The sequence below is a fragment of the Barbus barbus genome (assembly GCF_936440315.1).
Source record: "Barbus barbus genome assembly, chromosome: 23".
In the NCBI taxonomy this organism is placed as follows: domain Eukaryota; kingdom Metazoa; phylum Chordata; class Actinopteri; order Cypriniformes; family Cyprinidae; genus Barbus; species Barbus barbus.
This window is the reverse complement of record NC_136751.1, coordinates 3337221-3409309: the sequence shown is the minus strand read 5'-3', so window position 1 is coordinate 3409309 and position 72089 is coordinate 3337221. Positions and strand designations below refer to the sequence as shown.

Below are 72089 nucleotides of genomic sequence, written 5' to 3'. Positions count from 1 at the left end.
CTCATGAAGGCAAGCCAAAACGCGTGTCTCCAGAGAGAAATAACAGGTTAGTGCGTCTGAAGAAGCTTATATACACCCTTTGATCCGACCACATATGTTCAGCAATCTCACTCATGACTGAATCTGACACGAAACTGTAATCACACTGTTCACTTTGACTCATGAGAGCTGCTTATATAAAGCCGTGAGTGCACGCGGGGCTGGAAGTATATCGAAGTGAGGGGGGAAATGATGTATTATTCACGTTGTAGTGCTATCTGAAGCATCTTTAACTAGTCCACACTTTAAATGCATCAGTCATTCTACAGTTATGTCCAATCACCTTCCGCGTCTGGATCTCGTCAGAGGCACATTTCTTGCCTCGAGCTTGATTCTATAATTATCTTGCAGCAATTATTTTGCTTTTCATTTTGAATGATCGATTTTTATTTGACAAATACGGTACCTTAACAAAAAAAGTAATGTTAGTAGAAATAAATGCATGTAAAATGAAATTAATGAGCGTAAATGTACCTATGTGGAAGTGTGTACTGTTCATTTCCTTTATCCTCTTCAATGCTGCAGTGCCCTCTAGAGGCTCAAGATGAAGAGAAAAATAGTGGCAGAATATAAAGTTTTTTGTAGGCCACCTACTGACTGTAACTGAGTTACCTTATAGATTATATATTAATATTTTGATTTTATTTAAATAAAATGTGCATAAAATATTTAATTACAAAAACTGACCCATACACCACAGTCTGATAACATATGTAAATAATAACAGAAAAAAACAACTTAGCTTGGTAAATAGTTTATATATGACTGTATCTTTTTATCTTTGCAAATACAGCATAGAAAACAAATATGGTAACATTTCAAAACATTAAAGCGAGTCTGAGCCATTAAGACATGTAGTGAGAATATTCCTCTACAATTTTACAAATTAAAAAAACAAACAACAGAGACACTCATCCTCATTCTCCCCTGACGTTTCATCACTCACAATGATGGGTGCCCTCCGCTCCCGATCCAAATTCACAGTTGGCCGTAATACTGATTTCTTTAATGGTGCTTGTCACTTTATTCAAAATATTGAACATTTAATGCAGTATTTAAAAGAAAAAAAAAGTGGATACATTTGTATTTACACAAGCTTATCAAATGAGTTTCAAATACACTGTATATATATCTTTTATATATTTATAGATGTTCACTGCCAGATGCACTCCCAACAGAATACCAATCCCAAATCAGAATTCAAAATAGAGTCCGTTTATTCATCTGCTCGATGCTCCACAGTCCATCGTCCCATAACAGGGTCTTCACAGGTGAGTGGAGCCACATGTAAAATCACACATGCATTATATTACACACACGTGCTGGACATCTTGTACAAAAAGTGACTCTAAATCACTAAACATCTTCCAAATTACCTGCAAATACAAATGTATATTTATATAAAAAAAAAATAAAAATCTAAAATAATCAAACAAGGCTTTCAGTACCAGTACATATATAGCGCTTGCAGCACAAGAGACTTCATACATTCATCATTTGGGGGGGGGGGGGGGGGGGGGGGGGGGGACTCTATGGGGCAGCTATGCTTTTGGGGTCTCCTCTCTCCCTGCACAAAACATTAACACAGTTCTCTCTAAATCCACCAGAAAGACATCCTGACACCTTATATGTGAACGAAGGACCAATCAAGATCTGTTCGTGATGGGAGAAACAATGCTTTTTGAAGCTTGGAATCAACTCAATCAATTGCTTCATAAAATCATTCACCGTTTCAAAACACACAACATCTCCACAGCCTGGCAGCAACAAAAACTCAGCCCAAACATGCATAATGACAACTTTTACAAACCAACTGCAAATATTTTCATGAAAGTGTAATCTATTAAATGTAATCAACAAATAATTACTCATGAAGGTTCTTTAAATTTGATGTTTTATTCAATTGTAGGCCTTGTTTTTGCATCATTAGGCAAGGCTAGGCAAACTAGGTCAATTAGAAACGATTAAGTGTAATTTTCATTATCATACTATACACGCAAATCAGCTTGTTAAATCAATTACAAATGAACCGGAATCACAGGTTTGAAACACTTTTTGACATTACAAAGCCTCATTTGCTGAAATCACATGACTTGGGGAGTTTGATACAGTGATTCGGAAAAAAAAAAATTATAAATGTTTCAAAGCTTCATGAAGCATTGTTTCAGAAGCACCCATCACAAGTTTCCGTTTACGATCGTGAACTATAGGTGCAGTCACAATATCAATATTTGCGTAAAAAAGGTCTACTATAAATAGCGTAGCAATGAATAAAGCACAGCTCGAACAGAAGCCACTCTCAAACCAAGCGAAATCTGCATGGTGGACTGTTTCCTCCTCACAAAACTCCCAATCTTGCAGACTACTCTCGGAAAAGGGGAAACGTGACCGCACCTATAAGCCCTGCATGAGTTAAAGAAATAGTTCACCCCAAAATTAATACTTCTACTCAACATAAAAGAACATTTGAGGAATGTTGGTTACCAAACAGCTCCGGGTAGCAATTGACTTGCATAATATTTTTTTTCTATACTATGAAAGTCGATGGCTACCGCAACTATTCATTACCAACATTCTTCGAAATATATTTTGTGCTCAACATAAAAACTCATACAGGTTTGCAACGACATGAGAATTTTCATTTTGGGTGAACTATGGCTTTAAAATATCGATGCATCTGGAACGTCTCACTTTCAACATCTCGTTTAACACATGCACTGGTATTGTCTGTTGGAAAACCCCTCACGCACACATAAACTAGGCTGGACAGACAGCTTGTAGTAGAGAACCCGTTCCATAGTTAATCAAAGGCTCATCAGCTGCAGACAATCAAACCCTAGCTCACACACACACACACTTGCACACTGGCTTTTGGTATCTTAAAAACAAACAAACCAAAAAAACAACATGGAAATCGATGCATGGTCCCTATAATTACGCTTCTATGGCCTGATAAAGGTAAGAAATGCCCTAGACTGGCTGCCTGCCATAAATATCAAAATTATATATTTGTATCTCTCTAAAACTCAACGCAGAGGTGTGTTTCCTCTGCTAAGTAATCTAAAAAATTACATAAAAGATTTCCGCACACACATCAGGAACTCCCAGATCCAAAGGTTTTGACCGCCAAAACGAAAGTAACATAACAGGTGAACGTGTAACAAGTTCTTGCCAATTCACACGCGCCATATTAAAACCAGCAGCTTTCAAGTGGGAGTGTGACTGTGGTAAAGTACGCTGACGCTTTAGTAAAACGGGCACGAACTGTCTGGCAGCCGAGATCGAAAAAAGGCAGACTAGTTTCTTGGTTTGTGGTTTGAATTTCCATTTAGGTTCTCTTTTTGTTATGGTTATTTTTCTGAATATTCTATTATGGCACACAGATGTAAAGAGCACGAGAGCCGTTCCCAACCCCCCGTGTCTCTCAGCCATCGTCGGGGGTGCTCGCCTCTTCGGGGAACTCGTCGGACGAGCCGCTCTTGTGGATGCGTCCGTCGCTGCGCATGCTGTGGAAGGTTTTCTTAAAGGCTTCCATCATGGAGTGCGCCAGTTTTTTGGCCTCCAGTTTGCTCTCACACTCCACGACATGGCAGTCCATCTGGAAGGTCAGATCATCGTTGATTTGCCGGTAGATCCAGGCGAAGACGTTGGGGCTGACGTTGTGATCCGCTGTGCAGTAAGCGATGCGAGCCACCTGGAAGGTGTCCATGGCCACCGTGGCCTCGCCCCGGCCGTCCAGGTGTTGCAGTCGTACCTGGAACGGCCGGATTTCCAGTATGGCGTTACTAGAGGTGATGGAGTCATCGTGGGCCACAGACGTCCGCTTGGTGTCCCATAATCCCACCACAGCCGACTCTGTGCAGCCGGACAGGAAGTGAGTGCCGGAAATCGTCACGTTGCCAAGGTAGGTCACCTAGTCAAAGGCAAACACACAAAAAGAAAAATTCAGACAAATGCCCACATGCACAAAGAAACGTTTAAATATAAATATTTGGTCACACTTTAGTTTGGGGACCAATTCTCACTATTAACTAACTATTTACCCTCAATAAACTCCTAATTTGCTGCTTATTAATAGTAAAGTTGTTAAGTTTAGGTATGGGGTAGGATTAAGGGAATTATGGTCATGCTACTGCTAAGGAACAGCCAACGTTCTAGTAATATGCACGCTAATAAGCAACTTGTTAATAATATTCTAAAAACAATATACAATTACTGTAAATGTTTTATTTTTATTAGTATTTATTTTTTCTCATAGTTATATCTGTGAATGTTACACACACAGTATGAATATTATAGAAGAATATTTCAGGGATGCAAACGCATCATGGATGAAAAGGGTGACAGCTTTGTTGAGCTCTGCACGTTTCAAAAATCGAAACCCAGTACGGGTGTTTTTATATCACTGCATTTCTGATGGAAACCAACTGTTTTCAGAAAACTTTGGATGTCATTTTCATTTCATCTTGCATGCAATGTGTGATAAAGCAGCGTTTGTGCAGCGTTACCAGGAAAACCTCAAGCTCTCCCGCTCCAACAGCGCCTCCTGCTGGCAGATAATTCATTTGCATATACACATATTCATACACACACAGTGGTGTATATATATATATATACACAAATAGTGTAGGTCTGTGGGACTATGGTATAAATAAATTAAACTGTATAACAGTTTCAGTGCAATTCATGTTATAATGTTAGAATTAAAGATCAATAAACATAATAAGCATTACCGTTGCACTTATCTGTACAATACTGGGGCAATACTGAAACGCCGTCTAAGCTGTTAGCCAATCACAACGCACTGGGACAGCTAACCAATCGCAACATTTCGTTTTTCGGAAGGAGGGCCTTCATCAAACCCGGAAATAATCGAGCCGTTTGTGTTAGGCTGGGGAGAAATAATGTAAATTATGCGAAAAATAATGCGATTCTTCTGATTAACCTACAGAAAACACCTCTGACGGGCCATTGCTTTCAACAGAGATGCCTGTGATTGGCTACAATACTCAACCTGCAAAAACATGTAAATAAACTTGTGGTTTTGTGATTCGAAACCAGAGCGTGCACGCAAAAACACACAGGAGCATTTACAAGTGGTTGTCTACAGGCGGGTACAGATATGAAATGGTACTAATGGTACTGTAAAAATACCCCCCCCCACCAAAAACAAATCTCGTAGGTGACCTATTTTGATCTCAGAAAGGTGTGTTTTCACCAAAAGGTGAGGAGTTTGCATCTATGATATTTACATAATTTTCAGCTCAGTAATCATTTGGTTGGATTGCAATAATAATGGAAAAAAAAAAAAAAAAGTAAAACACTTTGGGCTGAAAAATTATATATTGCTTTAAAAGAATACCATCTAATTAAGTAACACATTTTTGTAAAATACTAATAATATCTGAAAAAAACAGGACAACAAAAACTAAAAGCTGAATTTTCAGTGGTCATTACTCCAGTCTTCATTGTCAATTTTTAAAAAAAACTATAATTAAGATTTTACACATATTCAAAGTGTTTCTTGTTACTTGATGGTTACACTACTTGTTGTTAAATCATAACTTTTGGTTGAAAATGGTGTTGCTGAAAATTACAAAATTATAAAAACAAAACAAAAACATAAGTCATTTCCATGAATGACATTTCCGCATGCATCTTGTATACATACATACATACATACACACATACACACATACACACATACATACACAGACACACACACACACAAGGGGTGTGCTCAAAATATCGATTCTTAGATACATACCGATATAATAAAAAAAGATACAGTATCGATATTCTAGCCCTTAGTATCGATACTCCGCCCAGCCATTAGGGGGCGCAGCGGCGCCCGCGAGTTTCAAAAAACTCATGGAAAATGTTAAAGCAAGATGTAGCATTTAAGTGATTTCATAGTGAAATATGTTATGGCAGTACATGGTGTCACAAAAAAGAATTATAAGAAGATTTAATAAGAAGTTAAGAATAAGAAGAAGAAGATTTTGTGCTTGTGTGAGCTCAGACTGTACCCTTGGAAAGTTAAATGTTGACTTGTGGTAATTTCCAGATTAATACAATTTGTGTACAATTAATCAGAGCACTTAAAGTTGCAAATATTTAAGCAAAATGCACTTTGTTATAATGCACTTCAGGGCTCGACAGTGCGAGCATTTCACTCGTATTTGCGACTAAAAATAGATGTGTGCGAACTGGAAAATGTATTTAGGAGCGCAAGTGCGAATACAAAACAAAATACAAAACAGCCTAACTTATACAGTAGCCTATAACAAACGTATTAATTTATTCTGTTTATTTATGGAAAAATTGCGATGCAGCCTCATATGATTACTTTAGAACTTTAAAAAGGCAACGGTTTAATTTAAATGAGCACAGATGAGAAAAAAGCGGAGCGAGTTAAAGTGAAGACGCGCTGAATGACGCACATTCGCCACTAGAGGGCGCTGCCGTTACCCCGGTAACCCAGTAAACAAATCAGCTGCGCTACTTTACTAAAACTGTGTAAATAATGTTTCACACTCAGTCATTTAGATATTTATATTCGCTTTAATCTTCACAATAGCCTCAAATAATTCTTACTTAAAGACTTAATGAGCTATTTATTTTCAAACATTTTTTCTAAGCTAAAACATGGCCCATCCACTGATCTATAATAGAGAACAGTGGGCCTATCTATACATCAACGACTGATTCGTTATTATTGTTCAGTAACACAAGTTACATTAGTTAACATGAAAAAAAAACAATGACTGCATTTATTAATAATGCTATCTTAATTTCAACTTTTAATAATACATTATAAAATCAAAAGTTGTCTTAATATAATTCAATGGAGCTAACATTAACTAACATAGTTGTATTTTTTTATTAATCAACATTAACAAAGAATATTAACTACTGCAACAATTAGCTATTGCACATTTTTAGTTAATGTTAACCTGCTTTAACTAATGTTAACAAATGGGACCTTACTTATATTGTTCTTTCGTTCATTTGAACAATCTTTTGCTCTCTAATCTTGAAACACTTGTTTACTTTATATTTTTATGTATTTTTTATAAAAGTCTTTTAGTAAATTATCTTTAATAAAGTTATTTAACCTGTTAGGAGGACAACACTTTTTTTCACTTAGAAATTATATATTGTGATTTAAAAACAAAAACATATACCGTGACAAAAGCTTCAATGATTATTGTGAAAATTTTATACCGACAGTTTAATAGGATTATAACTAATTACATAATTAGCCTATTAAATAGTGTCTGAAGTAAAATTATTTAAAAACCTTGTGTACTTTCTGTATTCTGATAAATTAAATAATGGTGCTTGTAAATGTCTCTTTGTATCCCCTTATTAAGCTAAAACACCTAATTTGAAAAATTTGCATTGCGCCCCGAAATGTTTTTAATGCGCTCCTAAATTTTTTGACTTAGGAGCACATGTGCTCCTTGGGGAATAGGTAAGCGTCAAGCCCTGCACTTTTGTCTTCAATAAATTGAAGAAAAATGCAGAGTTCTGTTTGTTGAGTAAATGTGTTCAGCATTAACTAATTGGCTCTGGCCCATGTATTTTTATTGAATCGTATCGAATCGTGTCACATTGTATCAAATCGTATCGAGACAGCTCTGTATCGAGGTACGTATCGAATCGTGACCTGTGTATCGAGTTATGTATCGTATCGCCAGGTTCTCCAAGGTATACAGCCCTAACACACGCATACACACACGCATACACACACGCACACACACGCACACGCACACACCCACGCAATATAAAATATATATTGTCCTTTCATCATTCTTATGTATCATTGGTCCAGAGCTGTAAAGATATGCCGTTTTTTAAAAGAGAAAAACAAAAAATTCAAAGAAGATGAGTAGTTGTGAATACCTGATCGTGTTTGAATGCGTGTGCTTTTGGCAGAGGTTTGGGAAGAAAATGTGAAACTACAGAAGAAAAAACAAATGTCTGGCTGTCTGTTTTCCTCTTCCAGACGTTTTGTTTAGTCTGCAACCACAAGGTCTAATTCTGACCATGGTTTCTCCTCCCATTTCTTTAACTCGTTTAAAAATACAATTAAACTAAATAGTTTTTGGTTGCTTAACACACTGTACAAACTTTGAAGACAAGCAAGGGTTGAACATCTGTGCTGTACTTGCTAAGATAGTTTCATTCCAGAATGCAAAGTCATTCCTCTTATGAACATGACTATTGTGTCTCTCTCCAATAAATCTTATTCTTTCTCGTGTCTGAAACAGAAAGACGAGGCCTTCCTGCGAGCAGGGAGCGGAAATGCCAGTAATATCTCTTCTCGTCTGAAAGCGATTTCCATCAGAGAGAGAGAGAGAGAGAGGATGAGTGTTCTCTTCTGGAACAAGTGCTGGAAAACATTCGACCTGAAAGAAGCCCCTCACTACACTATGACTAACAGATGAGCACATGTGTTTCTTCCAATAACTGATGGATAACATTAAGCATTATTATCGTAAATGAACACAATCACCACAACAAGAAAAAATGTGAGAAGTACTGATAGATAAAAATTTTCACTACTGTTCAAAAGCTTAGGGTCAGTATGAAATGACTACTTTTATTCAGCAAGAACACAAAAAAAATTGTAACATTATAAATGACTTGTCATTTTTGATAAATTTGAATATTTCAAATCTCAAAATATTAAGGAGCAAAAACTGTTTTAACACTGACAATAATCAGAAATGTTTCTTAAGCAGCAAATTAGTATATTAGAATGATTTCTGAAGGATCATGTGATCCAGAAAATTCAGCTTTGCATCAAAGGAATAAATTACATTTTACAATGTACTTTTTAAATTTTAAATTGCAATATTTCACAATTTCTGCATTTTTGATCAAATAAATGCAACCATGGTGAGCATAAGAGATTTCTTTTAGAAAAACACTGTAAAAAATTGTAATCAACCCCAAACTTTTGAAGAGTAGTGTATATTACACACACACACACACACTTTGGAATAACCTTCAATAATGAATTGTTCACAGTAAGACCACATTTCTTTAAAATCAAAATAAAATCAAAATTAACTTTTCAAAACTATAATCTCTCTGATCCTCACTCTTTCGTCAAGTCGTTCTTCATGTATTTGATGTGTATTTCCCTCAGTGGCGACATGAAAGATTACAGTCTTTCTGAGAAAGTGTGTGTTTGTTCACATGAGCCTCATGATGTCTGTGTGTGTGTGTGTGTGTGTGTGTGAGCATATACCTCAGTGTTTGATGATTTCTCGCAGTTTACACCTGAGGCAGATTGATGCCTCTCAGTCACCACAGAGTCTAGACAGCAACAGAGCACTCATTCATCTCTCCGTCCTCTTACCTCCACAGGCAACTGAGAGCCATCCAACAATAAAGCTGCTCTTCCAAATCTCTGATGCACAGCGCTCAAAGCGAGCGAGCGCAAATTTTGTGCAATTCATTAACCTGACATCAGAACAGGAATACTATGAAAATACGGCATCCTATGATTGTAAATCAACTAAACTTAGGCCTACTTGTAAAACAAGCTGTAGTACATCCACACAGTACAACCCATGCACACACCAACACAAAGTACATGGAGAAACAGTGTTGTTTGTGCAACACTGTTATGCAACGTAGCCACAATTACTCACTGTGTGTGTGATTCACTCGTTTAGTATTTTATACCAAGGGCTGGGTGTTACAGCCAAAAATAGCTGTATCACTATTTTTCAGCCTTTCGGTAAAAATTCTCGACGTTCATGTATTTACATTGAAATGTTTATGTTTATGAGTGATTTTCTTTTTTCCCCGAAGGAGGAACTTTTGTTTCAACCAAACAGTCAATGTTGACTGTACAAAGCGATATTGGTTTATATGACACTTTTTGTGTGCAAAGCAAATGTTATTAAAATGTTTTTAATTTTTAATATATTTAATATTATATTTACTGTAGTATTTTCAAAAAAAATAAACTGTTCAATCACAAGGCAGTACCAAAAAAAATTAAAATAAATGCATCTCCTTCATTTATATTCAATTTTGCAATTAACCAAGCACAGATGAGGGAGGTCAAGACAAATTTGTGCCCAGTTAATTTAATTAAAACTCTACAAGCTGCTCTGCTCCCGACTCTTGTGTCCAGCAGGTGGCAGTCTATCTGGTGCTCAAGACTCTCCATGCATAATTCAGATAAAAAAAAAAGAATTCTTCACCAGCTCAGCATTCCAGAGCGGAACGTTAATGATTCCAGAATGAGAGGTGCATGTGTCCCCCGACACAGCTGTACAAACGAAGATATGTGCATACAGTCATATACACTGAACGCTCTCACGTGTGTGTGTGTGTGTGTATGTGAAAGTGTGTTTGTGTGCCTAAGCCACAGAAAGTTTGTTCTGAGGTAAAGTGATGACTTTATTTGGTCTGTGTGTGTGTGTGTGTGTGCGCGTGCGTGCGTGTGTGTGTGTGGGGGGGGGGTCACTATGTTTGTTAACAGAATGTGTGTGTGTGTGTGTGTGTGTGTGTGTGTGTGTGTGTAAACAGCGCACAGAACAGACTTTGTACATGCTGAGCTCACAGAATGAATCCTTCACCTCTGACTTCATAATGAAGGCTTTTACAAACATACAGCACCAACATACACAGAAATAAACTCTCACCAAACACATTCTCACAAAAAAGCATCTAAATGAAGAGTAGCTTGTACAAACACACACACATACACACACACACACACACGCTATGAGTCACCCGCTTTAAGTGTTGCTACACTGCTGAAGTGCGTGAACACAGATGCTTATAGCTACACAAGCAAATTTCGTGCGTCACTAGTTCGAAATTTGTCAGAACTCAAAAAACAATGCTGGACAATTGTGTGCCACATGGGGTGCTTCTGCAACATTTGCATAAACATCATCTTCTAGTGTCATAGCACAGAAACAGTTTGAAGAGAAGCTTACTGATCAAGTCAGTTAAAGTTAGTCAAAGTTGACATGTTTTTGCGATTTTGTTGATTATACATTTTTACCATTATGGGGCATTTTTTAAATTAACTGTATTAGATGTATGCATCTTGTGTGTCAAATTCTTACATTTATTAAATTAACTCAATTAAAATAAAGACACTATATAGGCTGTTGTATACAATTACAAACATAAATAATGCTATAAGATTAGTTTTCAAAATAATATTTTGATTGCTGAAATATGAAATGATTTTATAAAATGAAATGATACTTTTAAATATGAAACTAAACCTGTTAGTAGGTGCCGGCAAGGTACTGTCTTAATGAGGGAGTCATTGAATCATATACTTAACCAATTTGTTTAAACTGCTGATTCATTCAGGAGTGAAGCAAGTGACTGCGTTTATGATGGATTATTGAGCGAAACATGATTTTTGGCATATAAAAATAAATACATTTTTGATTTTTGGCAATAAACAAACACACAAACAAAATAAAACTTCACAATTAAAATGAAAAATACAAAAATAGAAAAAAAAATTGTCTTTTTGTTAGAAAAAATTGTTTATTTGTCTGTAAATTTGAAATTACTACAATAAATATAATATTAAAAAATAAAATAAAATGAAAAAAAAAATCAATAAATATGCTTTGCACACAAAATTGTCATAGAAACCATTTAGATCAATATTGCTTATTTTTGTGTGTGCGTGTTTATAATGTTTTCACTGGACGATCCAGTCATGATTGATTTTGAACATGGAGGTCAAAAATGAAAGAAAAATAAAATGCATGGATGAATTGTTCTCAATAAGATCTAATAACATGCCTTTAGAAAATACAGCATATTTTTTATTTAATGCTGGCTTTAAAAATGTGGCCCTCATGGGGTGAGACACTGAAAACACAAAGTGACTCATTGCAGAGGTCAAAAGATGTCCGTCTAGGGCAAACTTCCACAGGCCAACAACCAAAAACTTGTGTAGCAGTACCCAGAATGCAAAATAAGTGCCATTTTAAAGTCTAAGAATGTCTACTTCAGCCTCATGGCTTCTTTAACAGGGTCTCAGATCTCTCAAAGTGCATATTCATCTCATGGGAATTCAAAGAAAAAGACAGACATCAGGGCAGAGGAAGAATGTGTTTATGGCGGATTGTGGTGACGGTTTAAACCCATGTACGATCAAAGAACGGCCAATTCCACAAACACGCAGAGTTATGAGGAGATCAATACAGAAACCACAGTTACTGACACACAACAACACACACACTCATGGGAAACATTCATCATTCAATCACATCTGTCTGCACACACACTGGTCCTGCAGAAACCAAACTGAGTACAATCTCAATGAGACGGGGAACAATAAAGGACAGGAATAACAAAATCCTGAAACGGGTTGAAACCAGGATTATTAAAATTAGTTAAAGTTACTTAAACATGATATATATTCAGCTAGTTTCGAATTCTCATTTAAACTTAAATTAAAAAACTGAATAAAATCTATATAGACATTTAACAACAACAAAAATAAAACAATTTCAAACGGTTAATAAAACTATAATAGCATACTAAAATAACACTGGTTTAAACAAGAAGTGCAGACATTTCATGTATGCCTAGTGAGAAGTGAACACAGGAGTGTGTGTATAAAACACACACACACACAGAGCGGGGCAGATCGCCATGGAAACAGCGTATAGACTAGCTTTGTTGAGTTGTTACATAATCAAAGGGCCTCAATGGATGATTAGGTGGTTCTTTCTGTCTGTCTTTCTATCACTAACCCTCTCAAACAGCTACTCGCATGCAACAACACGTGGTCAGACATCGGTTAAAACAGCCTTTGCCATCTTAAGAAACATGCAAATCACTATAAAACCCAAAAATGTAGAAATGTTTGTGGTGGAGTGCGAGTAAGTGTGTTTAGGGCAAACCAGATGCTTTATATTCTCTGAGGTCCATGTTAAAATACACAGATGAAAATATGTGAAACGTTTCAACTGAGCGCAAATATGTGCCCACAGTACATTCCTTTAATGGTAGAAATGTGGCATAAATTATGCCGGGCTCTACAGCTTTCAAGAGAAAGAACGAGAAACAGTAGTGAGATGGAAGAAACATGACAAAGAAAGAGACAGACAGAGATGCTCCGTGTTTGTCTTAGCTAGCATTTTGCCATGAATGGATGCTGAGGTTTCCATGGCAACAACATCGCAGCTTCTTTAGTAGGCCGATATCCTTGAGAGATTTTCGGTATTTTTAGCTGATGTATTATTCGGCTGTTCTTTCTCTCAATACATGCATGTGACTCTACAATATTCTACAAGGACAGGTGGACAAACATTAGTACATGAATGTGTCCAAATGCAGGAACCTGTTTTTTTTTTTTTATGTGAAGCGTGTCATTTGTACACTACTAGTGGAACTTCAAAAAACATTGTTTTCCACAGTGGACAAATAGGTTGTCCTGACCAAACTCACAACATACAGGCACACCCGTCAAAGTCGCAGAACAAAATAAGACCCTTGAATGTCAACTTTGTTGGCCTCAGGATTATTTGGGTCATTGTGGAGCATCTCTTTTACATTTAAAAATCAGACATGATGCTCATAGTTACAGTATGTTCAGATCTATTAATTTATTCAATAATATTTTAAAGAATGTTAGATATACATGAAAACTACATCTACATCTTTAAACATTTTTTGGCGCAAAAGTCAAAAACATCACAACGAAGAAGCCTCATTAAAAGTATGACATTCTTGAATAGAAAACATAACGTAACATTTATAAACAACAACTAAAAAATATTTTAAAAGCACTGCTTGACTATTTGTTAAAATTTGAAAACCTTTTGACTGCAAAATCATTTGGTGTAACCAAGATGCAGAAAAAAAAAACATAATACGGGAAATATTAAGAACAATCATCAGTGTCTCAAAATATTTGATAATTTTATCTTTTTATGGCAAAGCAAGTTTAGTTCAGGTTATAAAATGTCATGCAGTTCGACTCCCTAAAAACATTATATCATGAATTATTCATTCAAGATATTTCTAAAAATAGAAAAAAATATTTTTTAGATTAAAAAAATAAGATGTTTACACTCACATGCATTCCAGGAATAACTAAAAAAGGTTATTTCCTTTTACTTGATGGTTGCACCAAATGACGATAAATGTAAACTTCTTGCGACAATGGTATAAACGAAATAACATACATGTGTTTTAAACTAGACATTTTTTTTTTTTAAACTCCTTTTCATTATTGTAGAGACTCTACTCTAGTTATTTGTCATTGAGTAATAAACACAACAGCTTGTTTACCTTATATCCTGTGTGTGCACGGTTCTTCGTGTGAGGTGTGGTGGAGCACAGCTCGATGGCTTCTGGCTCATGAAAGATCACTGTAGGCAGCGGCTCCTTCCGGAGTGTCAGCACGTTGAGTTTGGTCTTTAGCATGGTCTGTAGATGCTGAAAAAGAGAAGAACTCACTTTAGGCTGCAGTTTTAACAAATAAAGATTCACAGGTGCCTCTGTTTAAACTCATAAAATACCACTTCCACAACCTGGACGGATGAATGAATTGTTTGCGCATAACATCCAAGTTACTCCATAAAGTTTATGGCACACTTGTGTGATATTACACAGACGCCTGTCTCCCTCTCAGGCCACACTCATTCTGCAATAGAGTGCTATTTATATATAATAAATACAAAATGAGACAGCGCCCACACCCTCAAACTATTTGCTAAGGGAGATTTAAATGGGATAAATATAAATTATACAAGGAACCTTCTAACTTATACATTACAAAAAAATGTGTTAAATGGAGTGTACTACACTTTTACTGTGACAGCATGCCAAAATATAAACCAAGCAAACATTTATGGGGCGGAATGCACTTATTGTTAAATCCTGGACATTCAGATTCATCTGATTCAGATCCAAAGATGATAGACTATTTTGAAGGGAGAGAAGAAAGTGAAGAAATATGGAAAAGAGGGCAAACCGAGCGAGTGAGACAGAGGAAAAAGTCTGGTCTGAGGATAAAAAGAGAGATGCAGAGAGAAAAACAGAGAAAGAAAGGTTTGTTCAGGGGAGGGCGAGGTGTTGAAACAAATCTGGAATTTTATTCAGAATATTTTCACTGCCATTCATTTTTATTCTCAGTCAGGAAGTCAAAAAGACTCTATTCGCAGCTTATTCAACAGAAGACCGTAGAGGAGCAATGGAGGCCTTCCATGGAAAACGGCACGTGTTTGTGTTTAACTGCACTGTCATTGTCATCTCCTGCTCTTTATTTGTGCTCAAATGTTAACCAAAACATATCTGTCTGCATTTCCGCAGAGTCATAATAAAACGTGTCTTTTAAAACAATGATAATTCAAAGTTTTGGCATGTCGACCTTAAACTTCCCTTCCTGTAATAAGATATTGTTTTCCAAACTTTACCTCCTACAGAGCACAGGGTTCCTCTCCAGAGAGAGAGAGATTCTGAGAAACAGGAGGACATTCTCAGAGTAAAGACCTCATTTCAGGAAGGCTCTACACACATTTTCTCCATTTACATCAACACTGGAAGCACGTTTTTGTAACTTTCAATGGGCTGAACAGAAACTTCTGTTTCACTTCTGTTTTTAGTGGCCAACAAAAATAATTACTGAAGAAACATCAGATGAGCTTCAAAAAGAAGAACCAAACCAAAGAGCATTATCAACAATTTTGAATTATTTCGGATTTGCTAGATGTTGCATGTAATGAGAGCAATGTGACCCAGCAAAAACAAAATCATCACATTGGATATTTAACTGTACCTGCTCATTTCCCTGATTTTTATATATAGATTATATGTGCCGTTAATGAATAACAAACAGCAAATTTCAAAATTAAATCTATTTGACATATTGTCTATTACAATGTTGTGTGAATTTTATAATTAGAGTTTCTTGTTTATTGATGGATTGAAGTCAATTTGATTTCAATCTGAAAGCATACTGTCAGCAGACTGGGTTTCTATCCCACACAGAATCATATTGCTTCACAAATGGCTTCTATTCTGACTAGGGTCTATATCCTCCATCTCTGAGCATACAACAATGCTTTATTTTGAACCTCCAAAATGTTTCTTACATTATCTCTCTGCTGAGGCCTTCACAATATCTGCTACAATTCGATTCAAAACAATGTTCCTGGCCCAAATGAGCTTCACTTAATGACTTCCACACTTGAGCTACTAAAGCCCCGAGTTTGTGGTCTTCAACCAAACTTAAGTGTCACATCTGCAGCACAGTGCCACACTAACAACAAATTAAGCCAACGGTTCCCAAGCATGTTCCTTCTTAAAAGTTCCTAATCAAATACAATGGATTTTACTCCTCAGTTCATCAGTACATGCTTCCAGATCAAAATAGATGGATGTCAGATGAGGGAGATATCCAAAATATGGACTGATGTGGGGCCTCTGGGTTTGGAAATTGGAAACATTTGGTCCAAGTTTGAGTCAATTATTTGGCACATTTGCGTCCTCAACACAAGTACCAACATGAGTACTCGTGCCAAACAAACCGAGGTCCAAAACAAATGCTCTAGTGATAAAACAAAAAAAAAAGATTCATAAAAACAAAATACATTTAAAAAAATAAATAAAATTGTAATTTTGCATCAGGACCACAGACCATGTCACAAAGAGGCAGCAAAAATAAATAAATATATATTGTTGAGCTTTACCTTGGTCTTTCTGTCAAATAAGTTTCATTAGCAGCAGTTACCAGTCATAATAATAGTTGTTCTAGAAGGAATGCAAAGAAGATGATTGTGAGAGAATCTAACCTAGCCTACTTCTATGAGGTCTACAACATCAAATAAAATGCAATTAAAATATGCCATGTATGTTCAAGAAAGGGGAGGTAGAAAACTTGTCAGATTTAAACTGTGAACCATATGTGTGTGCCCGCTGCCTGCCGTGTGTGGGTGAGAGATGGACTAAACAGTGTCAGTGTTTAACACATTATACGGGCGTTTGTGGGTCTGTTCTGCAATGATGGGTTTAACAAGACCAGGAGTGTCTCTGTTCATTCATATATCACTCACAGACAGAGACAGAAAGAGAAAAACACGAGAGTGCTGGAGTGAGTTAGCGAGGTAGTGAGACAATGGAAAGGGTTCAGGCAGATCTCTGGTGGCTATCAGCATGATTACATCTGACAAGCCTCGTATTTCATACGCACTCAGATTTAGCTGACTTCTGGCGACATTCCTCAGCAATTTGGTCTCGAAAAATATAGGTCAGAAACACAAACAGAGTCTTTGCAGAATATTTTGAGTTAAACGCAACAGTCTTCACAATGCCTGCCAATAACAATTCAAAACACTGTTTTTGGCCTTCACTGCCGCCAAAGGCCTTCGCTTAATGACTTCCACAACTAAACTACAAAGCCATGAGTTTGCCGTCCCCACTCATCTTCAGGGACATTTGTAGCCACCATTACAATGATTCAGGCAATGTTTTCAAACTCAGTTTAACTCTTTGGTCCAAACATGAACTTCCCATTCATGTCTCAATGGTCTGTGCTCAAGATATATTCACGCCTTATTCTATGACATAAAACACAGTAATCAGTAATACCCCTCTTTGTGATTTTTAAAGCTATTACTTGTCTTGAAAAGTTGGTTTCTAAAAAGTGGTTAAATGGGACTAAAGAGGTTGTGAAAAACAGGTAAACTCCTCTAATTACTAGTTGCTTTCACAGCCTCATTGTGTTTATAATTGCGCTCCTATAAACTATTCTAACTCAAACTTTCAGGGAAAATGTTTAAATAAGGACGGAAAGTTATTGGAAGCTTAGTATGGGTGATGTTGAAGTCATGCGACGGTGACATAGTTCATTTATAGCCTACATTTAGCTTTTCACCGATTGTATACAGGCTTCAAAATTCATAAAAGATGTGTTTATTTGTGAAGATTGTCATGAAGACCAAAACCTGCAAGAATCCTAAACCTTTCTTGGCCACAGAGCATATTTTCCACAATAATCCAAAAATCCTACTGGGTTTTCGACAAGTAAATGAGGGTGATATGAACTTGGCCTACAATAATATATAGTCAATGCAGTAATCTATTAAAGGGATAGTTCACCCATAAATGAAAATTCTGTCATTAATTTCTCACACTCGGGTTGTTACAAACCTGTAAGACCTTTGTTCACCCATCGAAACACAAATTAAGATAGTTTTGATGAAATCCGAGAGCTTTCTGACCCTGCATAGACAGCAAGGGAACTACCCTGTTCAAGGCCCAGAAAGGTAGTAAGGACATCATTAAAATAGTCCACGTGACATCAGTGGTTCAACCGTAATATTATGATAGCTACAAAAATACATTTTGTGTGCAAAGAAAACAATAATAATGACTTTATGCAACAATTTCTTCTATTCCATGTCAATATTACAGAGGAACCCGATTGTGCTGCACCTTGCCTACATGAACGTATGTCGAAGACTGACACGGAAGAGAAGAAATCATTGAATAAACTCATTATTTTTGTATTCTCTGTGCACAAAAATCACGTAGCTTCATAAAATTACGGTTGAGCCACTGATGTCATATGGACCATTTTAACGATGTTCTTACTAACTTTTCAGGACCTGAAAGTGTCAGTTGTGTTGCTGTCTATGCAGGGTCAGAAAGCACTCGGATGTCATCCAAAACATCTTCATTTGTGTGCTGAAGATGAATGAAGGTCTTACAGGTTTGGAATGACATGAGGGTGAGTAATTGATGACAAATTTTCATTTTTGGGTGAACTATCCTTTTAAGACAAATGAATCGCATGGCATTTGCAGCTCAGGCGATTGGCTCAAAATGTGCCAAACTAAATTTTGCAAGAGATGCGAAGAATGCGAGTTGCTCTCCAAAGGCGATTTATTGGCCTATTTGAAAGCAGACTTTCACGCAGAGATGGTAAACGCCAATAGTAGGTTGAGAATGAGAGTGTGTACAGACAAAGCTCGTAAGTTCCAGTGTGGGTGCCTGTCGGGGTTTGCTTATAACTTTATGAGGGTCCGTGTTGCATTTCACATGGACTCGCCAGGGCCAAGTTAGGACAGACATGTAGGAGGTCCCATGCTGCCACTGGATACAAATATCCGACAAAATGGCGTGGGAAGATGCCAACGGCAGCGGAAAACCTCAAAGTCAATGCTGGCCCCGCCCACCTTCCTAAAAACACCAATCAATGTCAAGTAGCACAAGCACCACTCACACATACGCACAAATAAAAATTACATCGGTTAACTGTAAATGCATTCATTTTCACATATTTTTCTGACGCATTTGCACACGCGCACACACACGCACACCCATAAGCTCTCCATGAACCCTGTGAGAGAGTCCTGCCAGACACTAGAGAAGCTAACGACAGACAGACATATCTGTGGTTTACCCTCAAACTCACTCAACACATGCACACACACACACACACACACTCACACAAACCAAATTGTATTCTTGGAAACTCTGCATTGTAACAGAATAAGGCCGTATTGTACTGCATTTTTCTCAATTAATCCTTTAAAGAACACCCAAAAACACATACTTCACACAAATGCCAAACACAAATCTCTCCTCTCCATGCGAACACACTACAGAAAGACTGGATTCAACTTTGAAGGTGGGTTCACTTCAGTTTGCTTAGAATCACATAAACACTGGAACAAGGTGGGATGGAAATTTTTACAACAAGCAATTTTGAAAAATCGCAAAAAGAATTAGCAGCTACCATGGGCGTCTTTTCCGGACAGACCTGTGTTTTAGTAAATTAACTGTTATTTAAGAGTCAAAACTCAAGGTACCTCTGATGAGCAATTCTCTGAGATTTGAACTCAATTGAACTCAGATCTTTGATATTTTGAAATCAACTTCAAACTAATGTGTTACCTAAATTGTAGTTTTTATATCTGAACTCCTAAAAATGTAATTATTTGCACTTATAATTAGCTTTGAATTATGATTTGGAGCTTTGTGAACCAAATTGTTACAGGACATGACATTTTAAAATTATGTTGCATTTAATAAATGTAGAAAATCTAGAAATATCGTTTTAGTTTTTACTCTGTAATATGGGTAACCAGTTATCGGTGGCAATGTTAAGCATTTTTATGGTTATCAGTTTTTATGGTCATTTTCAAAACCGATTTACTAATAAAATAATGTAAAAGCATTTAAAGAAAGTTTTTGTCAGAGCCCTTGTCATTCTTAAATTTTGACATTAAGTTACATTTTTACACCAGATAACTATATCGGTTCAAAATATCGGCTACTTGATCTGTAACAATCGGTATCTGCCCTGAAAAAGTCGGTCGACCCCTATTCTAAAATAATAAAACCAGTATTTGTGTCCTGATCTCTCTTAGAGTTCACCCAAAAATGGAAATTCTGTCATCATTTACTTGCCCTCGAATATTAATTTCTTCTCTTCTGTTAACACAAAAGAAGATATTTTAAAAAATGTCAGGAAACAAACAGTTGGCAGTAGCCATTGACTTAGTATGAAAATGCACTGAGGATTACTCAGTTTATGGAAGTCAATGGTTACTGGCAGGTGTTTGTTTCCCAACATTTTTCAAAATATCTTCTTTTGTAAATATCTTCATCATATCTTCTACTTTCCATACTATGGAAGTCAATGGCTACTGGCAGGTGTTTTTTTCCCTCAACATTTTTCAAAATATTTTCTTTTGCATTCAGCAGAAGAAAGAAACTCATAAAGGCTTGGATGAACTGTCCCTTTAACAAAGACCGATTTGAGAAGTGCATCATATTTTGAGCGAGAGGGAAGTGAAATTTAAGTGTTAGCAGAAAATAGTCATCATTATGTAGATACAGGCTATGGAAGGAAAAGAAGAACTTCTTGTATTCATTATAAGTTACAGCTTGTAACAAATAAAAATTTATTTTGAGGTATAGGTATAAATCAAAGTGGCCATGATTTGCATTGTGGTCTTTGGCATTTGAACATGATTACAAGTCCTGCTGAGACCGACTTAGGCTGCCATACTGATGACCAGCAAAATATAAAGGGATAGTTCTATCAATGTTTACTCACCCACACGTCATGTTCAGATCACTGACTTACTAAATGATCCAGTCTGAGATGTTAACATCTCACTGGATGGGATGTTTATGATGGGATAGGATAGGGGGTTCACCTGCAGTTGCTCTGATTATAACTTGATAAAGGTCAGTTCTGGAGATCAAATGGAGTTTCAGAAACAAAAACACAGAATACAGAAGAACGGTTCCAGATCACAGAATGGGAGAGACGGGAATGAGACTGAGCATCGCCATTAACACAGCGATGCCCGTTACCATAGAAACGCCACAAAGAGAGAGCCTGCTGGTAGTCATGGTTACCATGCAGCGGACACAGAGTGCTTCAGTGCATTCTGAGAAAAGTGCGTTGGGAAAGAATCAGTGCACACGAGTGTTTGTGTGCGGAGGGCTCAAGAATTAGATCTCGTTTCAACGCACTGTAAGACAATCAGCCCCAAGTCCCTTTGTTAATTGCAACATCAGGCCACTGCCCATCACTAGGGTGGCAGTCGTATAACTGTACTGTGCCTGGATGGTCTTTGGAATCAACATTGGGAATGTACTACCTGTATGCTCAAATCACGGTGAGACCCTCAGCTCCGGAGAAACCATGCCTTGATCTGTGGTGCTAAGAATGTGTGTTTGTGTAACACTAGATTACACTGGGCAATACGTTCTGTATTATAGATATCAATGCAGGAGTGATGTGAAGCGTGTTTTTGCCTCAAAGCCTCAGAGAAATATCACTCACTCACATAGTAGTACACACAGTAATGACAGAAAATTTCCAGTTTGACACGTTCCCAAACTCAACTGAGCTTAACTTGTTTTCAACATCCTGAATATCCTGGATGTATTACAAGTTAAGATAAATCAATTTGAGCCATAATTTCAAATCATCCCTCGTTTTCTTTTTCCTTTTTATACCAATTTTACAACTTTGATGCCATGACAACATAATTCTTCTTTTATTAGTTATGTATGTGTGTAATCATGTATGGAAGTACCTTTTTTAAAATGATAATTTTTACAATTCTGCTTTTAAATCTTTCAAAAAATGGCCCCATTGGCCACGTTCCATTGCAAGCGCTTCACTGTAACCTCATCGTTTTCTTAAAGAAAAGGTCTAAATCATTTTATGTGGAAAAGAACATTACACCATAAAGTTTGTCAACTGAGTTTAACTTCTATTAAAGTTGCAATATTCCTTGAATAAACATGAGAAGTTGTGCATTTATCAGAGTACTAACCCGCACTTACTACATGCTGTCTCAGATCCAAGTGAGAACTTGCTCTGTTTTAATTCAAAATGAGCAAAGTGTGAAAACACAAGTAAGTGCTGGTCTGCACAAAGTCAATGAACCACAAGGGTCTACTCAAAAAGCAATGGATCTTGAGGCTGGTTCTGGCCAGTTGAGATCCAAAAGAGTGGGGTTACGCTGGGTGGAGCTCTGGCAGAGGACAAAACTCTTGATGGCAATATATTCTTTGACTATGGCTAACATATTGCTGATTATACTTTGGCTATTATGAGATATAAGATCCTACTGTTACCGTACATGAAATCTGATTATAGTGTTTGATGGTATAATCCCATTAGATTAAAATCTCCATGATGTAATGCTCTTAATGCATCCCATGGAATTCACTGAATCCTACTAAATCCAGGCTTTTGAGATTATAAAGAGCTCACTCCAGATCCAGAAAACTGAACTGTATGCAAACAGTCCTACATCATGTCTTTAACTATGTACTCATCTTAAATCTATGCATCTATGTACTTCAGTCTATGTACACAGACTTCGAAAACCATTCAGTGAACAGTTCTTAAAAAAAAAACATTTTTCTTGGTGTGAAGAACATTATCCCCAAAAAAACTTGTTTCACTATAAAGAACCTTAAAGGGGTCATCGGATGCGACATGCACTTTTACAAGTTGCTTGAACTGAAATGGTATCGAGTCGTCCCTACTGCCGGTGCGAACGCAACCAGGAAAACGGCCCGAGGGAGAGATTGGTTCTCTAGGAACTACCCTGCTGGCTAGTTCCAGAACTTAGTTCCTAAAACTACACAGTGCAAAAGCCCCTAATATTGTACTTAATACAGGAAATATCCCTTTCAATTTGAACACCAGTGTAAATAATAGCATATATTATTATAACCGAACCCTAGTAAGAAAAAAAAAAAAAAAGTAATTTATTTCATATAGTTTACATCTATTAACATTTACTGACATATCGCTTGAGACTTAATGATATAAAACTATAATTAAACTTTATTTGGAGTACTACTTGTGCACAATACATATTTCTTATATTAATGTGTTTTAATGTCACTACTGATGAGGACTGTACAATCTCTGTTTAATATCAGTCTTTAAATCAGATATTTAAAGTATACCTGAAGTAATACTTGCAATAGTTCCACTTTAGCACAATTAAATATACTTCAGTATATCTTTTGTTGGACTTCAGCACTATTTCCACACAATTAAAGTGTATAAAGAACACATTTTTTTCTTCCAATTTAGAAGACTTTAAGGGTAACACTTTAAGGTGTCTTTGTTATTGTAAATATAATAGTAAATGCATGTAATGTGTAACAATCAATTATGCATAATTACATTGAAGTAACCCTAAACCAAACCCTAATACTAACCCTAACCATCTACTAAGTACATGTAGTTAATTAAATGTATAATTACCTTAAAATAATGTGTAACCACTTTCAGTTTACCAGTTTAGTATACCAAAAGTACAATTACAGGGCATTTATATTAAGCACATAAACATGTATTTGTAGTATGCTTAGCATAAAATAACAGATGATATTTTTCACATTTTAAACATGAAATTTAGTATATTCATTTGCTAATTTATACACTGAGACATTAACCTCATAATGTCATCATAAAGTTATCTTTATCATAAGTATACTATCCAATGCTTTTCATTTTAAAGTACATACATGTACAGTAAGAAAGCATTAGGAAGGGCCCACGGTATGCTTTCAACGCTGAGATTTATTAATGATGAAAATGGTGTCCTAACAAGAGAAAGCATGTTCCTGAAATACTCACCATATTTGAAGATTTAACGGTGATAAACTCAAAAAAGGGACTTGTATGGAATTAGGTCATGGATCATAGTCTAATAAGGAACAGGTTCATTCAGAGCATGTGAAAATACCACAATGACCTATATTGTTTATAACTAACAAGTATTCTGACTAACAAGCCTAAGCTTATTAAATACGGTTCTAATCTACTGGATTGGTTCAGGAAGGAGAACTTTGAATCTCGAGTCCAGTTTGCACAGAGCTGTGGTAGATTAATAAAATCTGGCTGTTGTTACATGGATTTAAGTGGTTTATAGTGGTTTGATACAAACATTTTGCCAAGCATAACAGCACATTTTGTTGATCACATCAGTCAAAGCAGCTTTCAAAAGAGTTTACTATGCTATTTAATCAGTGTTGCCATGCCAAACGCTGAGGAAAGATTGTGCAAGTTCATCTGGCAAAGCCCATCTAGCTCCACATCTGGATAATATTACAAACAGTGGAGACGTGAAGCCCAGCACCCCAGGAGATAAAAATACTTGACGTGAACTTTTCTGTTTTTATTTGAAGGAGATTTACAGGTAACTGCTGGACTTCGATAACTGGATGAATCCAAATGCTTGGAGAAACCTGGCTAAATATTCTGCACAGAAACTATGCCAGTGTCACTTCCCTGGAAGGATACACTGTAAAAAACCAAGACGCACAGCTTGTCAACAGATGTGCTGTATGTGTAAACCCAGTCTGAGGTGCCATTCAAATATTATCAGGCATCTTGAACTATTTTAAGTTGACATTCTGACTTAAAAACATAAGGTTCAACCATTTTACGCCTGCATACTTCAGGATTCCCACACCTTTTTAACCAATTTCCATGGACTTTCCATTTGTGTTTCATTGATAGGAAATAACCCCTCCAAGAAAATTCAGTGTAAGCTGGTAGCTTCTACTAAATTATAGCTTCTTGCCGGTTCAAGTTGGTTATTAGCTGGCTGTCCAGCTCCCATGCTTCAAAGGCCATCTCAAGCTACAGTATGGTATGGCCAGCTGGTTGCTAGTTTATTGCCGCTAATGACCCGTTAAAGGGACAGTTCACCCAAAAAATGGAAATTCTGTCATTAACTCACCCTCAAGTCATTCCAAACCCTAAGATTTTCAGGACAAAAAATACGATATTTTTAATCTTGTGCTGCATAACACACGAGAATGAACCTCATTGGTTCTCACGTGTCAAGCAAGCATGCTTGAGTTTCTGATGTGTGCACTGATTACTGACTGACTCAATTAAATCTGGTCATAATATAAAGCGATCAATTATCTTCCGAAAATATGGACTACATCGTTCAATTCATATCAGTTTTACAATCTCTTTATAATGGTTTCGAAGTGTAAGAAAGATAGTTGTGTGGACTGTCAGTGGAGGGACAGGTTTCATTAAAAATATCCTCATTTGTGTTCCGAAGATGAACAAAAGTCTTGAGTTTGGAGTGAGAGGAGAGTGAGTAAATGACAGAATCTTCATTTTTGGGTGCACTATCCATTTAACGACCAGTGTGAACCAGCTCAAAACTTAGCTGGATTTAAAGGGATTTTAGCCACTTTTGAGTTAGTCAGGCTGGAAAACCAACTTAAAACTAACAAATCTGCTTTGGTGTTGAATAGTGACTTTGTACACATTTTAATAATTTCTATGACTTTTCCAGGTCTGAAAACCTCAATTTTGAAACTCTTTCATATTTCCAGGTCTTCCGTGAATGTGGGAGCTGGTGCTTGAAACAGCTTGTATGCAACGCAAGAACGCGCTCTGCGTGAACGCACCCTCAGCAAGGCCAGGAGCAGTTCCAGCACAACAAAGTCGCTCCAGCCATTTCACAGTCTGCAGACAGACACACCAATGCTGTGAAATGGCCTTGGGTCTGGAACGGCATGATATGGTTTAGAAAGAACTGTAAAACTTCAGCTCTATTTTGTGTCCAGACTCGCAGCTGCAGTCCAGACGCTCTGAGCTTCAGCCAGGAGCAGCGATACAAAGTTGAAGAGCCACACAACGCCAGTGTAGCAGTTTATCAAATAAACGGAGGCTGAATGAGGTTTGCCGGATGAGAAGCTGGTGTGCACACCGCGTCTCCAAAATGAACGACAGACAAACAAAAGCGTTTCTTACAGCAATTAGACGTCCAATCTTACCTGCAATCGCTCCGACGCAGGCTGCCACATTTTAGTAGATGATACGCTCGATTGTCAGGCTGGAAACAGGGATAGTCCAGCTATAACATCTGCTCGCTTACGGCGCGTTCTGGCTCCTTCTGTCTCCTCAAGCAATCCCGAGGAAAAAATAAAGAGACAGTGAATTCCAACGGTGCGCAAGAACGAAACTCCGCCTGCGAAAACACGCACAGCTCTTTTCTTTCTTCCTCCGTCCCTGTGTGTCCTCCGCCCCCTCTCTCGACTGCTTTTATTCCCAGAGTGACCAGAAGAGGGCCACTGGAGCGCCACAGACCTTACATATATTTATTTTCACAAAATACCTGAATGTAATATTCGGGAATACAAATTGTTTCACATATAATACGCTACTCTAACACAATCCGTAATGTAATAAAACATGAGTAAGATTTTTAACATCATGAATTATCTATGATGAACATTAAGGATAAAAAGAAAGTGTTACATGTAACTGCATTTCAGTTCACAAAAGTTGTCACAAATATCGTGTCTAGCCTTTGATCAGTAAGTCTTCGAGTATAACCATAGTTTGATACAGTCTTGTTCATCGTATATTCATCGCCATATACACTGCCCTCCAAAAGTTTGGAAATGCCCTAGAAAAGTGGGGTTTTGGACAATATTGGCATGAATCCTTTTTAATTTGTGATAAGTATGCACTGATAAGGGACAACACAAACTACAAAAACATTATTACATAAACAGTTTATACATAGAAAAAACTTGCATCAAAATATCCAGCATTAGCAGCTATTACAGCTCTGCATAATCTGGGCATCCGAGCTGTCAGTTTATTCAAACATTGACTTTGAATTGGCAATCAATTGTTGAAGCTACAGTATTAAGGTGTGCTGACCCAAAAATCTTTTAAAAACCTGGGCCAAGTTTAAACCAGTAACCAGGCATCACAGCTAGCAAAGGGGCATGTCTGACTTTAACATGTATATATTGCCATTATTATGTTTTATTGCTGGTCTTCAATGATAATGTTACTTTAATGTATTTGCACCAAAAAATGATAAGGATTTATGCTGATATCGTCCAAAAACACACTATGCCAGGGGTGTTTCCAAACTTTTGGAGGGCAGTGTAAATGACAATCAGTCCTCATTTAGATACAGTACAGAGTCGTTCACAAGCTGCATGCGCAATAAAGAGCTGCGTTGTCTTTGACAAATTTGCAAGGTTTGTTTCCTACGATAGCTTGTAAGGTAAATACACCTCATCCAGCACTCTTTTTGTTTTCTGTCTTGTAAAATATTAAGCTAGCCTACTATCTCGGTTTGAGGGACTCACAAAGAAGCGGTGTGATAAACCTGGACCTTCTGAAACCTTCATGATGTCACAGGTCAGAGACTGACCCTACCTATCTATAAACGGTGTGTTAAATTTGGATTTTCCAGGATTTACAAGCAGTTAAACCATCATATCTGCACCCATAGTAGCCCACACATCTGGTATGCAAAGAGAATATATAAAAGTGCAAGTTAGATTCTGGTCTAAGAGTTTATACAATGGCTAAGGATGCTTGCCACTTACTCACACACATATTTGACCTATTATTCATTTATTCCACAGTCAAAAAAAAGTGAGTACTTTCTGGTTGAATTAATTTTAAACATTTTAAATATTTTTTACAATCACAATATTTTTGCAGTGAAACTGACACTGTATCATATACTGTATGTGTATTTTTCTGTTAATCTCATAACTGCATATACATCAGTGTACATTAAAGATTTCATATTTTCTATATAGCAAAACAATGGCATTCATCTTTACTCTAAACCAGAAACTGCTCAGTCAAATAAGAGGTCAAATAAACACTTAAGAGGGTCAAAAGGGACTTTAGTCTGTCTCAGAGGTCAAATCCATCAAAACCGTCTCCTTTCTTCCCTGCAGTGAGGGGGCTTCTGAGTGACCAGAGCACCTATCACAGTACGCCATTCTTACAGATGTTTACTTTCAGAACATCTGGAGCCCACACAAGGTCACTGAAGGGTCTAGGACATCGTTTGAACTCCATATAAGGGCACGGCCAGCTGGAGGACATTCCATGCGCAGACAGTCAAAGGCATTCCGACGGTGGAAAAAACATCCTCTCTTACCGTCTGCATCTGAGTGTGCGTTTCTCATCTTGAGACACGATTGCAACACTGAATGCTTTTACAAATGTCAAGTTTGCTTTGCACACTACAGGAAAAGTGGTTATGAGTTCGGACTGTTTGGAGAGATAAAGCGTGTTTGTGCGTATATGAGACTTACCATCTGTTCTTTGGGATAAAGAAAACACGTCTGATGTGTGCGGCATCTTCCAAAACATCTTGTTCCCTGTGATATAAAGTTACATGTAGTGCTTCCTTATCTCCAATTAAATACCTTCAACATGTACTAATCACTTTCATTACTAGAAACATCCATCAGGATTTGTATTTTTAAGGTTCATTGTATCTCTCGTCTCGTTTATCATATGTTAAACATCCAAGCATTAAAACAGGCTTTAGGCTTTCACTTTAACTTTTATTAATACATCATTCCACATATATAACCAAATGGGTGTTATCTTTATCTAACAAAAACAGTGCTCGGGTTAGAAGCTTCCCTTTAGTACTGATCCTAGACACAACCTGTTCATTCACCTAAAGATGAAGATTAAATCTTAAAACTCGCCCTCATGCTGTTCATTTCCGATCTTCTGTAGAACACTAAAACAGGATATTTGGAGAATGTCCAAGTGGTGATATACCTTGGTCAAGCTCCAAAATGGACAAAATACAGTAAAACTGCCAAAACGTCTCCCAAATAGCTTCCAAATCTCATTCACCCTTTTGGTAAATTGACAATATTCAAATAGTGAGATCAGCCATAAGAAACCTGAACCAGTTTTATTTTATATCATTCAAACCCAACATGGCACAATGCTTCTTAAGGCAGAATGTTTTCATACTTACAAACACGATTTGAAAGCTATAACAGAGATTTTTGGTGAGCATTTTGCATTTCAGTCTGCTCATCGTTCAGTTTTATCAAAACATCAAAAACTGTTTTGATGCTTTTTCCAGTACTTTCATTGAATGGAAAAGAGCAGCTTGGACATCCTGCAAAATAACTCCTTTTGTGTTTTTCAAAAGAAAGAAAAAGTGGTTTTGGAATAGCATGAGGTAAATTCAGTTTTAGGCAAACCATTTCCTTAATTCAGGCATTAAAGAGCTTCAAAACTGTTCTCAGATCAGCTACAGAGGCCAACTTCTACCTGTATATACTAAACAAAAGGATAACCATATAGTACAATGAGTATAAGTAGGAGCAGATAAAGAAGATAAGAGAGAAAGGGAGATGGGTAATGGAAAGAATGAAAACATTCTATGAGTCCCACTCCAGCCAGATGCAAATGAAGAGAAAGAGAGGGAGAAAGAGCTGGAACCCGTTGCAGGAACACCAGAAGCGCATGGCAGAAATACACCGGTCTTAACCAGACTCGAGGACCTGTCAGAGACGCTTCACTTGTTCCAATACTCTGACTCACTAATGTCTCAGTAGATACTAATGGGGAAGGTAATCTTATTCTTGGAGGCTATTTTTAAGTCTATTTCAATGCCAATAAACATTCGGTGCAGATTAAAAGTTTCAAATTTTCCCACTTGTCCACATTATTTTCCCTAAAACTTCCATTACACAGGCAGCATTTTCAGTTCTTGAATTTTCCATGGCTCTCACGCATTCATGTTATTAAACATGCACGTCTGTTTACATTTTGACGTTTAAACCAAAAATGTAAACTCAGTTTTCTTGTATTGTCATATTGTTTATGAGCAAATTCTTGATAGTTATTGGCATTTTACAGTATGTCTAAACTGACTCACTAGTTTGCATTAATTTTTTTTTTTTTCAACTCTCCATGATAATTTGCGGTCATATTTGCAAAATTTCAACAAGATTTTGCATGCAAAAAAAATCCTATTTTCCATTTTCAATAGTTGAGGGATGTATGATACACAGCTCACACAGAAGTCACCTTCAAAAGCTGTGAATTTGGATGATCAACTCTGCATGGGAAACTCCCAATCACATAAATTCCTCTTGAAAGTACTGGATTTTGCCTGCAAAATTTTGCTGAGCAGCGGTAAATGTGACCACAACTTAAGGAGTTTTGCAGGTGTACTGGAACAGAGAAGTCTTGCATAAAACACTATGAAATATAGATCAGGAGGCCTAGTTTATTACTTGAAATGACACCACCAAATATTACTTTTAAAAGCACTTTCTTGTGCTGCCTTCACATGGACAGTGGTATCTTAAGACTTTGCTAACACCAAGTTTATGACACAAAAGAGACCACAATGAACGAGAAGAAAGAAACAGCAAACAACAATGTACATAAGGTTACAGAGTAATGCAGAACCACTGATACTATCCATGCACCAGTAAGGCAACCTACATTGTCTTATCTTTTAATTCGTCTGTATAAAGTTACAGTTTAACTGTACTATGAGCTCTATTACTCCTAATGCTAAAGCTTTTGCTTGGATTGCTGCTATCATATTTGTAATCAGAGTCTGGAGGGTGGAAGGGTTCGTTTAAACACCCCCTCTCTCACACATTTTGCAATGTAGCTTGTTATTCGTCTACTTACATTCCACAAAATATTTGCGTCTGCAAACAAAGCACATTTGTTTGGGACTATTCCATTAACTAATTCTGTGCAGCACTCCTAGTGCCTGATATGAATTAAAAGCTTCATGGTTTACAATGATAAAATATATCAATTTCAAAAGTGTTTTTGTAAGGTTTGATTCATTTTTTTGAAATCTATTCTCTGGAAATAAATACTGCACGGATTTGCTCATTTTAAAGGCTGGAACAGTGTGTATGCGGTGTGTGTGTGTGTATGTATGCAGATGTATTGCCTCACAAATCTTTAGTTTTAATGAGTGCAACTAAAGGCTTGTCATCAGGGCTGTAATCTTCATAACTGATGGGAGTCGCATCATACATTGCTGGTCTTGATTTCTTCCCAAACCTGTAACACACACAAAGGAACAGGACATTTTTGTTGTTAAATAGTTGTTTGATGTCATGAGCCTAAGCGGTTTGACCAGTGTGGTGCTGTAGCACAAGACTGTAATTCAGCTCTCTCGGCTGCAATCAAATAGAAGAAGACACGCTTATGAGAAATGCAAACGAAAGCGAACCAGTAGGAATGTTTTACGAAACTACAAACAAAAAATGATGTCATGTGTAAAGCCCCCTGATATACTCACGGCACAGTTCACTTCGCTTAAGGGTTAAATTAAGTTTGATATAAGCAAGTAGTGGTTTACTTTCAGCGAACATCCCAGGGCTGCCGAGACCAGCATTTAGATATGCAAATATGTGTTGCACATTTTCCTCTCAGTAATGAAATAAACACACAACAAAAATGAAAGCGGTGAGAAAACAGCTGTTAAGAAAGCATCTGATCATAGTGATGTGGATAAGTTTGCACCAGCTCTGCAGTAAAGTCACATCATGTATATATATTTCTATTTTTAACACTTTATGCAATAGACTGCTTTAAAGCAAGCAGCTTTACAGCATTTAACATGAGAAACAGTGTCAGTGCTGATTTCAGTTAGAATTACAACTTTTATTTTTTGCTATAAAGCAGCTCTATATGTATAGAATTTGTATAACTCAATATTTAAACGAACTGCAAAAGCTGAATAATCGATCAAAGCCTAATGTTTAATCTGTGAAAGAATTGATTAGACGATTAATCGTTCCAATAATCGTTAGATTAATTGATTATCAAAATAATAATTTGTTGCAGCCCTACAAAAATGAAAAATCTGTCATTAATTACTCCCCCTCATGTCGTTCCAAACCCATAAAAACTTCATTCATTAAGATATTTTTGATGAAATCCGAGAGCTTTCTGACCCTGCATAGACATCAAGGGTCCTACCACTGTCGAGGCACAGAAGTAGTAGCCTAAGGACATCCATAAAATAGTCCATGTGACGTCAGTGGTTCAAGCTTCATTTTATGAAGCTATGAGAATACTGTTTGTGCAAAGAAAACTAAAATAACGACTTTATTCAACAATTTCTTCTCTTCCCTGTCAGTCTTCGATGCATGTCCTTGCTACCTTTCTGGGCCTCGAACATGTCAGTTGTGATGTTGTCAATGTAGGGTCAGAAAGCTCTTGGATTTCACCAAAAATATCTTAACTTAAAGGGATAGTTCACCCAAAAATGTATATTCTGTTATTGTGTTATAAAGAGCAGACTGAACATTCTTTAAAAATATCTTCTTTTGTGTTTTATAGTTGAAAACAAAAAAAGGCATATAAAAACAATATATTACCTTGCGTGGCGAATAGAGGCGATGGCGTTGCTGAAATCGCTGTCGATGCTGCGGCAGTTGTAAAACTCCTGGTAGGCGTGACGAGAGGAGCCCTGGTACTCGATACGGCTGATGCGACAGATACCAACGATGAGGATGATGAGCATCAAGACGAAAGCCACGCACAGAGCGCCGATGATAATGTACAGAGAGTGACGCGGCATGTTGGTCAGCGAGTCGACCGGCTGAGCCATCTTCCACTTCAGATCTGAGAGAAAATTAAGAGAGAAAAGAATGTGTGAATGGGTGTCTTCTTGAGAATAACTTGCACTATGCTATGTGGTTGCTAAGGACTTATTTTATAAAGTTGCCAGGGTGTTCTGGATGGGGCATTGCTAGGGGGTTCTGGGTGAAAATGCAGTTCCTTATATTTACAACAGCAGTCTAGCTGATGAAATGCTTTAATAACAGCCACAGACCAAGCGTCATCTAGCAAGGTCATACACACACCCATAAACACAGTGGGATATTCCTGAGAATCTCTGAATGGCCAGTTATTTCAGAGAGTCACATGGCTCTGCCTCCTCGCACGTCACAGTCGTCTTGTCCCTCCCTGCTGCCACAATGATGTGAGCTGGCGGAGCGTGAGGAGGTTCACAGGAAGCTAATGGTGCAGAGTCACAGCTGCCATAAAAGGCAGGAGCACGTCATTCCTCAGAGGATCCGCTCTCTACCCCTGTGCATACATAACGCTGTCCTTGAGGCCTAAGTCGTCACGGAAAAATGACTGAACTGCCACAAGCAGAGCAAGAACACCATGTCCCTTTAAGTCACTGCCCCATGAACAATTTTATATCATGTTTTTGTAATAAATAAAACAATTATAAAAAAAAATTTCTGTTGCATTTCCTTTCGCCTCTTGCAATAACTGTTAGTGTTTGTAGGTCAGAAGGCCGGTGTAAACTCACGGATCTCACAGCTTCCGCCGACCCAGCCGGGAGGGCAATGACAGGTGTAGCCGTTTGATTGGTCGATGCAGGTACCGCCATGATGACATGGGTTGCTTTCACACTCGTTGATGTCAACCTCACAGTTCTCACCTACAAAGAGACAAAAAAGTGTTTGAGACAGAATACAAACCTACTATCAACGTTCCCCTCAAATGGGAACACAATGGCTATGTTTGGAATGCATACTAGATACTGCATACTGTGTAGTACACATGTAAAACAATACAAGAGCAAGCTATCTTGAAAATAAAAAATACATATATTTTGCATGTTTAATCCAATTTGTGTAAAAATGTCTTAATGGCTATCCGATCCAATAGTGATAACATTTTTTGAAACTGATAGTCAAGTTGAATGCAGTGCATTGTGGGATACAGTATATTGTGAAGCGTGCCATAATGCACACTTACATTGGCAAATGTATTAGGTTATGGATTTTCCAACTGGGGGACTGCTAGGGGGAGCGTGAAAACGCTTACAGAAAAACAGTATAAAAAAAAAAAAAAAAAGGTAAAATTAAATAATAAAAATAAGATTACACAAAATAAAAAGTTGATTATAATAAATGTTTTTATTAAAAAAAATAAATAAAATTTAAACAAACAAACAGTATAGCAAAAAAAAAAAATACATTACACAAAATAAAAAGTTGATTACAATTAAAAATAAACAAAAATATAATGTAAATTAATAAGAACTGCATCTAACTGTACAGTACTACAGGTTAAAAAAAAAGTATCCTAACGCTTTTATTTATATTGCTAAATATTTACCTAATTATTAGAAACTAAATATTTACCAAATAATATTTTACACAATATATATTTTTCACAGTATAAATTGGGCCTTTATACATGAACATATATAGCTGCCTTTTAAAATCCTTGTCCCTTGCACTAGTATGATCATATTTAGAGGTCTGTGGATTCTATTCAAAATCCCTATATTAGAAGTAGTAGAAGTATGATAATATGTTGTTCCGAACCCAGCCAAAGGCACAAATATATCATACAAATGTAAACAACCACTAATATTCACCCATATATCCTGGTGGACAGACACAGGATGCATTTCTCCCTCCACTCTCACAGCGTCCTCCATTCTGGCACCTGAGCTTCAGACAGGGGTCCTTATATATCTCACAGTGCTTACCTGAAATAACCCACGACACATTAATCACGCGTAATTTTTACTGACATTTTTAAATCCAAGTGCATGAAACACACCTGTGAACTGTGGGGCACAGATGCACTCATAGGCATTGATCAGGTCTCTGCATGTGGCATAATTCTGACAGGGAGCAGACAAGCATTCGTTATACTCCTCCTCACAGTACAGACCATGATAACCTAAGAGAATAGATAGAGAAACACAAAATTGTCTGTAGCAATCAATAGCATGTCATAGATGTGGTCGTTAGAACTTAAGCTTATGCATTTCACCTTAAATTTTCCTAGAGAGCCACTAGAGAGCAGTGTTTAGTTTAGTTGGGGTTTCCAGGATATCAAAGTTTAAAACTTGGAGTGAGGGATCTGTTTAAATCGCTAACCCCAAGTAAGAGAAGTAGTGATGCTAAAGATCAAAGTAAAACACAGAGCATTTCAAAGTATACAGCATTTATGATTACTTTACAAAGTGACATCACCAACTACTGGCCTGGCATGAATAATACAGCAATTTAAGTTGTTTCGCAGTTCCATGTGAATGGTGATCATTTTGATAAATAAGTCATTTGTACACAACATTTTGAAAAATTCTCAGTTTTTGGACATAGTTGTCATGTACCCGTAAAGTTTTAGGTATCTCGCACCACCAGCACTCGCAAACATTTTCCAAGTTCCACTCCATCTCGCACACAGTTGTTTTTTTTTTTTCTTTTTTTTTTTTGGCTGTGAAACAATGGGCCAGGACAGTGTCACCACCTTGTGGAACAACTTTTTCACATCATTTTTTTTTTTTTTTATTAAGCCTTAAGTATACTTCTGTATACAAATAGTACATAAATTATTAGCATAGGCCAGTGCTGCCACCTAGTGATGTCAAAATGGCTGAAAAACTAAATTCGAATTTTGCACTAAAATATTATCAATATTCGAATTATGTTCGAATTTAAAAGGTATAATTTCAGTTAGGGTGAAAAAGCTATTGGCTTCCCTCCCGAGTCCACAAGAGGGCGCATCGAGCAAAACAATTGCTTAAACAATTATAAACAAAAAACCATCATGCATAGTTTAAAACAAAATGAAGAAAGCCAATCACACGGAGTATGAGATGCAGTGGGATGGAAAAAAATATATTCAAATGTGGATTTTATTTTTAAATTTGAGGAATAATCAAAATTCTATTTTTTATTTGACAGCCATACTACCACTTTGTAACTAATTAGTGCAAAAAAATTTGTGTGCATATGCAAGCTGAACGTACGGAGTGTGTGCGGTTAGAAAAATCAGGCTGTGATCGTGCAGTACATGAATACTATGATGATACTGAAATTTACATAAACTCCATTTCATTGTGTGCTGGAACACAAACGCTTGACATATGCACACTAGAAAGTCTCATCCTCATCCAGTGTCTGTGCTATTTCTCTTCAGAAGTTATGAGCGATAAAAATATATTTCTACTTGTTTAAATTCGAGTTATGGGTATTTCTTAAAACTTTCACACAAACGCTTATCAAGACATGCTGGGAAACAAAAGTTGGGACCAGTGTTGTGGACAAACTAATTAGTGGAAAAACCTCAAGCTAGCTGAGGAAATAGAATGTGCAAGGTTTGGGCTGTGCTTAAACAGTACATGCATTCTATGCTGATAATTAAATTTACGTCATGGACACATCATGCTCTGGACATGTGTAAAAAATAGAGTAAATTTTGGCCTTTTACTTTGCAAACATCACTAATTAGTATCCCGGGCCGAGAATGCTGCCATTAAATCAATTGATCATTTGTTTCGCTGAGGATCATTTTGTGTTTACTGAGTGTGCAAATCTCAGCAATCCCACCGGAATGGGCATTTGTCGTCAGAAGTATCATCTTCATAGTGCCATCCCATTGAGCATTACTTGCAATCCCACCGGAGAATGTTTAGGTCCCATCGGATACCTGTTATCAAAAGCGGGGTGATATCAGTGGATAGACTGATCCGGCTGCACAGCTGGTGCAGTCACACTTCACAGACAATGATGTCTGAGCACGCAATACACAGGAGGCAGTTGCCATGGCAACCAGACATAGTTGGAGGGAACGTGAGGGAGAGACACAGCTACGAGCATAGGCCAACGAGATCCTCACCTGGTACACACAGACACCTATAACTAGTGCCGATGATGCGGCAGATGCCGTGAGCGCATGGGTTGAGGGCGCAGAAGTCCACTAGCTGGGCGCAGGTGGGTCCGGTAAAACCTGCAGGACAGGTACAGCTGAAGCCCAAACCAGCACCCTGTGGGGAGCAGCTGGCATTATTGTGGCAGGGCCCAGAAGCACAGGGATCAATCTTCTGCTCGCACATGGCACCCTGATAACCTAACAGAGAGAAAGAGACGATTATGTGCAGTATTGCATAAAGAAACCAGTTTGAGTCTGATGCAGTTAATTTGATCCGATTCATGTAGACGTCACCTCAATAACCACTATAGAAAATTACAGACATGAAGAACTTGAGAGAACATCTTCTATTTACAGATGAGAACAACTTGTGAACAGGGATGAGATCTTATTTGACAGGAAAAAAAAAAAAAAAAAAAACAATGTAGGGACCTATGATTTCCAAGATGAAGAAAATGTGGACGGAATCGTGGAATCCAGTCATAAAACGTGTTTTCAGCCTCTGCTGCCTCAGTATATGAGTAGATGAGAACATAAACAACCTCTAGAACTGCTCTAGTCACTTCATTAGCATTTTAGTTTTTTTTTTTTTGAGAAAAACTATCATCATATCATATAGAAACGGAAACCAAATGATCTTCACAACAACCCATCCAAAAAAAAAAAGTTCAGTTTAACTAAAAGCTGCAGTCCATAACTTTTTTTTTTTTTTTTTTTTTGTTAAAAGGATCCGCAATCAATATTTGAGCAAGTACATAACCAGCCAGTGGAGTGCCGCTGTCCTGCAGAGTTTAGCTCCAACCCTGAAAAAAACCTCACCTGCCTGTAGCCCTAGTAATTCTGAAGATCTTGATTGGCTTGTTCAGGTGTGTTTGATTAGGGTTGGAGCTAAACTCTACAGCAGAGGTCTTCAACCCTGCTCCTGGGGACCCACTCTCCTGGAAAGTTTATTTCCAACCAGCTTCAGCACACCTGCCTGCAATTTTCAAGCAGTCTTGAGGAGCTTGATTGTCTGCTTCAGGTGTGTCTGATTAGGGTTGTAGCTAAACTCTTCAGGATAGTGGGTCCCCAGGAACAGGGTTGAAGACCTCTGCTCTACAGGACAGCGGCACTCCAGGATCGACGTTGCCTACCCCTGGTTTATAGCCTTTTCTCACAGCAGCTGGAATAATTCAATTTATAATTTTAATGGAGGAATGTAATCCAGAAAGTATTAAGTGTTTATGAAACACATGTGAATTCAATTAAATTATATTCCAGTTTTAAATGTGCTTCTGATTACAGATTAAAAACAACCAGTTCGAAGGGAGCATCATTTATTTTTTGGGTTAAAAGAATTTCTTAAAATGAAATTTCTAATGATATGACAATTACATTAGAATGTACAGAAATTGAAATCTACACGTTAATACACACTATACTCATAGTCACTCAATGCTGATGTGTAATTTGAGAATAAAGTATAACGATAATAATACTTTGCACGGTTTGATGTGATATGAGCTAACCGATCGTTAGATTAAATCACCATTTGTAGCGCGATTTATGTTAATGCTTTTTTTCCTCAGTTGGTCAGAGCAAACGTGGCAGACTTGTAAGTTACTTGTTGAGATGACAATATCCGGTGAAAATTATTATTTGGGTCATATATTCCAAAAAGTAGACTAAGTAAAGCAAGCAAGATAATTGGAGGAGCGTCTCGCTGCAGCCTGCGGTGGACATCCAACCCCGCCCACATCCAAGCGTGACGTCACAAGCCACGCCTTTGTCCAATACGTCACATACTTATTATTTTGAAACAGGAAGAAGCATCAATAAGCAGATAAGTCGAATTGTTTGCAAACCGCTAAAAAAAAAAACAAAGTTTGCTGTGTTGGTAAGTAAAAAAAAACAAATCTTTAGTCTTTACGAAGACTTAAAACGTTGACAACTTGAATGTGTACATGTATAAACAACAGTTCAGCATGCTTATGTGTTTTCAACTGTACACAGGCACGTTATTACTTAGATATCACTAACATATAAATATGTATGCATGTTTGTGTGTGTGTGTGTGTGTGTGTGTGTTATCCAGCAAGAAAGTAAAAATGATGTGGTTCCTCAACCAAGATATTGTGCAAGGGTTCTGTGATCAGTGCCATTAAAAATATCATGTGTGTGGGGAGAGGTAAATACATATGTGAGAGGGATAGAGTGTGTATAGGTAAGAGTGTTATGTATTATAAAAAAAGGGTTAATAAAAAAAAATGCACATTCAGTGCACTGATTCTTACAACATAAAATGAATGTTGACTGAATGTGCAATTTTTTATAACACACACAAAAAAAAACACTCACTTACATATGATATTTTTAATGATATACACTGATCACAGTACCCTTGCACAGTAACTTGGTTGAGAAACCACATCATTTCACTATGAATTGCTGGATAACTCTGTTTGTGACAAATTATCTTTGTATTATTCTATATTAATGGAAAGATCACATAATGATTGTCAATGTTTGTTTGTCGTGTTTTACAGCATTCTACGCATTTTTGGTCCTAGCCTGATGCAGAGCAGTTCTGCTGGGTAGAGGGGTTCCTGCTGCAGTTTCAACAGTAAAGAAAGGTATGGAGGAGTGGTGGGAGCATTTCTCTAGATACTGTAGTTATTGATTTTTGTGGTTTAAAATCATAAATATTCTTGTATGCAAAATGATGAGGTAAATACTATTTAGTATGACAAATATTTAGTGGACCAACACACACATATTCTGTATTTTTAACCGGAGTGCCAAGAGGACATAAAGTGGAAGTTTGTAAGAGACATTGGCCCAGTGTTGTGCTGGATACAGAGTTACCGTGAGTTATTCTGTGGGGAGGTGAAAGGGCCTGCCTTACTCCACAGTAAAAATCAACAAAATGTCATCAAAGACTACCTGGGGTCGAATCGGATAAAGCAAGAGATGTCTTTTTATTCACCTCTCAGCTACCAAATCTGACCTGTTTTATTGCACAGTGGGTAGAACATTTAACTGTTTGTGATGTAGATTGCCTGAGGGAAGAAACTGTTCCTGTGTCTGGTCGTTCTGGTGCACAGAGCTCTGTAACTGTTCAAAGAGGGAGTGTGCTGGATGTGAGGGGTCCAGAGTGATTTTGCCAGCCCTTTTGCTCACTCTGGATAAGTACAGTTCTTAGAGAGTGGGGAGGGTTGTACCAATGAAACTTTCAAACAGAAAAACGGAATTTGGAAAAAAATAAAATACGTTAAATAAATAAATAATAAAGTTCGACTGGGTTCAGATCAGGAGGATTTTCCTTTGCATTTATCAGCTGTTTGCTAAAATAGTCAGTAAAAAAACTGAATTCTGTGTACAGTGTATGTTTGTTTTTGTGCATTTGTAGTCTCCTCTTAGTAACATGCACGCACCAGCAGATTACAAGCTTGGAGGCTATGATCCCCCCAATAAATGTCAATCACACACAGAGAAATAGAGCTCAGTGCGCTGATCCGCCCACAGTTTCCCTTACGGAAGCGCTTTCATGCATTATCTTAATGAAACTCTCACAGCCTGACAGAGCCAACATGAATGTGCTTCACTGCCAGTATTAGAGGAATAGTTCACCCAAAATTGAAAATGCATTATTTATTTATCCTCATGCCATTTCATGTCGTTCCAAACCCATATGCTTTCATTCTTTCTTTCTTTTTGTGGAACACAAAAGGTGAAACTAGGACAGATCATAATAATCATGACTGTGAAGCTCCAGCAAAAAAAGCACCTCACATCATACAAACCAGTCGTCCATTTAACTTGTGCACTATTTAATTTTTCTGAAGTCAAACCTACATGTAAGCTCAAATCAATGTCAATTTTGATATCAATTTTATCAAAAAACATTTTTGTTGTAATGTGTCTCATGACCAAACCTCACTGACATCAAACATCACACAACTAGTACCATATTTCATTTGAGAGCTTCATTGAAGGGGAAGACATGCAGTGAATGATTTAAATGTTAGACTTTTAGTCTTACACAAATCTGTTGTATAGAGAGTTGGAACATAGTGCATGAGTAATTTGGACTACTTTTAAAGTGCATTTATGGCGATTCATAAATGCGAATATTACCAACTGTGATTGTTTGATAAACTGCTTTGAAAAAATCATCCTATTGTGTTTCACTGAACGAATACATTTACAATAGAGGAGAATAACCAATTTTGCATCATTCACAGTATACAATGCCGCGTTTATTAGAAAGCTAGAGGTACAGTAGGCAGAGCAGGGGAGATATGCAGAGAAGAGGAAGAAGAGTTAATTGGTTTAGGGTTGTAGAGTGGTTAATTGCTGGTCGAAAAAGGATTCTTCAGCTGCTTCTTGAAAGCAGAAAACTTCTTTAAAGTTGATGGTTTCAGCAGTTTGGGTGAAGGATAGTAGCTCATTTCAACAGAGAAGAGAAGAAAGGGTGACAGCTCTGGAAAGCGACTTTGTAGAAGTTAAAATAATGAAAGCATACCGGTTTAAAACAACATGTAGAATAATGAAAGAATTTTCATTTTTGAGTGAACTATGTCTTGCATGTTTCGAATGGTACTAAAGGTTAGATTTCAACTGAATGCCTTTCATTGCTGTTTGCGGTCGTTTCTATTACCATCCAGAGTTTGAATGGATGGTTTAGCCTTGAGATGCTGAAATAGCTATTAACTGCCTCACGTAGTTGTTGAAATATTTCAAGCCGTACCCTGAGCGGTACCACACTAATTAGGAATGTGCTAATGGTGCCACTTTCCTTATTGTTTCAGCGTTCCTTGTGTTTCAGTCGGTGGCTTACGGTGCCCGTTCACACCGCAAGATTAATATTTCAGCCTACGAGTGCATTTCTGCCACCAAAGTTCAAGGGACTCCTATCAAATTTCCTTTCTAGTCTGTTTCTAGTGCTTCTTCAGGAAGCAGAAACGGTTGTGTCCCTGTTCTATCTGCTGACTGAGAGTGTGCCCTGGTTAGAGAGAGAGCCAGCGCTGAAGGTACAGTCCTCCTGAGAGAGAGGGCGGCACTGGGCTGTGTTTCACGATTAATTGGAAGAAAAGAAGAGAGTTTAAAATAAGCCACTCTCTGACACACTTAGAGAGAGCAAGAGGAGAAGGAACAGAAATAGAGCTCGAATCAGGACGATTCAAGCTTAACACACACATACACTTGCAACCATACACACCGAGACAAGCACACAACAGATTTGATCGTGTCAGACATGATTTCATGAGAGGAGGCTATAAATAAGTACCTTCAGCACAATAGCAGTGAGGTCCTTCAAGGCTGCTGGAGCAAGTGGCTCCATTCCTGCAGGGTCCAGAAACACAGTAATCCACCAACGACTGACAACGGTCTCCCTCAAAACCTACATCACAGACAGATTGTATTACAATCTTAATTTTCCATATCATATCTGACTTTGAAAACAAATTAAAAATATTGTGTATTTAAATTAAATATTAATGTGTATTTCATACACAGTAGAGATTGACCGATGATCGGTTTTAGCGACCAATAATTGCTTTTCCTTAATGGTATATCGGTTTTGTAATATTAGATTGTATTGTAAAACTTCATTGTCCACCTGAGAGGAAAACTGTCTTTGGCTCACCAGCACAACACAAGTAGTAACAACAGACATAGTAAAATAAAATCACAATCATTAGTCACGTTACGCATATTACATAAAAGAGAATAAAAAGATACAGTTCATGCCGTACATACTGTTCGATTAAACACTTGCTGAATTAATGATTTTAATTGCATTTGGGATAAAGGCATTTGTGACCTCTTAAACACATTTTTATTTACTAGAGGAACTCTATAACGTCTACCTGACTTCAAGGGCTCAAACTGGCTGAAAAGAGGATGAGAACTATCTGCAAGAATAACTCTCGCCTCCTTCTTTGTCCTATCTACATGTAAGTTAATGGTTCTGAGGCCTGCCAATTAACTTATTTGTCATGGATAAAATTCTGGAAAGTTTGTTCTGGAGTCTGCAATTTAGATGCTCATACCAGGCAGAAAGATGAAAGGTTACAACACTTTCGACAATGGATTTATACACAAGTTCCAAGATATGCTTACTAACACCAAGGCCACTAAGCTGTCTAAGAAGTTTTTGATGGGAACTTTTTATGATGAGCTAAAGATAGTTTCATCCCTAAAACTAAGCTACACAAAAACTGCATTCAGCATTTTTATTAAGACATTATTTAGCATGTTTATTAAGATGTTTTCTTCCTGGGTGTGTTGGTGATTGTTAGGTTTTACTATTCTTGAATGACAGTGACTGACAAAGATCTCTTTCAAAACACACACACAGATTGTATTATTTTAGTTTGCAATAACACATCTGAATTTTAAACATTAATTTTTTTTTTTAATGCCCATTTTTTTAGATAGGACAGTAGCACAGGAAGCAATGTGCGTGAGAGAGAGGGGGGTGGGATCGGTAAAAGGTCCGTGAGCCGGGACTCGAACTCGGGACACCCGAAATGTAATTATGCTACATGTCGGCGTGCTGCTCACGAGGCCATCGGCACTGACAAACACATAAAATTTTTAATGCATCATACAAACTAGAGATTGACCAATAATTGTTTAAAGTGACCGATAATCACTTTTTTTCTTAATCCAAAATATCGGTTTTGTAATATCGAATCCACCCACAATGTACTGTATGACAATGTATAATTATTCTAGGGAACTAGTTATTTTAAACATAAAATAAATATAAATTTTGCATATCAATTTTCAGACAAACATACAAACAATCGGCATTGTTTTCGGTTATCAACAAAAATCTCTATTGGCCAATCTCAAGCACAAGTTGATGGGAACTTTTTATATTGAGCTAAAGAAACCTCAGAAAAAAAACTTAAGACATTATTTAGCATGTTTATTAAGATGTTTTCCTCATGGGGATTTTTCGATGATTTTTAGGTTTTACTATCTTTGAATGACTGACATCTCCTTCAAAACACACACAGATTGTATTATCTCAGTTTGCCATAACACATCGGAATTTAAAAACACATTCAATTTAAATGGATCATACAAACTATAGATTGGCCAATAATTGGTTTCAGTGACTTTTCCTTAATCCAATATCGATATTGTAATATCGGATCCTCAGATGATGTTTGGCAATGCGTAATTATACACAACTAGGGAATTAGTTGTGTTTGCATGATTTTTATAGTAAAAAAGTCTGCATATCAGTTTTTTGTAATCGGTTACACAAGCAAACTTTTTTTTTTTGGTTGGAACTTTCCTTTGAGTTCTACTGTTTTTATATTGAACTAAAACACTAGTTTTTTTTTTACATTTTTTACTTTTTCATTAAGACATGATTTAGTATGTTTATTAAGCTATTTTCGATATGGGGGTTATTGGTAATTTCAGGTTTTACTATCCTTGTGGGAACATTTAGTCCTTATAATGTTAAGAAAACCTGACTCACACACACCATAAAGTATACAAAGTACATATAAAAAATACAAAGTAAACACAATCTGTTTTTTTAATTCAGATTAAAACAGTGAGAAAAATAAAAAATAAAAAAATCGAACAAAGCCTTCAGTTATAAACCAAAAACAATCAGTTGGCCAAAGCAAACTGGCTGCTTTTCTTACAACACCACTAATTAACATAATTTATGCCCTCCTGTGCTCTCACCTCTTACAAAAATGGACGGAACAGTAATGTCAGGATTATGGATCTGTTTTTGTTGTGTTTTTGCTCCCCATGTGTTCTGTGACCCAGTTTTTCCCTCACGTTGATTTTTTATTTGATTCCAGGTGTGTCTTGTCTTCCTCCCTAATTGTCTGTGTATTTAAGGTCTTGTCCATTCAGTTAGTGTTTGTTGGTTCTTGAACGTCATCCCATGTGTTCCTGTGTCTCCTATGTACCCCACTGGATTATTAAAGACTCCTGTTTGTGAATTTCTCGTCTCCTCGTTCCGTGTTTCCTTGCTTCCTGGTAAAGTGTGACAGAAGAACTGACCTAAAACAGCTACCTCCGTGTACTCCCTCAATTTTTGTTTCCGTGTTTCACCCAGTGTTTTTTGTTTCCGTTTTGCCCATGGATTGCCCCTCACCGTCTCTCCTGAGGATGATCTCGCCAGATCCACTCCAGACCCAGAGCTCAGCCCACCATCTCCCCACAGTGCGGAGCATCAGCCCGAGCCCACCGATGACGGAGAGCCATTCCCTGCTACGATCGAGCGATTAAGCGGAAGATCGTCCCGGAAGTTGAGCCCAACACGTCAGATCAAGTGCGAGAGCCGGCGTCAGTGCCCACCACGAGGGAGCCAGCCGTGGACGGTGTGAGCGTGGAGCTCCACCCCCTGCACCCTGGCTGAGGGTGCGCTGATTATACATCTGGGATTGCTGGACATGGAGGGGAATCTGATAGACCTTGGAGACTGATCTGGAGATCGAACTGCCCCCTCTCCTATCTCCGTCATCCCCGCTGGTCCCGTCCAGCCCTCCTTCGTCTCTGGTTCCCTTGTCCAGCCCTGAGGGGGCTCCCGATTCTCCAGTGCCCGCTCCTCGAAAATGCCCGCCCTCCCACCCTCTCCTGCCTCCTCCACTGCTGTCATCTGGCAGCCTCTCAGCTCGCCCTCAGCCCACTATCTGTACTGTGTGGGCCCCGCGGGTCTGCCATCCTCCAGCGTCGCCGGGGCTGGAGTATCCCTCACCTCCGAGGCCCGGACTCCGCCTTGGCCCGTAGACCCAGCGGCTCCACCTCAGCTCCTAGCTCCCTCGCCTCCACCTTCACCCTTTGATCCACCAGCTCCACCGGGCTCCCTCGTCCCTCCGGCTCTGTCTTGGTCGGGCGTCGACCCGCCATCGCCTCTGGACTCCTCTCCTCTGGCTGCGCATCGTCGTTCCGTCCCACCGGCTCTGTTGGGCTCCTTCCTCCCGCCAGCTCTGCTGCGGATCTCCGGATCTCCACCTCGGTCGCCAGAGCCCTTGGATCCACCCTGGCCCCCTGGATCCTCGGCATCCCCCTGGCTCGTTGGCTCTCCGCCTCGGGCTCCTCCTCCACCTGCTCCACCACCATTGGTCGGCCCCATGGAGTCGGTGGCTATTCCTCCTCCATGGCTCCTTTCTCCGTCAATTCCACCGTGGGCCAACATCATGGCTGCGGCCTGGGTCCAGCTGTGCTCCTCCTGCTCTGGGTCCCTCCTGTCTCTTCCCTGGCTCCTTCCTCCTCTGTCGCTCCCCTGGTCTTTGTCTGCTGGCCCCCTCCCGGGTGTCCGTCCTCCTCCTGAGCCGCCTCCCAAGTTCCCACCCCCAACTCCCCTTTGGATGTTTCTACAGTGCGAGGATGCACCTTCCGGGAGGGGCATAATGTCAGGATTATGGACCTGTTTTTGCTCCCCATGTGTTCTGTGACCTAGTTTTTCCCTCACGTTGACTGGTGAATTAATTCCAGGTGTGTCTCGTCTTCCTCCCTAATTGTCTGTGTATTTAAGGTCTTGTCCATTCAGTTACTGTTTGTCGGTTCTTGAACGTTATCCCATGTGTTCCTATGTTCCCCACTGGATTATTAAAGACTCCTGTTTGAGAATTCCTCGTCTCCTCGTTCCGTGTTTCCTTGCTTCCTGGTAAAGCGTGACAAGTAAACAGTGTTTGTTTGTGTGCTTGCATGACTTCCACTAGATATTAACAGATATGCCTTGCAATCAGCATGTCCATGACAGCATTTCTTAAAAACGCACAGTTGTTTCTTCTGGAAGGCTTTAAATAACAGGCTCAAAATAATCTTAATTTACATGATCAAAGGCACAAATCCTCGAGCTTCAATGTCTCTTGTTCAAACTTTATTATGTTCTTCCTTTTCCATTTTCTTCCCCTGCCCTATCTTTCCATTTAAAGCATCATCAGAGCATTAAAGCTCTGTGCTCTGCCCAAGGTTAACCTCCATTATTCACAAAAACGGACACAAGACAGCACATGCATATATACACTATTCATAAGGACTCTATTCCTGTTATGCAAATACTCAGAGATATTTCATGTTAATATTTTGAATTTATTTCAATGAAGAAATGCACATTGTAAGTGATTTTTAATCTTTTTAATATAAATACTTGATGTTTATGTAGAAATAACTAGGGAAAAGTAATTTTACAGCAAAACTAATAACACTAAATGCTGTTCTTCTGATCTTTCTATTAATCAAAAATCAGTAATTACATTTGAGCAAAACTGATAGACTCCCTTGTCATTTATGATTGTTCTCCATCTGAAAGCATTAAACGTAGATTATATACGTAGAAATTATATAGAAATTTAGTCAATTTAGATTATATGTTGTTAATATTACTGTTGAAGCTAGTTTTTTATTTTGTTTAATTGTTTTAATAAGTTTTTTTTATTGTTGTGATTTGAAGATGAAATTAAATAAAAACTGAAGCAAAACATAAAATAATATCAGTTCTGAATATCAGTTAAAGGACATAGAAACATACAAATAATTGGCAACTATATTGGTTAGAAAAAATTCTCAAAGAAATCACCACAACTGTTTTCATAATTGATAATAACAATACATATTTTCTTGAACAGCCAATCAGCATGTAAGGATGTTTTCTGAAGACCATGTGACACTGAAGACTGGAGTTATGAAGCTTCGATCACAGGAATAAATTACATTTTACAATATATTCTAATAGAAAATAGTTATTCTAAATTGTAATAATATTTCACAATAGTACTGTTTTTTATTGTATTTTTGATATCAAATGTGATATTCCAGTCAAAACACAAATAATACAACTAAGAAACCCTATCAAAACTCTGTTATTTCTATCATAGTAATTCTGAGAATGACTCAAACACACACAAGCTCACACACCTGGCTGGCAGGTACAGGTGTAGTTTTGTCCTTCATCTCTCTGTCTGAGGTCAGTACAGGTGCCGTTGTTCTCACAGGGCTTCAAGTGACATGCGTCAAACTCCTCACAGAAGATCCCAGAATACCCATCATCACACTGGCAGTAAAATGTGTCCTGTGATTCACATTTAAACACACATCATCAAATGTTCACAGAAACTCTGGACAGAAAGCACACAAACGTAACTATTATATCAACACTTCGGAAAGAAAAACAGCAGCTCAGATCCAGGGTTGTAATACTGGCCTTTCAGTTCTCCAAAAAGAGAAAATATGAGAACAAATAATACGTATTATGATCTGAGATCATTACCACAGAGGACTGGGTGATGCATTTTCCTTTCCCAGAGCATCGTGGGTCGCTGAATCCACTGCCGGGCTCCATACAGTTATTGGTTTTTACATTGAGATGCAGCCTCAAAGTGACCTCCGGACCAGAGGGTGCACCAACGTGCAGCCCACCTACATTGAGAGAGATCAACAAAAATGTCCATAGTTGTAATAGAAAGTAACCTTTTTAACTTTTTTCAAAGAAAGTGTGAGCCACTGGAGTGCTTGCCAGGTTGTTGCTATGCAGGTGCTAATGTGTTCTGATTGTTTTAAGCTTGGCTGTTGTGTTTTATGTCTTCAGTTAGTTAGTTATTCAAAGATGGTAAATGCACAATTAACAGTTACTATAAGAAATCTTTAAAAGATAAATAAATATATATATATATATATATATATATATATTTTGTTTTTTTTTTAATAATTAAAAAATGTAATAACTTTATAGGGAGAATTTTATCATTGCATTTCAATAAATGTGAGACCTTAATTTAATATATATATATATATATATATATATATATATATATATATTAATAATATATATATAAAATTAATAGTGTGTGTGTATGTACACTAGTGCTGTCAAATGATTAATCCCATCCAAAATAAAAGTTTTTATTTACATAAAATATGTGTGTGTACTCTGTATATTTATTATGTATATATAAATATACACACATACAGTATTATATTTTGAAAATATTTACATGTATATATTTATATTAATATAATTTATATTAAATATAAATATATTTAATATATAAATGTAAGATATTTTTCTTGAATATATACATGCATGGGTGTGTATTTATATATGCATAATAAATATACACAGTACACACACATATATATGTAAACAAAACTTTATCACGATTAATCATTTGACAGAACTAATATATACATACATATACTGTATAATATATATAATATTTTATTATATTAAAGCTTTTTTTGTACTACAGTAACTACCTGTTTTGCCTGACTTAACCCAGACACATCTAGATTCTCATTTATTATACAAAGAAAATCCATGTCATTAAATTTTAATAATATTGTGGATATTTTTTTATGCAACTATAAACCTACAAAGCACAATTTCCTTTTAGCTTTAGGTCCTGATATTTTCTAACATCTGCTACGACAACAACAGCGTCTTCTCTCTCCCTCTCATAACCAGACATAAACAGACAAGTGCACACACACACACACTCACACACACACACACACACACACACAAACACAGATACACAGCAATGCCACAAGGACAGACATTGTTTGGCTCACAGAACCAGACAGGGTCAAATAAAAGACTCGCAACACTCATCAATGCATCTGGAAAAATTCTGAATTGCAAACAAGTTGGAAACAGACATTATGCACAAGGATGTTTCAAAGGCAAAGTCCCAATTTGAAGCAAATAATTTCTCGTAACGTGTGTGTGTGTGTGTGTGTGTGTGTGCGCGCATTTTTGTGACAAATGAGGACATAAATTGACACAGGTATGACACAGGCATTACAAGGTGAAGGTGACTTTTCAGGACATTGACCCATGTCCCCACTTTTCAAAATGCTTACAAATCATACAGAGTGAGGTTTTTTTGGGGAAAGTTGAAATGCACAGTCTCCTGTAAGGGCTAAGTTTAGGTGTAGGGCAATAGCACATACAGTTTGTACAGTATGAAAACCATTACGCCTATAGGATGTCCCCACTTTTCACAAAAACAAACATTTGTGTGTGTGTGTGTGTGTGTGTGTATATACAGTATATATTTCTCCATGTTGCAGGCACATACACATGTTTGAAAACACACACTTACCGAGGAAGTAGTTGTGTCCGAATGGCAGAGACTGGTCAGGGAGCACCAGGCCATCTGAGCTCTGCTGAAACCACATGATTGTACCATCTGTAACACAGCACTGCTCATAACCAGCCTCACCTACTCGCCACAGCACAGCGGAGCCACTCACATTACCCACAAATCTACACACACACACACACACACACACACACACACACAGAGAGAGATCTCATCATAATCAGTCACATGTCAGTATGTCAATGAACTAAAGTCAGGAAAATTATGTAGCAAACTGTGCAATGGGAACAACGTAAAAAAAAAAAAAGATACTTTAAGCCTTTTATTCTATGTAAGAGTCTAATACATTTTATTTTATACATTATATTATGTTTTAGTATAGTAATATTTTATTAATAATTGATTACATTAAATATTTATTATAATATAGAAATCATATTCAATATATAATATTCTAAATTTGACTATATTAAAGCTTTTTTAATAATTCATATTATCTAAAATCTAGATTTATCTGTTATGTTGGCCAAAAATCATATGAAAGGTACTTTGACAATTTTACCATATCATTTTAATGTAATCCAAAAGTTTGGCTTTGGTTTAGATGTATAATTAAATCTAAAATGTATAGTATATGTATATATTATGTTTTAATATAGTAATATTTAGTTAAAAAGTTGTAAGTTTATTACATTAAATATTCATTATAATATATAAATAATATAAAATATATTCTATTCGATAATTTACTATATTAAAACATTTAAAAAATATTTATATTTATCATATTTATCTGTTTTGTTGGCCACAAATGATCTGAAAAGTACTTGGAAATTATATGATAAAACTGTCAATGAACTCCAAAAGTGTGGCTGTAGTTAATTATATAATCAATTAAACATTTAAAACATATAAGTGATGAATTGTATTTCCATCAGTATTTTGACCATTTCTATATATTACTTTTTAATATTTTTTTAAATTATTTTTTTTATATTATATTTTATTTTGCAGTGGTTCATGGCTAGAAATATCTATATATGCCACAGAAAGAAAACTGAAAACACACTGAAAGCCCACAACTCTCTTATTCTTAATATCTTTCCAAGAAAAATAGGACATGAGAAAGTTTCTTACTTCACAGCTGTTTCCTCGGCGACCTCCATGGAAATGGTCATCATTCTGGCAGACTCACCTCCGACGGTACTCAGACAATCTGCTTCATCAGTAATCTACAACACACACCCACACAAAATAAGCCACTCACAGGAGCAATCCTGCCTTCCAGACCGGACCCAGCCGTCATGACACATCACTTACCTGCTGATCCTCCCACAGTATCTCCACCGCTTTCTGACCCGGTTTGGGTCGCCACGGTTCCAGGGTGGGCGGAGCTTGAGTAGTGGTGGGGACTGTGGTTGGCTGGAACACTTGAGTGGTGGTCGCAGGTGTGGCGGGTGTGGCAGGCGTGGCATGCTCCGGGACAAGGCTCTCGGCGAGGTCCCAGGTGGACTCGGACAGGTCAAAGGTCAAGGTAGGCAGGTCACACCGAACCCCACTGTAACCCTCGCTGCACTCGCACACAAACCCATCCCCTTCGCCGTCCTGGCTACAGTTGCCATGGAGACAGGGGCTGCTGGCGCATGGATCTGCAAAAAACTGCACCCGATAAAAACAACAAGAATGAGAGATAAAAACGGCATCATATTATCAAACATTTTAAATCGCTCCAGTCACACAGAACAGCAGTGAACGATCCAGTTTTCATTTCAGGCAAACATCTATCGACTAACAATCACTTGGCCTAAAGAATGAGAACTGAGAGCAATTAATATACTGAAATCACAGACGAGCACCGTTATAAAAATGAACAATAGCAATAGAGCCGTTCCACTCTGCCCGCAGGAACACCTGCACCAGAATCTTCAGTGCTAATTCCTTTATCTTACAATTATGTAGTGATATTGATCCAATTACTCTAATTATACTCCATTTCCTTTGGCAGGGACATGCCTTCTTCCCAAGAGATAAAGTAGGACTTATATGTGCCATATTTTTGCATGAATTCATCTGTAAGCTATTTATACTTCCTACTGTGTGTGTTGGCATAACATAAGTAATCTAACATAAAATGCTTCTACTGGATAATAGATGATATCAAGGATAATCAACAACATATGGCCGCTAAGTTAAAATAGCTTCTCCTTATATATAAATATTTCTATGTAGTACTGAATCAATATTATCAGGCCCAAAATAACAAATATATGTTAGTAATTACTGTAAAATCTACAAACCATCATTCATTGAGAAAAACATGCATGTGGCAAAATTATTTTATGTTGCTTTTTGCATGTTTTGTGTCACGTTAAAAGTAAAATGTGAGATGATTGGTGCTAAAAGCATGTTCAGGTTTATCTGAAAGAGATAGAAGTGAATCTGGTGAATCTTTTATTACAATGTTGTACGTATTCTGAAATTAAATGTTCGTTGAGTGGTGCTAAATGGTTAATGCTTGGATGCATGTGACATTCTACATTGAACCTGACCTTAAACCTAACCGTTAAGTGTCAACAAAAGCAAACCTGACATAATAAAAAACACATTTGCTGATGCAACCATGCCATTTTAGCTTGCTTGAGTTCTTTTATTGTGATTGTGTTTCACAGAACTTGTACCCGAGCGCTTTGTATCACAAATCTAATGCTGTACCAGGTGCGCTAACAAGCAAGTTTACAACATCTGAAAAACGATATATATGGAGCTGGACTGGTTATGTGACGCCGATGTCAAAAGGTTTTAGTTTAAAAATCATGCACCATGGTAAAAGTGTTTTGAGATCATGAAACTGCACAAAATAATCTGACGCATCATCATGATTTGTGTAAAAAGGAATAAACATTTGTGTTGTTTTACTGCTACTAGAGATCATTTCAGAAACTTCGGTGAATTGCATGTATAGTAGGTATGTTTTTGTAGTTTTGCTGAAATATAGGTAGTAGAGGCATGCTTTGAAATGGGTCTGGGATGAAAATTCATCAACTGTAATCAATTATGGTGTAAATAAAGTCTAACTAAGCCCTTTTAGGCTGCAGAACATATGCGATGTAATGTCCTTCTTCACATCTGTCCCTCAAGCCCCGTTATTAAGCTGATCAACTTACTGGCAATCACAGAGGCACATCTGAAGTGCACTACAGTATTCAGTTAAGGTCAGTAAAGCTGGTTTTAGTTCAAGACATGAAATGATAAATTTTTGTTCAGAACAAGACTGATTCATTTAAAAAATGATGCTATTTTTTTTAAACTAATGGTTAATGGTGCAGATTTTATCCCATGTTTTTATCCCATCAAGAATCTGTGCCTTGTTTTTCTCCTTTTGCTCTAAATCTGTGGTTCTCAATGGCTGGGTTGTGACCAAAAATTGGGTCACAGTTCTGTTCTTATAACTAACCTAAATACATATAATTCTCTACTAACCATATAATCATGCATTTTTAGGATTTACCATTTGTGAATAAATTACTACTAAGTCAATGGCTCAGTTGTTTGGTTACCAAATATCTTATTTTGTGTTCAACAGAAGAATGAAACTCATACAGGTTTAAAACAAATGAGGTTGAGTAAATGATGACAGAATTTTCAGTCTCTTGGGTCTCTTGTAATAGCTCAGACAGCAAGCAGTGTCGGCCCAGATCCGGCCCACATCTGGCCCGCATGGATTTCAGACGGGCCAGATGTGGGTTGGATCTGGGCCAAAACTATGTTGCTGTCTGGGAGGCCATCCAATGTATTATTATGAATCTGGGTCCTAAAGAACTAATTTACAGGATCTCTCCCTGCATCACAGTCTACTGACAGAGAAATGAGAAAAAGGTAGGGCGGCTGAAAAAGGAAGCAGAAATAGTGTGGGGAGAAAAAAAGGTCATGGGTGAGGAAAATACCTTCAAAGTGCGAAGCAATGGATGAAGGGTTTACAGTATCAATCTCTCACAATTCCCAACTTCCCAAGATATCTCTCACCGACATTAACACATCCCTGACCTTTGGCTTCTTCAATCTGATTTTAACAGAGAGCCTCCTCTAATGTGAAGAGCTGTGGACTGGTTTCAACCCAAGACCTCTATCACCGGAGCTGGTGTTTATCCTATAGAGACAATGTTTAATTTTCTTTCACTGCGATTGAAGAAAGTATTTCAAAAAACTTTCAAAAACCCAAAAGGTTAGCTACACGTCATCTTGCAGCAAAGATCTCCACTTATTCTCTTTCCCTATTTTTAAAGGTCAAATAGCTACTAAATCATGCTGAAATGTCTCCTCGGACGTGAATAACAACTCATGGTCGCAAACTTGAAAAGGGTGAGCTTGTCTTATTCATATTGTAATTTAAAACAGAAGTGACGTTTTATGATTGAGTTAAAATTAAGACATATTTTAATTCTGCACATTTCTATGATATAATAAAGCAAACCTGTACTAAAATAAATTCTCAAAAGCTGATTTATACATTTAACAAAGAACAAAATGTTTCTAACACACACACACAGCTTGAAAACCCACTGCAATCTGACTATTAATAGAGAAAGTGAGAGAGAGAGAGTGTTTGACAGATCATCCCTCACCATTCAACTGTATAATGATTATGAATTAATGAATTCTCCAGTTTTCTTTGAGAAAAGGAATAGTTTTCATTGATGAAAGTGTCTTTCAAGCAACGTTTGCACTCATACTTTATGAATATCATCAAAGGCCAGGTATGAAATGGAAATGAAAGCGTAATTGGCTCATAGCCACTAAACATCAGAGGACGGCCTGAATGAATACTAACCAGCCTGCAGATGGAGGACACAGTTAACAGAGAAATACAAATACTTGGAGTTGCATCAAAAAAAAAATTGTTTACAGCAGCACGGGCCACAAAGGATTCATGTTTACTTACATTAAAGGTCGAACGAAATGAGATTCAACTCATTAGCGCTATCTGATGCAGAAGTGGAAAATCTTTCTCTGGGGTTTTAATGCAGAACGCAATTTTATTCAGTGTCATGGCTACATAATAACACACATACATGCACTCAAAGCTAGACATCACTGGCAATGACATTTATTAATGCAGCACATTCTGAAAGGCAGATAAAAAGAGCAGATGTGCCACCAATTAACCGGCCAGATGAGGCCATATCAGTGCAGAAGAGTTCAGATTCTTTGGAAAAATTTACTTATTTGTGTGTCTAAACGAGGCAAGACTAAATAGGTGAAATCAATGTTCCCGATTCAACATCATTATAACAAATAGCTACTTTCTCAGAAGCTCTCAGAATGTGAAGTTCGTCTTACCATACTGGTAATGCATGTTTGTTAGATCTAAATTTTGTTGAATTAGACTTGGCATCTGTTCAATAGGATTTTCTAGAAACTACTCATGCTACTATTATGAAGCATGATGGGGAATTTAAAGGGTTAGTTTACCTACAATGAAAAACCTGGCTTTACTCATCCTGATGTGTGGAAGCCTGTTTCTGCCACGGAATAAAAAATAAAAAAGTAATTGCAACTTTTTGTCTCACAGTTCTGACTTTTTTCTCAGAATTACAGAATTTGTGCACTCAATTCCAAATCATCGTTGAAAAACTCTCATTTGTGCACATTTAAAACTTGTACTTCAAGGTCATGCCCCTCAAACAAAGCTGTCATGTGACTTCAGAAACATAATAGCACACAAGTCACATGGACTACTTTTATGGTGTTTCACTTTCTTTGAATGGAAAAGAGTGTGTGCATTAATCTCTGCTAAATATCTCCCCGTGTGCTTCACAGAAGAAATAAAGTCATGTAGGTTTGGAACAATATGAAGGTGAGCAATTTTTAACAACAACTTTTTTAACATCCTCCATATTTAGTGCTCTCTCAGCTCTCGGTTCTCCTGAATGTCCCTCTCTGAGCCTTTGATGTCCTCCAAAATATCTATCTATCCTTTCACCCCTTCAATTCTCATTTTATTCATTTATTCTACCCACAAATCCTACTTTAATGAGACTCACACTCTTACAGGCTTACAAGTCTACATACAGCGAGTCTTCAATTTTTCAAAGATGAAAGCTTTGTAGAAACAATAGTCAGTCCAGCTCTCTCTTTAATATTAATGAATTCCCCGTTGCTGCTTAACAAGCTGGAATCAAAGCCAAAAGACCAAAGAGGAGAAAAAAAACACGATGACCCTTAAAATAAGCATCCCTGGCGATATGACCAGCAAACAGATCTATGGTTTCTAAGTATGCATCCACCTACTGTAGTAAAAAAGTGACTGTGCACATCCAAAAACACATACATCCTTCTCTTTCTCCTTCTAAACACGAGTTCTCTGAAAGGACAGGTGACTCATTCACAATCGCTCTGCGTCAGATGCTGCTTAAGAGGTTAAGTGAGCTCCTCAAGGGCAAAAAGTCTACTAACTTATATCAAATCATTCCAGTTCATCTCTTTGATTTCATAAAAACATGTGATTCTGCTGCATCACGTACAGTGCATCCATGCAGCCTTTAATGAAGTTTGGAAAAATGGCTGTCTCATTACAGGGTGACTGGAGAACACCAGCCTTGCCTGGGGAAATGGAACATTGAGTGACATCACAATGACTTCAAGCCTTGTCGACCAATCGCGGTGAATCTTGTCAGTGCATAAGCCAATCGCGCAGCAGCATCCTTTTTGGCTGCATTGGGGGAGATGTAAATGAGCAGTATGACGTCACAGGACACAGGTTTAGACGCAAGCTTTAACTAAGGTTGAGGAAAGGACAGGACACCGTGGTGCCATGCAGAAAGATGCATCTTCTTCACACTTGAGAGAAAACACCAATGAGATGCAGCCACACACAATGTCTTAACTTCATGAGAGCCACCTGTTGTCCAGTGAATATACAGTACATGCGCACACAGTGAGGCAACTCTTCTGTGGATCTCTGTTCTGGATTCACCAAAGCTTTGGTGTTATTTAGGTCAGAAGTCCTAATTGTGTCTAGCTGTGCAACTCACATTCAGGCTTTGTTCCCATTAGTGTATTTACTCTGATGTGCGTTTACAGCCAATAAACAACAAATCTGTGGCTAATACCCTCACCCTTTCCCTAAGGGAATTTAAGCACATCTATGAGCATGAGCTGCAAAATAAATTAATAAAATGTAGTGTTATTGTTGTGTCGCTGACATACTATTACTACATCTCATTGTAATGCAATGAGTCCACTGAAGGCGAGCGTAGAGATGAACTCAAGTGCAGTTTATTGACAAACATGAAATCCAAAATCCAAACGAAGACTTGACTTGGTATGAAACAGACTAGACTCACTGACAGCAGGTTACAACATTAATACACAACAAGAACTAAAGGCAAAGACAAGGCTACTTATAACAAACAGCGAGGGTCACATGACATGAAACAACCAATGAGAACATGACACATAGAACCAGGGAACCAATAGCAAGGAGACATGAGGGCACAGGAAGCATGACACAAACAGGAACTGACATGAAAACAAGCACATGGAACAGAACCATAACAGTCCTTACATGTAAAAAATTATTTTCCACATACAACTAACATTTATAAAGGTTTATTCTTACTAAGACAAAAAACAATTATATGTAGAAAATAAAAATATTTTAAAGATATTTTCTGTGAAAACAATTTTTATTAGTATTTTTTATTATTATTTTAATGTAAATGTTTACTGTTTAAGTATAAACAAGAAACAAGAAATATATTGATTAAAGCTTTTTTCTTTTTTTTTCTAACTGATCCAGATTGGACCATCATCACACCCCGATGCACCTGACTAGAGGTTGAGATAAAGCTTGCATCACCCATCACAGAACGCCTGTGGTCCCATAGTGGTTTGTTATAAAACAAAATGCATGCAAAGAGGTCAACGCTGCATACTTGCAATATGAATCAAAAAGGTGACAGACTGAGAATGATTTTTGCTGTGTTTGTGTAGCAGTACACCTCACATACCGCAGATTCACATATCTCACTGCAAGACAAAAATTTATGCTGTGATCTTAACCTCTAACACACACACACACACACACACACACACTCAGAGCCGCCTCTCCTCTTCTCCTATCTGTTGCCACAGCAACGCAGCACTCTCCTTCACATCTCACCAACAGCACAGGAGCTCCTACAGACCTTTGACAGACACACGATTATCGTTGACCGTTTATTCACACTAACACGACTCTGCTCTCACCTCGCAGTTCTGTCCAGTGAAGCCCTGTCCGCAGATGCAGGTATAAGCCCAGAAGTCAGTCTGCATCTGTGTGCTCGGACTCTCCTCCATCTCTCCCACCCGACTACAGACGCCTCCGTTAAGACAGGGTCTGCCCTCGCAGGGGTCCGGCAGCGCACTGGGGGCCTCGGTAGGGCCGGGGCTGGATGTCAGAGGGGTCCCGAGTCCATCCCTCACCCCGAGGATGAGGAGGAGAGGAAATATGTAGCGCTGCATGAGAACGGTCCGGATTTGGTTCTCTTTGCTCCTGCTCTGCATACGGTGCTGTGGAGAGCAGATCAATGGATTACAGTCGTTCGCTTGCGGCTGTGTGTCTGCGTGTGTGAGAGACAGAGAGAGGCAGTTTGCTGGACTGGAAGGTCTGAGCGTGTTTGAGGACGGGAGAGAGAGGAGCGGAGGGGAGTGACGGCAGGTGACGACACACACGCTCCTCCTCTCAGTGTATTTCGGTGCGTTTCTGCTGTGTCAGTGGAGCTGAAGCTCTGCAACAACAATCAGACACCTACACATTACACAGTCTCATCACTGAGAGTTTCTCACTGGATGCATGTGATTATATCCATCTCATGGTTGATAAATGACATATATTAAAATTCTACATTATTTTGTTGGTATCACTTCAGGATAGTGCACACATATTCGCTATTAACTAAGAATTTTGCCTCAAAAACTCCTATTTTTCTGCTTACTGATAGTAGTTGTTGTAGTATTTATGTGGTCCCACTGTATATTAGTTAAGGTGACCTTAACTACTATGTACTTACATCAAAAAAATGTGAGGGACCGATTTAGTGGTATGTGTAGGTTTAAGTGTGGGTTAAGGTGTAACGGATGGGTCAACAGTGTAATTATAAATGTAATTACAGAAATTGCAAGATGTATTTATATGCAGGTATTTAAAAAAAAAAGTATAATGTGAAAACATGTATGTACACAACAAGTGCATTGTATCAAGTTATTAATTTAAATGTAACATTTTATTAATTAATTTAAATGTTACATAACTGCAAAGATGATCTAAAATATGCAGTAAAATGAGTAAGCAAATACTGGCCAATGTTATTTCAGTATCATTATGGTATTTATCAACATTCAATTTGGTGCTATTTTATTTCTATATTTTCAGGTTTCATTTAAAATTTCAGTAATTTTGTCGTGCTTTTGTCATTATTATTATTATTTAATATTTATATTTTGCTTTATTTCAGTTTTAATAATTGTAGTACTTGGACTTATTTATTTTCAGTTAGTTGCAAAGGCAATAAAATTCTAATTTTCATTTAAAAATAAGCTTTTCCGTCTAGTATTCAAGTTTTATTTAATTTTAGCTTCATTTAAATTTTAAAAAATTACAAAAATAACAAAAAACATAGTTTAAGTTAATAACAACACTGATATTAACTGAAACTGATGAATAATAATAAAATAAAACCAGCCTTGAAGAGGTGTATGCTATTACTATTCTAAGTGATCAGACTCAGTTGGATGCATGGTTTCCACCTGGCGGATGATAAAATGAGTAAAAATCATTCCAGCAATAGATCAATCAGTCATATTTTGAGGTCGGGCTTATTTAACACCCTAATAACCACCCAGAACACCATATGTGCAAGGCAGCGCACTAGAAATGACTCATCATAACAACTGCATGGGAACTGTGGTGGCTTCTGCCAGTGCTATGAGGAATCATTTTCAGAGTCTTGGGGTTTTGATGCAAGAATTTAGATTTTATTATCTGAGACAATAAAACCGAGAGACGCTGCAGTGAATCTCCCGAATACATGGCCGCTCCTGCTTATATCCAGTTTCTCCCAAGGAGTGTTCTATACATTTTCTATAGCATTATTGTTTCTAAGAAACAGTCTCCATCTGTTTGCTAGAGCAGACACTAACCCCTCTGTATGTTACGTTAAATGAAGAGGCATGACTTGGTCATAGGATGTGCAGCATGACTTGGTCACGGGATGTGCAGACACTTTAAACCATATGTCTGCACATTTCATTCTTTTGCAGGCCTCTACACATGCAGACAAATACCATTTTACAATAGTAGAATAACTTGATACATATATGGCTATATTCACATTGATTACACAAATAAAACTCTTCGTCATTCCCCCCTTTGAGACTTACTAAGTCTCATTTTTACTTGTTTTTACCCAGAGTGCTGTTTCATAATTCAGTCTCATCAATTATTACTACCTAGTGACCAAATTAAGTCAGTTTTATCACCAATGACTAGACTATGCAACAGTACTCTGGCGGAGCAGCAGGACCAAACCTCTCCCCCACAATTGACTAGGAAGGAGTAAAAGATCCTGTCTCCCTAATTCCTTATTTAAGATAAAACAATATTATAAGCATGAGCGTGCATAAGCCCAGTCCTGGTAGTGTACATTTTGATTTCACTTCAAATTCCATTTTTCATCATCTTGACATCTTAGTATTTCCATTTGCTTAGCTGTGGTTTTGACAACTAATTACCTCAGTATAGGAAGCACACAATAAAACAGTAATCCATAGTAATAAATAAACAGTAATAAATATTGCAACTCCTAAAAACATTCCTAATTTAGCTAACCATGCTCCCCATTCTCCTAACTTTAGATCAAACCAATCCCAAATTTTATTATCAGTCCCACATTTTATTATCTGTCCCAACATTTGCTTTAAGTTTTAACCTTAGGTTTTTTATGTGATTATTACTTCACTAAAAGCTCCTTTTGGAGCAGTATTATTTGGGATATAAGTACTGCATTGTTCCTCAAACATAATACATATTTTTCCTTTTTCAGTTAACAAATAATATAAAGCTATTCTATTTTGCTCTGTCATTCTGCTTGTTGCATCCAATTGCTCTTCTAGAAGTTATAAGGTCTCATCAGTGTAATTATGAAATCTTTGCTGATTGTAATATATGTAATTGATCCATTCTGTATTTTTAGTTTGTGTAATCCAAACAAATATTGAGTCAAACCCTGATTTGACTTCATCTCTTGCTTTAAACTCATAAGGTATACCTCTTGGTTGACCAATTGAATCTATAAACTGCAGGGTCTTTTTCATAGGCCCTTTTAGATCTGGATTTTTCTTCATTTGTTGCTTCCTCTTCTAGTGAGATGTGGCTCATTTTATGTGTCAACATAGCCCTAGTACATAATCCTGACCATTTTCTTATAATGTTGTTAAGAGGCCTTATTCTAATTCACACATGTCTGTCACTGCAATATCGATGTCATCAAATATAGGTGGCTGGCCTTGTTTTATCATTAAATAGTCATCTTTACATCATGGTGTTTTCCATATTTTGCTTCATTTTTCTTCACATCTTCCTATGTCAATATGTCCCTTCTGCGCATAACATTTAAATTCCTGAAATGCCATTAATTGTATTTTTCCTTGTGGCTTTTATATTTTCTTATTCCTTACTGTTGGCCATTTACGGGTACGTATGCACTGTAATTCAGTTGCTTCTCTGTAGTTTGTCGTAGATTGTAGAAATTGGCACCAATATGGGCAAAATGACATTTTTTTGGTACAGTTTCTAAAGATATTTATCGGTCTGCCTCTTTCTATAAAACATTTACCTCCCAATCTTACTACATCTAACCCCATTACATTAGATAGTCCTGGACAGTTGTTAAACCATTCATCATGAAATATTCTACAACTAGAACTGTGTATAGGTATTAGTACAATATAGAATTGGTCTTGCTTCAAAGCAAACTATGCAGTTTTCTCATTTCTCCTTTTCTGCTGTGTAATTTACCCATTTATACCAATTATTGTCTTCTTCCTTTTCCCATAATATATCTGAATTACCCCTTTTCTTAAAAGTAATATTATGATTATCATTTACAATGTGCATATTTTGTCTAGATAGTTTTTTCTTCTCATCTAGTTCTTGTTCTTTTTTAATTAAGTCAAAGCCACTGTTAGTTTCACCCAATAATTGAAAAGTCAATAGTTTGCACTTCATCTTATGTCACTGGTTTCTTCTTGTCACTTTTTCCTAAGTTGTCTGCTTGTCGTTTCCTTTTCTTTCCACCTCCTTTTTTCCATTTGTTGGCCCACATCTGCTCCAAAGTATTTTGATCATCTTATTAGCCATCTCCCATCAATCATTCCATCTTCACCAGGGTGACTCTTTACGAGTCGTTGCAATGGTCTTTCCCTCGTTGGCAAGGGAGGGTCGTTACTAGCACGCCCTTCACCCCTCGCTTCATGCTGTGTGGGGTTGTTGAATGGTGGAGCAAACCATTCCCTGGCCTTGACAGAATTGCTGTAACCTGTAAATGGAAACCTTCACAGTTTTTGTTAGTGATATCAAGCATGCTCATCTGTACATATGCTCATCTGCTCATCTGTCCAGTCGTCCTGTGGAAACTTCATGTGGGTTGAGGGCTGTCCTGGCCCCTTTTTTGAGCTCTCACAAACCCAGTTCTGTCAATATAATGAGTATAGGGCTAATACCCATCTATAATATAATAAAGAATTTGGTTTTACTCAGTTATTTGCATCCTTAGTATTTTTCAAATGATTTCAAATTTATTCTCAACAATTTACTAATTCATTTATCTTTTTGTTTTATAAACTGAGTTCCACTATATCATTTGATAATTTCCTGGGCCTATCTTGCTCAGTAGCATAGGCATTTTCACCTGGAAAACACTCAACCCACTTTATTTATGTTATCAATCAGAAAGACAATATTTTATACTGTTGACACAGAATCAGCTCCATCATGATATGCTGAAAAGTGAAAGTGAAAAGAAAGTTAGATATGGGGTGGACAGAGCAATCTTGCTTGCTTTGCCTTCCCATGTAATGCGCTGCGCAAGTGTGGCACTGTTTTTCTTTCTGCCACAATAATAACATAGGTACTGACCAGGAAACTTAACCAAATTCATCCATGGTCATTATTTTACTGGGCATAATTTGCCCTGTGGGCCCACATTTTAAAATTTGCTTATGGTGTTTTGGCAAAATAATTGATTTGCCTCAGTGTCTCGCCAGACACCTTCATTCACTCCACAACACAATCAGTCGCACTCTTTCACACCCCCCTTTTTGGCCAAAAACATGTTTTTTCTTGAGATGTCATCTGATTGTGACCTGAATGGTTTTAGCTGTGGAATGCCATGTATTCTGAATAGGATAAAACAAACAATTTTTCTTACACTCTACTGAGCGTAGACCTGGTAGCATTCCACATAGTTTCTGGATGTCCGATGCATCTGGACAACATCAGTCACCATATAGTTTCATTTAACAATGCAGTATAAACCTCTTTTTGTTTTTTTTACACAATTTAATAGATTTATTTGTTTAGAATAATTGTCTGCTTTGTGCAATTGAGAAAGCCAATTTTAATTTCTCAAATGTCATTTGTTTGTGTAATTTAAAGTTTAGTCACATACTTTTTGTTTTTGCTCATGAGCCACTTTAAGAAGAGGATTGGAGATCTCTGTACAATCTAGGATCCGTGGCCATCAACATTTCTATCTTGTTACCCCCAGCGATGACAGCATTTATGATTTCATAATTTTGGATCTCTGGAGTAAAAATTGTTATTGTTATTTTATTCAAACCTAGTAAATTACCTTTAAACAAAATGGAGTGACCAGTATTTTTATTTTATCAGCTACATTTTTCCTATTAGACATTTTGTCTACCCTTTTTTTTTTTTTTTTTTTTTTTTTTTTTTTTTTTTTTTTTGTTGTTGTTGTTCATTTTTCTTTTTTCTTTTCCCCAAAGAGTTCAGTATTGTTTTCAATACTCAGTTATGCATTTCCCCCTTAGTTGGTTAATGAAATAGCCCTCACTATGCCAAATCCAGCTCCATTTTTATCTGAATGGTGAGTCAAGCACCCACTTCTGTCTGTCATAATTCCTTTTTCTTTTAGACATATGGCTGGACTGGTACCTGCTGAAAAGCAGATTGAGAATGTTAGTTAAAACACAGAATTTAGAGAACTGCTGAGAGACCAGTGAATAATCAAAATTAATACAGTTAATAAAATAATTAACACAATTTGAAGCAGTCTCTATAGTGAGTGATCATTAAATGTGCAGCACCTGTGCCCACCAAGGGAAGGGATGGAAGTTCTTCTGGTTAGATCATCAGTCTGTTGAAGCTGTTTAGCTGTTGCACTGGGTCGTCAGTCAGTGATGGCACTCAAAGGACTGATGTTGTGGTGTATGGTCTCCGTTGTTTCTCTGCCTCTTCCTCTTTCTGGCTTTTGATTGATCCTGCCAGTTTTGCATTTCAGGATGTTCTCATTACCCTTAGGAAAAGTCTCAAGTGAAAGATTCACCTTTTCCTGCTTTAAGTCAGCCTTTCTCCATGTTGACGTGTGCCCTCCTCTTTCAGGAGGGAGTTGACAATCCATCAGTCCCTCACTCTTCTTCTCTCTGCAGCTGAGTCTTTGCTTCGTTGTCATATAATTAGTCAGACTCCAGTTCTTTGCTTCCCTTTGTCAAGGCTCTGTTCCAGAAGCCATCTGAAATTTTTAACACTCAGAGACTGCATTAATCAAATTGCACCTTTATAAACTCTGACTAAATTGTGTCTGAGCAATCAGCTCTTTATCTAAATTTTCACTTTTCAACCATCTCTTTCAATGGTTCCTTAATAAAAAGGTTAAATAAAAATAAATTAGATAAAATAAATGAAAAAAGTAATTTGGTCAAAAACAGCAGTTCCCTCATTCTATTTTAGTCAAGCAAGTTGTTCATTGCAGAAAACCAGCAAGCAGTTTTTTCTTTGCCAACTGCAGAAAGCAGCTACCTTTATTATCTAAGTATACTACAATAAAACAAAAGAATCCTTCATTCTACACCAGCATGACATGCGTATGGTAAAACTAAAGACTTCAATCATATTTTTTTCTTCTATAATTGCAAACATGGTTCAGAATAATCTAGTAATGGTGAATGAATTTTCCCAACCAACATAAAATAATTCCTTTTTATCTTATTTTGGTATTTAATCAACAAGTTCCATTATTACCTTAAAATGTCCTATAGACTTTGAATAAAAATTTATTTGAACTTGGTCACCCAATCTTGCTCTCATTCAACATTTCACTACACAAGTTATCTTTAGTTAACTCAAAACCAAATCTTTGAAACTCTGTAATGGATTCACTTTCACACTGTCTCCCAGGGATAACAAGATACAAATTTTAGACGTCTTCAGATATCAGATATAAAGTTTTAAGCACGTGCAATATTTTTATTCATCTATTAAGACATGTCATTTGTTCCGATTCTTCTTTCTTTATTGAAGCTTGAATCTCTTTCTTGTTCTTTTTTGTCAACTCTTCAAGTTGTAACTGCGTTAATTTTCTCTGTAGCTCCTTCTCTTGAATTTTGAGCTTCTGTTCATTTTTTCTAAGTTGCTTCACTGCATGAGATACATGGTCACAGAACTCTTTGTGTGTTTTAGAGTTTAAACCGACCACGTCCTCCAGCCTGCTCTTTACAGCTTGTGGCATGGCTTCAATCACAGCATTTCTAAACAATGTTGCCATTAATGCTTTAATGTCCCCCACAGCTAAAAGTTTGCCCATAGTTTCTTCTTCAAACACTTTAATCCACTCTCCAACCCCCTCATGGATATCTGGAAGGCGAGTGACCAGCCCCTCAAGGTCCTGTGTGGCCCAGAGGACATACTGTCCCTGTGTACCCTTAATTAAAATTGGGAGTTGTGTAGCCAGTGGTCTTAGCCTTCCTTTTTCTCTTCCTTGTTCCCATGTTTCTTTAAATGATAACTCGTCCCCTTCACTCACTTCCTCTTTGCTTTCTAATAGTTTATTTCTGTCTTTCACCATTTTATGTGCATCTTCAATACATTTTTCTGTTTGTTTAATTTTCCTTTCTATTTCTTCTTCCATAGCCTACTAGTGCTCTCCTTTTCTTCTCTTCTCATCTGCTCTAAAGTTTCCTCATTTCCTGTTTTCCCTTCATAGTTTGCTTTCATCATTTTTAATGCTATGTGTGCCTGTTTATAACAATCTAATGGTAAATATCCTTCATTCTTTTTATTTTGTTGCCTCTTTGGTCTTACGTCTGGTTCTTTTTGTTTGTCTTCCAATTCTACTTGTCCTTGCATTTGCATTTCTCCAGACACCTCTACAGTACCCTTAAGTATTGGGAACTGTCTCCTGGGGGCAGATATGGGGGTGGTTTAGAATACAACTCTTCTTTTTTCTTTGTTTCTTTATCTGCCTCTTTTAGTATTTTTCTTCCCTGTTTTATACTTTTCAATGAGTTTTCTCCTTCCTTTTTGAACAAGGCTATCACTTCCCTGTCTTTTTCCCTTTTTGCTTATCTTTTTTTTTTTCTCTCTTTTTACTGTTGCCTGTAGTTTTATGATTTTTTATCAGAGTTTCCATTTCCTCTTGTGTATCAGCTCTTTATACAATGGATATTTTAATCCTAGTATTTCCACTGGAGTGGCTGCCATCATTTTTCCTATAATATGAAAATCCTATATTTAAAACTCAATCTATAGTTTATACAACAATTTAAGTTATCATTATTATTATTATTATTATTTTTTTTTTAAATAATAATATATTCTCCACCCTTCTTAAATTATTATTAGATCACTTTCTTCTATTTCCTTCAGTATCATGCACTTTTAGGCCTGGCAATTATTATAACCCTTGCACATTTTCAATATAGAGTGATTTCATACTATTTATTTATCTATTTATCTATTTATTTATTTTTTATCACTTAGTGTCCAAAAAGTGCCAACCTATCACTTAAACATTCTTTGTTTCTAAAAATCCTTTTATCAATAATTCAAATTAGATGTTACAATTATTACAATTTAATTATTTAACAGAGCATATACCTCTATTTTATTCTTTTTATTTTAACAGCATTACTCTTTTAAAATTTCCTTAATATTCTCCCTATCATAATCCCACAACATATCCTTTCAAATGTGTACGAAAAATCTACAACGCCAATCTTGATCCAATCTTTATTGAAACAATTTTCCTAAACACATTCACTCCATCTAGTCCTTTTATTCATAGGGCTCACTCATCCTCTGTCCTTTTATTTATAGGGCTCATTTACTCATTCATCCCTCTCAGGTGCGGCACGAGCTGTGTCCACATCCCGCCAAGCCCCACTTAAGGGACGGTCCAGGAGGGGTGCGCAGCTCTTGCCCACCCAATACGGAATTTATTTATTGTCTCATACAACCATGGTCCTTCACACAGACACATACATTAAAATAGATTATACTACTCTCTTCCTGAGAGACCTGTCAGTTCTGCTCGCTCTTTTACTATTACACTTCCTCATCATAGCAAAAAAACAGCACTCTGCAGGATTTTTGCCTACCCGTACAGACCTCTGTAACCTTCCTTTCACCAACAGAGCGGTAACCGTAGGACTTTGCGCGCTTTCCTATACTTTATCTGCTTAACGTTTAATGTTATCCATCAAAGGCCCACTTAACAAAAAACACAAACCATCGCATGCAATGTATATCTGCTTAACGTTTACGTCATCCATCAAAGGCCCTCTTGACAGTAAACACAGATTTTTGCATACACAATCTGCCCTAATTCACTGCTATCCATCAAAGGCCCTCTTAACAGTAAAACAGATCTGTGCATGCAATTATTTATTCTGGAATCAAAACCCCCTTTTTCTTTTTGTTCTTTAAATTTGGAAGAGCAATTTTTAAGAGTTCTTACCACCAAGGGCAAACTGGCAAACAACACAAACTAATTATATAAGCATAAACTGCCTACCTTTATTAGTGGCCACTTAATTTGTGTTGCTCGTCAAGTAAGCCCAAACGTGGTCTTTCACCCTCTGCTCCTTTCCATCCTGTTCGTGACGCCAATATGTGGTGGCTTCTGCCAGTGCTATGAGGAATCATTTTCAGAGTCTTGGGGTTTTGATGCAAGAATTTAGATTTTATTATCTGAGACAATAAAACCGAGAGACGCTGCAGTGAATCTCCCGAATACATGGCCGCTCCTGCTTATATCCAGTTTCTCCCAAGGAGTGTTCTATACATTTTCTATAGCATTATTGTTTCTAAGAAACAGTCTCCATCTGTTTGCTAGAGCAGACACTAACCCCTCTGTATGTTACGTTAAATGAAGAGGCATGACTTGGTCATAGGATGTGCAGCATGACTTGGTCACGGGATGTGCAGACACTTTAAACCATATGTCTGCACATTTCATTCTTTTGCAGGCCTCTACACATGCAGACAAATACCATTTTACAATAGTAGAATAACTTGATACATATATGGCTATATTCACATTGATTACACAAATAAAACTCTTCGTCAGAACGTCTTGGCAAGAATCTCATTCTCATTTTTATCAGTAAGCAGCTTATTATTTACCTCTGCAGTCTCCTGCAGAAATGCACAGAACACCCTATACATTCTCCAAGCAACTCATCATCCAACATCTACTTCGCCCTTTCACCAGTCCAATTACAATAAAATCATATTGATGTGCATTTCTAAACCTCCTTCTCATTGAACAGCAGCATCTGTAAAAGGATGAACTGCAAGCCTATTGTGAAGTGGAGTTGTGTTTTTATGATGGCAGACGCCCTCACTGCGCTTCCATCAGAATCTTCTTCAACTGCTCCTCCTGCTGGTTACCATGACAACCACACAGGCAGTCACAATGCTGTAGCTGCTGCTGCGCACCACGTTTACCATCACCCTGTACTTACAGAGGGTTTTGAGAGGGATTTTGAGCGTTGTTGTTTTTGTCCATACATTTGAAGCCAAAGGTGACCAAATCTGTTTGGTAACTAACATACTTAAGTAAGTAAATAAGTAACTAACATGCGTCTATTCCAGGTTTGGAAGGACATTAAGATATGCAATTTTAATTTGTGGGTGGACTATCCTTTTAATCCTTTGGGGAAGTCGTGGCCTAATGGTTAGAGAGTCGGACTCGTAATCCAAAGGTTGCGGGCTCGAGTCTCGGGCCGGCAGGGATTGTAGGTGGGGGGAGTGAATGTCCAGCGCTCTCTCCACCCTCAATACCACGACTGAGGTGCCCTTGAGCAAGACACCGAACCCCCAACTGCTCCCCGGGCGCCGCAGCATAAATGGCTGTTCACTGCTGTGTGTGTGCACGTTGGATGGGTTAAATGCAGAGCACAAATTCCGAGTATGGGTCACCATACTTGGCTGAATGTCACTTCACTTAAGTAACATTAAATGTTGAACTGTTGAATGTCACAGTTAATCACAGTCATGTCAAAACTCAGACCATAGTGTAATATTGCTGTAACGGTTCATTAAAAAGTGCAATACTTCATTGTAAGGACAAATTCTCACTATAAACTGCTTATCAACATGCTTATTACTAGCATACTGGCTGTTTATTAGTACATAAAGCACATATTAATGCCTTATTCTGCATGACCATATTTTAGATCGATTAATCCTACTCCATACCTAAACATAACAATTATTTAACTAATAAGCAGTAAATTATACTAAATGTTTACTGAGGCAGAAGCCGTAGTTAATAGTTAGTTAATAGCGAGAATTGGACCTTAAAAAAAAGTATTAGTAACATATATTTTAGACAAATTTTGTCTGTTTAAACACGTTGTCTGTTTAGTTTCAAACGATATAGAAACAACTGTTGCACGTCTCTCAATTATAATAAAATTTTTGGCTTTTGCTACAAATATACCCCAGCGCCTTATGACTGCTTTTAATGTGTTCATGTAATTTCATCAAATATGTTACCAAATGCCTGCCATATGATTATGATTATAATAAACCCTTATACACTTCTGTTCAAAGATTGATTTTTTTGTTTGTTTGTTTAATTTAAAAGTAATTAATACTTTTATTCAAGAAACTAGAATTAAACAGTGAAGGGGACAGTAAAGATGTTTATGAGGTGTATTTCTATTTTAAATAACTGCTGTTTTTTTAAACTTTGTATTACTCTACGATTCCTGATGTATATCGCAGCAAATCATCATATTAGAATGATCTCTGAAGGATCATGTGACACTAAATACTGGAGTAATGATGCTGAAAATTCAGCTTTACCTTCATTTTACAGTTTTTCTCAGTCGCTTTGGTGCATTTCTCACATCACTATTTACATTTGCACAACAGTTAGTTCAACCTCCACAACATTTAGTAATTTGTGCACATCATAGCAGCAGTTTCTCATTCCTTCCAACAAATTGCAAATGCTTTTGGACATGCATCAATTTCTTTCATACAACTCTCTGCTGTTTTATAACATTATCATTTGCTTATGTCATGTCAGTCAAAATTAACTATACTTGTGAATGCTGAATAGTCATTCCATATAAAACTAATAGTCCTCATTTCATTGCTTGAGTCATTATATACAAAAATGTTGAACTAGTTGTCAAAATCTGTCAAGCAAATTTTATAAAAAAAAAAAAAAAAAAAATCCTAAAAATGTCTCCTAAATTGAACAATTTCTCTCAGGTGAACCTCAGCTTTCACTGATGAGAAGGGGAGAAGGGGAAGCATTAGTTGCAACCAATGATAAGCCACTTCTCTACAATCACTCAGAGCTGAATCCCATAAACCCCCACATCACAAGCATATATGAACCAAGCAGGACATAGTGTGTACCATTTCTACAATACTGTGACACATAAATGGAAGGTCAGCCTCGTGGAAGAGGGGTGAGGGTGCGGCGAGGAAGGGGAAGGGGACAAAACAGGGGAAGAGGAAGAAGAGGCCAAGTACATAGGCGGATTCCTGATGAAATCAGGGCTACAATTATTGATCATGTTGTCAATCACGGCCTCACAATGGCTGAGGCTGGTCGAAGGGTGCAGCCAAATGTTGGGAGAACCACTGTAAATTCAATTATTCAAACATTTTGTCGGGAGAACAGGTGTGTATAAATGGACAGTAATTCAGCACCAAACAATCTGCACTGCACTACTGTCATTGTGTCATACATGAAGCTTGCAGCGGGACAAGAACTTGTCACTTTTTACATTTTACATTTAGACTTACAGCTTTACTGCATCACAGATTTAGTGTATTGTAGTGTACAGTAGTGTTACAGTAAAGATTTGCCATATTTACTGTAATTTTACTCTGCACCACATAGGATTGCAAGACAACCTTGCAGAGGTGGAAAAGGGTCCCTTTTTACTCCACAACAAGAGGAAGCCATTTGTGCAATGGTGATTGCAAACAATGCCATAAGGTTGAGAGAGATACAAAGTGCTGTTATAGAGTACTCAGGAGAAATGAAATGCGCATGAAACAATTGTACAATGTGCCATTTGAACAGAACAGCGACAGAGTGAAGGAGATCCGTCACCAGTATGTACAGGTAAAACATGTATGTGATCTATGCATACTCTAATGTTCAGTGCTGTAAACTGTTTACTTTGTGTAGTGTCATGCACTACACTTACATGACAGTTCTGTGTATGTGTATTCACAGTGCATACTGTACAATATGTTGTCCAAAATGCATTTACATGTTTTTCTCACTCCCTCTTCTGTAATAAAGCGTGTACTGGAGCTGGAGGCCAGGGAACCGCTGCACACATTCATATACCTTGATGAGGCGGGTTTCAATCTGGCAAAAGGTAGAAGACGTGGAGGGAATCACATTGGACAGAGAGCAACCATT

General features: G+C 37.4%; 2 protein-coding genes across 2 annotated transcripts; both read right to left on the bottom strand.

The window, feature by feature from the left end:
• Positions 1-780: 780 nt before the first annotated feature.
• Positions 781-26606, bottom strand: LOC306842670 (PTB-containing, cubilin and LRP1-interacting protein-like). The gene is made up of 3 exons (XM_079373673.1): positions 26362-26606; positions 14350-14496; positions 781-3952 (listed from the first exon to the last, which is right to left on the bottom strand). The coding sequence occupies exons 1-3, from the start codon at positions 26389-26391 to the stop codon at positions 3464-3466; spliced, it is 666 nt and encodes a 221-aa protein (XP_079229799.1). The 5' UTR covers positions 26392-26606; the 3' UTR covers positions 781-3463.
• Positions 26607-28902: 2296 nt separating this feature from the next.
• LOC306842787 (delta and Notch-like epidermal growth factor-related receptor) lies at positions 28903-58752 on the bottom strand. Its single transcript, XM_079373852.1, has 13 exons — positions 58381-58752; positions 51454-51792; positions 51271-51365; positions 50134-50297; positions 48300-48448; positions 47948-48101; positions 42330-42443; positions 37028-37258; positions 34961-35083; positions 34773-34886; positions 33693-33824; positions 32746-32992; positions 28903-31420 (listed from the first exon to the last, which is right to left on the bottom strand). Exons 1-13 carry the CDS (start codon positions 58675-58677, stop codon positions 31309-31311), a joined length of 2271 nt encoding a protein of 756 aa, XP_079229978.1. The 5' UTR covers positions 58678-58752; the 3' UTR covers positions 28903-31308.
• Positions 58753-72089: the final 13337 nt, after the last annotated feature.

Coding starts and splice junctions, on each gene's coding strand:
- LOC306842670 (XM_079373673.1), bottom strand. CDS start 26,391: ATGTGGCAGCCTGCGTCGGAGCGATTGCAG. Junction 14,497..26,361: donor CTGCGTCGGAGCGATTGCAG/GTAAGATTGGAC, acceptor TCTCTTTTTCAG/CATCTACAGACCATGCTAAA. Junction 3,953..14,349: donor GTGCACACACAGGATATAAG/GTAAACAAGCTG, acceptor GCCTTTGACTAG/GTGACCTACCTTGGCAACGT.
- LOC306842787 (XM_079373852.1), bottom strand. CDS start 58,677: ATGCAGAGCAGGAGCAAAGAGAACCAAATCCGGACCGTTCTCATGCAG. Junction 42,444..47,947: donor CACCTGTACCTGCCAGCCAG/GTGTGTGAGCTT, acceptor TCTGTGATGTAG/GTTTTGAGGGAGACCGTTGT. Junction 35,084..37,027: donor TAGGTGTCTGTGTGTACCAG/GTGAGGATCTCG, acceptor CTATTCTCTTAG/GTTATCATGGTCTGTACTGT.